Source organism: Chiloscyllium punctatum, chromosome 10 (genome assembly GCF_047496795.1).
Source record: "Chiloscyllium punctatum isolate Juve2018m chromosome 10, sChiPun1.3, whole genome shotgun sequence".
NCBI classification, from domain to species: Eukaryota; Metazoa; Chordata; class Chondrichthyes; order Orectolobiformes; family Hemiscylliidae; genus Chiloscyllium; species Chiloscyllium punctatum.
Window position 1 is genome coordinate 13436037 of NC_092748.1, and position 72089 is coordinate 13508125.

General features: G+C 46.5%; 2 protein-coding genes across 3 annotated transcripts; both read right to left on the reverse strand.

The window, feature by feature from the left end:
- Nucleotides 1–1932: 1932 nt before the first annotated feature.
- Nucleotides 1933–20498, reverse strand: LOC140481902 (putative methyltransferase DDB_G0268948). Of its 2 annotated transcripts, none has more exons than XM_072578560.1 (6): nt 20208–20498; nt 17802–17959; nt 15515–15728; nt 11718–11818; nt 7745–7882; nt 1933–5536 (listed from the first exon to the last, which is right to left on the reverse strand). In XM_072578560.1, exons 1-6 carry the CDS (start codon nt 20316–20318, stop codon nt 5446–5448), a joined length of 813 nt encoding a protein of 270 aa, XP_072434661.1. In that variant the 5' UTR covers nt 20319–20498; the 3' UTR covers nt 1933–5445. The 2 variants fall into 2 exon arrangements, with proteins under 2 accessions (XP_072434661.1, XP_072434660.1); XM_072578559.1 differs by having other exon boundaries at nt 17802–17962.
- A 4737-nt stretch (nt 20499–25235) lies between these two features.
- Nucleotides 25236–38340, reverse strand: LOC140481771 (protein FAM237A-like). The gene is made up of 3 exons (XM_072578303.1): nt 38254–38340; nt 33503–33912; nt 25236–25527 (listed from the first exon to the last, which is right to left on the reverse strand). The coding sequence occupies exons 1-3, from the start codon at nt 38313–38315 to the stop codon at nt 25373–25375; spliced, it is 627 nt and encodes a 208-aa protein (XP_072434404.1). The 5' UTR covers nt 38316–38340; the 3' UTR covers nt 25236–25372.
- Nucleotides 38341–72089: the final 33749 nt, after the last annotated feature.

Here is a 72089-nt window from a genome sequence, read left to right on the forward strand (position 1 = left end):
ATTGTAATTATACCAGCCTCCACCGCTTCCTCTGGCAGCTCATTCCATTTAGGCACCACCCTTAGTATGAAAACGTTGCCCCTTAAGTCCCTTTTAAATCTCTCTTTTCTCATCCTAAACCTATACCCTCTAGTTCTGGACTCCCCCACCCCAGGGAAGAGACTTTGTCTATTTATCCTATCCATACCCCTCATGATTTTATAAAGGTCACCCCTCAGCCTCCGACACTCCAGGGAAAACAGCCCCAGCCTATTCAGCCTCTCCCTATAACTCAACCCCTCCAACCCTAGCAACATCCTCGTACATTTTTTCTGAACCCTTTCAAGTTTCACAACGTCCTTCCTGTAGGAGGGGGACCAAAATTGCATGCTGTATTCCATGGAAAGACTGCATCAGAGACATTTTGTGTATAGCTTGCAGATTAGACCAGGCTGCATCTCAGAGATGATCGCTTGCTCTCATAACATTTGCTCATTTAGTACCTTGCTCACATGCTCACAGTGGCCATGCCTCACCTTGCCTCATGGTGCCGATTTGTAGCATCACAAAATCAGGCAACTGCCCTTGCCCCAAGCAGTCCTCAGTCTGGGGGGGTGGGGGTGGACATCTTGCAGAACCATAGTGGTGCTGGGTCAATTTCATCCTTGCTCCCTATGCCAGCAGCTCACGCAATGAACAGACTGCCAGTGCAGCAAGCAAGGAGCCAGGTCGCAAAGTCTGAGGGGAGTCACCCTCACCCAAGTCCACGGAGGAACACGTTATTCAGGGGGGTACCCTCCCACACAGTCACGGTCAGGGTGTTCTTGGTCAGGGGTCTGTGCCTTCGCAGTTGGGGGATTGAGTCGCAGTCAGTATGTTGGCTCTCTAGCAGCAAGTGGGAGGTTAAGGTTAAGTGGCTGGGGAGCTGGACGGGCACCTTGCATCCATCCCAGTGTGTCTTGCCCCGGGACTGTCTGATCATGTTGGTTGAGGGGATGGGTCACAGTCAGTCTGTCACATCTGGCTGTAGAAAACTGAATGGGGCAGTGTGTGTGGCAGTGGGGGGGGGGGGGCCTGACCACATGACTGAGCGTCAATGGGTTAGTCGACAGGACTTGTAGCTGGAGGCTGTGAGTGAGGTTGCAGGACAGTTATGAAGGGTTGGGCGTAGCAGGGGCAGCAGGATTTGCGAGGGCTGGGGGATATATGGTCAAACATATACAGGGATGGGTGTAATGCGAGTTTGGGGGTGTTGTCTGTGGTCAGGAGTAATCTAGCTCCAGGTGGGGGGAGGGGGTCAGTGAATGACCACAACAGGCCTGACAGGGGCAGGATGAGAAGGTAGGCCGGTGTAAACACAGATGCATGGTTTGGGGGCATACTTGGGGAGCGTGAAGGCTCTGGGTCAATGGGGTGAGATATTGGGAAGGAGATGTGCAGATTCCAGGATGGGGCTGGAAGTGGCTGGCAGGGGTGGGTTTATCATTACCTTCCTTTGCGCTGGTGCCACGGGGGAGAAAATGGCTGCACTGCTGTCGGAGTGGAGTATCACATTCTGAACCCTGGGGTTTCCAACACTGAACCCTGGGGTCTCCCAAACCCAACCCTGATCTTATGGCTCTCCCTGAAGCTGGATAGAATACACCTAATTTTGTTCATTGTGTAACCTGACCAAGTTGTTTTCCATCGCCAAACCCTTTTTATCTTCATTCATCTGGTTCAAGCTTATTCTTGTGTAAGGAACAGTACAGCCAGCTCACTGACTTGTCCACTTCCCCAGAGTGTTCGCAAGTGTCATGATCAGATTAAAAGTATTCTTCAAAATGGATCATGAGCATGTATATGTCTGTAGCCCCCTTTGAATTACGGGTTAATTTAAAAATGACCAGCAGCAATACTTGAAACGTAAACAAGACAATCTTTAATTTATTACAAAACTACTGTAATTATTCAAGTAAAAGTGATCAAGCTATTAGTTAGAAATACATTTATAAAGATTAACAGGAGGTAAGGCTGAAAGGTAATTCAAGGTAAGATCGGTCTCTATTCTATGAACAGTGCTTCTTGAAATTTCTCATTCTGAGGTGAAATGGTTGACAATTGAAGACAGATTCAGCAGATTCAACAGCTCCTGTTGTCAAATAGTCAATGTTTGCCCATGCAGATCAGCTCAGAGAGAGGTTCTTTATTTCTCACTAATTCTGCAGCTCTGGCACTTGTAGACTGCCTGATCTCTTTTGATGGAACAGCAGTTGATTTCCAATTCCTTCCTTCTTGCCTCCCATAACCAAGAACTCTCTTTAGTGATGTCTCCTGAACAATTTGACTGACTTCAGCCAGACTTGGTGCAGTTCAAAGCTGACGATTAATGGCTACAATGCAAATCCAGGTGACAATTATACCAAAAAGCAGGGCAAGGAGCTCTATCATGCTGGAATCCCTTTGAAATGTCTTGCCATTTATCACAGAAGCTGTGATTTTTCACAATTCAATGGACATCTTGCATTTTAATGTCTCTGTGATCAGCCTTACAGACATTGGTAAGGTTTGAATGAAAACAGAAAGATGTCAAGGTGTCTGTCCCTATTTCAATTTACCTTAACCTCTAGAAGATCATAAAATTCTGTCATTCCTATGGAAAAGGACATTTTGAGTTGTAGGAAACAAAATCATAGGGATTCTATGAATTGGTTGCTGTGGCATCTAAAATTTCCAAATTGTAAGTTGCATTGTAAATTAAATGTGTATATAGCATGATCCGTTCTGTGTTCACTTGATGAATTTAAAACTTGCTTGCACACAGGAAATATTCCATTACCAGGACAGTGCAATCGTTTCTCTGAATTATACGAGGCACCCAGACTCGCTCAGTCACAGGGTTAAATGTGAAATACTGAAGTGAAAATGTTTAGGTTACAAGCTCCACGCAGTGCTGGAATTTATTTCAGATATATCTCCAGGACTGATGTTCAGCTTTATCAAAATGGCAAGATTGGTGACTGAGGATCATGCTCCACTTTGGCATTCTGGGCCGGGACCGGGGGAAGGCGGCGAAGGTGTGGGAGAGGGGGAAAGGGTGCAGAGAGAGGTGAGGAGAGGGAATAAAATAGGGAGGTAGGGAGAGGGGAAGCACAGAGGAGAGGGGGGAGGGTGGAGGAGGCAGGCAATGCAGAGGATGGTGGAGAGGTTGGGAAATAGAGAGAGTCATAGAGATGTACAGCACTTACAGCTTCGGTCCAACTCGTCCATGCTGACCAGATATCCTAAATTAATCTAGTCCCATTTGCCAGCACCCGGCCCATATCCCTCCAACCCCTTCCTATTCATATACCCATCCAGGTCCCTTTTCAATGTTGCAATTGTACCAGCCTCCACCACTTGGACAGGGGTTGTGTGGTCATGGTCTAGGCTAGAGATGCAGGTGGGGAGAGAGTGAATGAACTGTCTTTCCAAATACTACAAATGAGATGACACTGTGTAGGTAGGTCCTCATCCACACCCAGTGCCTCCTAACTCAAAAACAATTATAAATAAGGATATATCTGCATTAAAACACCCCAGCTGGCAGACTGAGATCACTTCCAAATCCACCCACATAATATCAGAACTCTCTTACTCTCAATTAATCTCGATCAGATTCTTTAAACGGCCTTATTTCACCCTCTAATGTTCAGGAGTACTGAACAACCCTGTCATCTCTGTTATCTACAACAGTTCACAATATCAAGTCAAATGAAGTTAATGTTGTAAAATGTCACATTTTTAACCAAAACAGTTAAAGGAATGTGTTGCCTTTTCGAACATTGTTTGAACCAGGATTTAATAGCACAGCAAGTGATCGAGGTTCAGGATTGGGAGTTTTGCTTGAATTAAGCATGATTTCTGGCTAATGGTTAAGTGAGTGATTTTAGATCCTTTAGAGTAAGGTGTAGGGAGTTGGTGGGGGGAAGTGTGTTTAACCCTGGAGGTGAGAGGAGGGTTGGGGGGAGTACATTGTGAGTAATCAATTGTGTCAGTTAAGGGCCGATACTTCTGTTAGACGGTCTCTTGGGTTGAAGGGTAATTTGTTTCCACTCCATTTGATAGGATCTCAGTCGGCTGATGTGAGTGGGAGGAGGAGGAGGAGGAGCAGGTGGGGGAGGCGCAAGGGAGGGGAGAATGTGGTGAGACGGGGTGAGGGATCCTGCAGGCCATTAGGGACATTCTGAAGGACACACACGGCGCGTGCAGACACCGTGACCGTGGCACAGTGATGCCGGTACCACAGAATGATGGTATGGAAGTCTGCGATCACTGGCCCGCTCCCAACCCCTCAAGCTGCCCGCTACCCCGCCTCAAGGCTCACTGTTTGGCACCCCACTCCCTGAACGAGCCGGGGAGCCAGACAGCAAGCTGGACATCAAGTGGCATCAGGAGGTGGGGCACGGAGGAGAAAAGGGCAGCAGGCAAGAGGCAGCAACAACTAGCACACAACTCACGAGCGGCACCAACCTCCTGTTACAGTATGTTCGCAGGAGAGACAGTGCTTTAGCTGATTCAGGCAAAGGGGGTTCTGGAGGGTTCAGTGGTGGGAGAATCGGGAGGGTGAGGGGGCAGAGTATCCTGTCCTGTTCTGATCTGATGTAAACCCCCACTGTGATTCTGACAGGTTTACACACACTGAGCAATGAGAAATTGCAATGTGAATATGTCCAACTATACAATAGGATCCGAACTCTCCACAAAGGTCTTGCCTGAATAATGATTTGATTTGAGTTATTAATGTCACATGTACCTAGGTACAGGGAAAAGTTTTGTTTTGTCACGTCATGTAAAGTGCACTAGAGTGACGAATACAACGTTAGAGCTGCAGAGCAGGTGCATAAAGAGTGAGATCAACATTAGATTTAAAAATTTGAGAGGTCCACTCAGAAGTCTAATAACAACAGGGAAGAAGCCGTTCTTGACTCTGTGTTTAAGCTTTTGTATGTGTGGTTTCCTGATGGAAACGTTTGGAAGAGATTATAACTGGAGTGGAAGAGATCTTTGATTATATTGGTTGCTTTCACAAGGCAGTAGGAAGTATAGATGCAGGCATTGGATGGAAGGCTGGTTTGCCTGATGGACCGGGCTGTGTTCACGACTCTCTGTAGTTTCTTATAGTCCTGGGCAGAAATGTGGAGTCCCTCAGTCATGTTTCATAAACAGCGGGTGTGCACAGGACGTATTGGACTCAAACTCTAACTGCTGCAAGAGTCATCAACCCTCCAAAGCCCAGGAAAATGTGAAGGATTTCTATCAGGCTCTCAATCCCACACTGTTCTGTGCTCCAGCTGAAGGTGAACATTCATCCATGCAATGTGTCATGACTGTGTGCAAACCAACATTTACCAATGTCCACATGATGAAACACAGATTTAAAGTCTTACTTAAGGGAACAGAAATCATCACTTGACGCAACAGGTCTGAGAGGCAGGGTTGTAGATATTACTCTGGTTTGCTTGCCAGTAAACAGAAAGCAGTCCACTTCACTTCCAACACAGTCTCCCTGGAAGAAACTCCCATTGTCTGCATAAAACTAAAAAGAAATAAAAATGTTATGAGTTTAATGCCCACTGTATGGAAATGTCTGGAAAATACACTCAGTTGGCTAACGTAATAACGACTGGAGCATACTGCGAAAATGTTAACACTCTACATCTTCTTTGAAGCACAGCTGGTCCCACAGCTCAGAAGTGGCTGTAAAATTCACCCCCAATCTCTAAGGAAGGAAGGATAACATGGGCTTGAGGAAGTTCACTAAGTTGGTCCCCCTGGGGTGAAAAGGTTACCGTATGATGAGAGACCGAGTGAATCGAGATTATATTCACTGGAGTTTAGAAGAATATGAGATAACCTTATCGAAGCACAGAAGGTGACAGTGGGTCTTTCAGGGCTGGATACTGAGACATTGTTTCCTTCTCTTGTTGGGGTATTTGGAACAGGGGCACACAATCTCCGGTTAAGGAGATATCATTCAGGACTGAGAGGAGGAGAAATTTCGTCACTCCTAGGGGAGTGAATCATTGGCATCGTCTTCCCCCCAAAGGCTTTTGGATTTTCCACGCCTTGGTTGTATTGAACAGGCTTGATGGACTTTGTGGTCTAATCTTTTGTTTAAAATCACACATCAGGTTATAGTCGAACAGATTTATTTGGAAGCACTAGCTTTCTGAGCGCTGCTCCTTCAGGTGTTACTGATGAAGGAGCAGTGCTCTGGAAGTTAGTGCTTCCAAATAAATCTGTTGGACTATAACCTGGTGTTGTGTGATTTTCAACTTTGTACACCCCAGTCCAACACCAGCACCCCCAAATCCTAACTACCTTTTGCGTTCTTGTTTGTTCCTCTCTTAGTGTACCCGATTGAACACTTTTTCCATTCCCCTGTTCCTTTCTCAGACTTTAAATTATATTAAGATCAGGAATGTAAAGACTGTAGCTTTTAATTTTTGTGTTTTTTTTAATTGCGATCTGAAATGAGAAAAGACCTGTTTTAAAACCAGAGATTGAGACGATCACTGCCTAGAACATAGAACAATACAGCGCAGAGCAGGTCCTCTGGTCCTTAAGGTTGCGCTGACCTGTGAACTATTTTCAGCTCGTCCCCCTACACTATCCCAAAATCATCCATGTGCTTATCTAAGGATTGTTTAAATCTCCCTAATGTGGCTGAGTTAAACTTGCCTGGTACAAAGTAACTAACATGACATTTTCATTCCGAATAAAGTTAAGAATCACACAACACAACAGGTTTAATTGTGAGCACTAGCTTTTGGAGTGCTGCTCCTTCATTGTACACCCCAGTTCTACACCGGCATCTCCAAATCATTGTGAATACTGTTTGTACAGCAGTGTTTGCTGAGGAACTGCAGCTAAAGGGCTGTACATAAGTGGAGATCTGCTTGGCTACAGGAAAAGCAGATTGGTTTGTGGATCAGTGACCAGTTACCGATGACAAAAGCCTTCTGCCTGCCAACAGCAATGTGATTGGCTCTCAGGTAGCTGAGCAGTGCGGGGCTCTCAGTAAGAGCCTTCAGACCAGCAGCAACACTCTCTCTGTTCTCCAGAGTAAAAGCCACTTCAAGTCTGAAGAAAACCAGTTTATTTTTCCTCTGGCAGTTGCTGTAGGCTGTAACTTTTAGCCAGTAAGACACAGGTCTTTCTTTGGTGAACCAGCCACCCTGTGTCTTTTGCAAACCAGTAAAAGCTCCTGGAAAAAGGAAGACTAAGACGCGGCATTTTGATCCACAGGAGAATCAGAGCAACAGATTCTTGGAACAAAGATTGCCAACTGCTGACCCAGTTTTCCTACCATCCATAATTTGTGTTTTATTGTTCTCCTGCCTACATCTGTCTGTATCCAAGGGGGAATGTATAAGTTTTAATTAGTAGTGTTTTACGCTGACAGTGCATAACTGTTTACCTGTAGCTGGAATCGATTTATTTCTACTAAAAGGCAATTTGTGATAAGTGCATAAACCTGCTTCCATGCTTTGTATTAAACTGTGTCCAGGAGACATTGGGGAAATTTGTGCACTTTTACAAATCCTCAACATCTATGATGACTCCGGGAATAGTGGGGAACACTTGATTTCCAGTGGACTACCCCAGCAAGGTGCGACAGGAAACAGATTGCTGTTCCCAAGATTCACTGAGTTGCCCCACTGGTCTCACTGTGCACATATCCTGATCTATTTGACCACTCAAGCTGATCAATTAATTTTCCCACTGCCACGGTAACTCTTACTCTTTCTCCATCATTTCGAGGGTGGCTTTAGCAGCTTCTGGGTCCTTCTTCTGAAACGTTTGGTAGAAAGACAAGGATTCGAAGAAGCCTTTGATCCACAAGACTGGCACTAATTGCTTGAATGAAATGCTATCGACTCTGGAAAAGAAATTAAAAATTCCTTTTCAAATGTGGAAACAGGAAGTGCAGGTAACACTGGGCAGGTCAAGCACTGACCCTACTCCCATTGATGGTATCGATATGATTATTAACTTAATCAAATGTCCACCCCCTCCCTGATTTGCCAGCACTCAATCACATTTATTAGCCCCATTCTTCCAACTCATCAATTTTCTTTCTGCAGCCTGCTTCAGTTTGCCAAAGAATGAACTGTGCCTCCTGTTTTGAAAGGTAATTTTCCAGGCATGGAGACAACTCACTTTGTTGCCCTGAATTCTGACTCGGTTAGAGTCAATTCCTCACACATAGAAAGGTCTGAAAGTAGAGAAGGGTGAATTTAATTGTCCAAAGTACTGCCTCTCCCAACAATGACTGCACCCAGTTCACATTCGAGGCTGGAGTCCTCAAAGACTTTGGCCTTTTGTTTTAATATTGGTCTAATGGGTAGATTGGTTTAGTGCGTTGTTTTAGTACACTAGATGGCTCAATGGGTTTGAGTATCATGGTCTGGTCTGCCCTCTGCTGTCACAAATCTGTAAGTGCTCTTTTAAACTCCTGCTGTACTAAGAATCAAAGCTCAAACTGAATAAACTGATAACATTCGGAAAATAATTATACTGCTTTTTAAGTCATTTAAAAATTATGTTTTGGAGCTCTGTAGTATAAATTAATCCTTGAATCTAAAAGCTGGATTTTAAGTCACAAATCAAGATCGTTGTGAAGACAGGATGAGATTTCCTGTCTTGGCTGTGGTGAGATTAATGGCAAGTATGATAACAAAATAGAGGGAGCATGTAAAAGAAGATCAGGTCCTCACCTTTGGGAAAAGCTGTCTCGATTTTCCCCTCAAGCTGTAAACGATGATTTCTGAATCTCACTGTTCAGTGGGCCTACCTTATTTCCCATCCCCTTGAAGCAACAACTTGCCAGACTTACATCCCACTCTCTTCCTCTCCACTGAGAAATTAGACAGCACGGTGCAGAAAGAGACCATTCAGCCCATTGAGTCCTGCACTGACCCTCCAAAGAGCATCCTACCCAAACCCCATAACCTTGCATTTCCCATGGCTATTCCGTCTAGCCTGAACGTCCCTGGACACTATGGGGGAATTCCCTATAACCAGTCCACTGAACCTGCACATCTTTGGACTTTCTGCAGACATGGGGAGAATGTGCAAATTCCACACAGACAGTCGCCCGAGGGTGGAATCGAACCCGGGTCCCTGGCGCTGTGAGGTAGCAGTGCTAGCCACTGAGTTACTGTACTGCCCTTCTGCTCTGTTTAAGATGGGTACATGCAAATTGGGAGCACTGTGCCACCCATGGCTGTGACCTGGTCACCATGGAGCTGCCTCTTCCACAGTTACCACCAGCCTCCTTAACTTTTCACCCACGCGAGGCAGCACCGACAAACTACCCATCTTGCCAAACCATGACTTCTGTTCTCAATCCAATTCAGATACCACTTTCAGGCCTTTAGCACATTACTTGGAGCTGATGGACAAGGTAACATTGTGCAGGGACAGATGCATATTTTATGCACCTACACAGAATGTTTCTGCACAAACATGGACAGGCACATCTTATCATAGAGTAGAATCCCTTCAGTGTGGAAACAGGCCCAACAAGTCCACACCGACCCTCCGAAGAGTATCCCACCCTGACCCATTCCCCTATCCTATTACTCTATTAATGCATCTAACCTACACATCCCTGAACACTAAGGCAATTTAGCATGGCCAATTCACCTAACCTACGTCTTTGGATTGTGGGAGGTAACAAGTGCCTCATCATCCTCTCTGAATCACCTTTCTCCCTGTGAATGGCTAATCTTACCAACGCACCCTGTCCTGTTGAGCCCTTTTACACTAACCTGCTGCTGGAGTATGCCACTGGATTGATCAATAAACCTACTCTGCATTTCCCTTCGGATTCTCCACTCACTCCTGCACAAGGCTCTTCCTTTGGCCTCTCGTTGTTGACTGAAATCTGGGGCTTCCTCCTAACTACAGCTTCCCTGCCTAGCGATAGCTTCCAACACCTCCCCCACTCAGACATGTGGCCTTTATCACCAAAGTCTTACCTTGGCCCTGTCACCCAGCTCCTCTGATATCTTCCCCTCCACGAAGCAGTTCCACTGGTGCTAATCCTTCAACCTTGCCTATAAACATCTTCATTCCCTACCTGCTGCCCCGATCCTGAGGTTTCTTCGTGATTTCCTTCCCACTCACCCTCTCTGCACTGAGTGACTCTTCATTCTTGGCAGTTTTAATCTCCATCTTCCTTTTATTGTTGAGACCGTGACACCTTTATGGTGGTGTCAGCTGTGACTTTGTCCCTGAAATGAAATGTGCTCAGAAACTTGACCAGTTCCTGAATCGGACTCACCATATAAACAGTGGCTGCAAGAGCAGGTCAGAGGCTAGGAATATTGCAGTGAGTAACTCACCTCCTGACTCTCCAAAGCCTGTCCACCATGTGCAATTCCGGAGTTGATGGAATACTCCCACTTGCCTGGATGAGTGCAGCTCCAACAGCACTATAGAAGCACCATGCCATCCAGGATGAAGTAGCCTGCTTGATTGGCACTACATCTACAAACATCCCCTCCCTCCACCACCAGTGCCCAGTAGCAGCAATGTGTGTATTATCTACAAGATGCACTGCTGCAGAAATTCACCAAAGATCCTCAGACAGCAGCTTCCAAACCCACAACCACTTCCATTGAGAAGGAGAAGGGCAGCAGATACATGGGAACACCACCACTTGCAAGTTCCCCTCCAAGTGACTCGCCATCTTGGCTTGGAAATATACTGTCGTTCTTTCACTGGCGCTGGGTCAAAATCCTGGAATTCCCTCCCTAAGGGCATTGTAGGTCAACCCACAGCAGGTGGGCTGCAGTGGTTCAAAAAGGCAGCTCACCCCCACCTTATCGAGGGCAACTAGGGACGGGCAATAAATGCTGGGCCAGCCAGCGACAGCCACCTCCCATGAGTGAAAAGGATAAAAATGTATGAAGTGGAGGAGAAGGAGAACGACCCTGACAATGATGGTGTGATGGATCATTGCGATTCTCTGATGTGTGACAGTGAAGACACCCCTACCCCCAACATCCATCCAGGATCATAGGGCTCACTGCAAGAGCTGGGGGTGAAAACAGAGACAAATGAATAGGCCAATGGGGCAGAAAATGTCTGACAATTCCTGTCCAATCCCTTTAGTCAATTGACATCCGTCCTAGAGATTTGATTTGTAATGTATGACTTCTGCTCATTGTATGGTGTGATCTCCTTTAACCAATCCAACCCAACATTACAGAGAATGTGGTTTCAGGGGGACAGGATAAAACCCGCCTTGTAACATCAACCAATGTCTCTTTTGATGTATGTGGACAGACACAGCGTGACCGATAACACTCAGGGATGTTTGCGTACACACTGGGAACATTTAGCCCAGCTGAAGAAAGTTGCAGATTGATAATTCAAGCAGATTGAGAGGTTTTGGTGGGGATGTTTAATATATCGATAGTGAGATTGTATTTCCTCTCATGGGTTTTGGAACAAGGGCACAGAACATGAACATTAAAGCTCAATAATTCAGCAAGTACCTCTTCACCGTTCCTTCAAGCTTAAATCTAAGATAGTCTGTTGCATTAATATAAAACAAAGGACTGTGGATGCTGGAGATCTGAAACAAACAAAATTGCTGGAAAAACAGCAGGTCTGGCAGCATCTGTGGAGAGAAAGCAGGGTTAACGTTTCAGGTCCAGTGACCCTTCTTCAGAACTGTTGTTGGCCTCAATATCGGGTCTCACCTCTCTTTATCGGGGAACGTGATAGCATCAAATATTTCCTTGTATTCATTCCGAACGATCTGAGTTCTTTCACTCTCATAGGGAGCCAGGGCCTTCAGTGTCTGGGAACAGGAAGTGCAAGAGAAAACTGGTCATGCTATCATTCAATACCCACCAAGAAGTGACTGACTATTATGTGTATGGGTGACAAGGATGTGTGGCGCTGATTGCACCAATATCCCTCCGCCATGACAGAGAAGCAGCAGGATAGATCCAGATTTTGTTTTCATTTGTTCCTTAGATCTGAGTGTCTCTGGCTGTGCCAGTATTTATTTTTCCATGCTGAATTGCCCTTTGAGATGGCAGCGGTGAGTTATCTTTTTGAACAACTGGAGTCTTCAGAGAATAGATACACACACTGTGCTGTCTGAGAGCGAGTTCCAGGATTTTGACACTCATGATCCAGGAACAGAGATACAGTTCAAAGAGGCATGTCCTGATCAGGTTTAGGACCACTGCTCTGGGCTTGGGTGTACAGAACATTGTTGCAAAGTTTGCCAATGACATAAAACTTAGAAATGCAGTTGTGTCATAGAGTACATCTGGTGGTTTTAGCTGCCTATCACAGTGTTAACCATGTCAACGTAGAATACAGAAGAAAGTCCTGCAGGGACCATGAGATTAAAATCAGTACAACATTTGGTACTCCTGTCAGTAGAAATCTACAGCCTCTATTTGGAGCCAGAGTCACAGAGATGTACAGCACGGAAACAGACTTTTTGGTCCAATTTGTCCATGCTGACCAGATACCCAACCCAATCTAGTCCCACCTGCCAGCACCTCCAAACCCTTCCTATTCAAATATCCATCCAGATGCCTTTTGAATGTTGCAATTGTACCAGCCTCCACCACTTCCTCTGGCAGCTAATGTCATACACGCACCACCCTCTGCACGAAAAAGTTGCCGCTTAGATCTCTTTTCTATCTTTCCCCTTGCACCTTAAACCTCTGCCTCTAGTTTTGGAGTCCCTCACCCATGGAACTTATCCATTTACCCTATCCATGCCCCTCATGATTTTATAAACCTCTATGAGGTCACCCCTCAGCCTCCGATGCTCCAGGGAAAACAGCCCCAGCCTGTTCAGCCTCTCCCTTTAGCTCAAACCCTCCAACCCTGGCACCATCCTTGTAAATCTTTTCTGAACCCTTGAAGTTTAACAACATCCTTCCTATAGGAGGGAGACCAGAATTGCACGCAGTATTCCAAAAATCACCAACCCGTGATTTCATTGGTGCTGCTTTCTCAGCGTCTACAACTAATCGAGTTGAGGCCTGTGCTGCTGGTCTTTCCTCTCTGCATGGATATCCCTGACTTCATAAACCCTGTGGCAGCGTGATGAGGCCTTTAAGTGGTCACAACTGGGTGCAGCGTGAGCCTTCATGGTGGTGGGTGGTAGGGGCCAGGCAGGTGGCCTGTGGGCATTCCCACTCAGAACCTCAACACTTACAGCCTCAGGCTTTAATGGAGGGATATGGATCATGGGTAGGCAGTAAGGATTAGGTTAATTTGACATCATATTTGACACGCCTTTGTGGGCCGAAGGGCCTGTTCCTGTGCTGTACTGTTCTATGTTCTCTGTTCTATGATAACCACTACAACTGTTGATGTGGAAAAAAGAAACACAGTAACCCTGTCCCCCTCTTGTCAGGTTCCCCATATTTACTCTCTGTTGACATTGCACTCCATTTCTGACCACACTGGCAACCACTCACTAACTGGTGACACGGTGGCACAGCGGTTAGCACTGCTGCCTCACAGAGCCAGGAACCGGGGTTTGGTTCCACCCTCAGGCAACTGACTGTGTGGAGTTTGCACATTCTCCCCGTGTCTGCGTGAGTTTCCTCCAGGAGCTCCAGTTTCTTCCCACAGTCCAAAGATGTGCAGGTCAGGTGGATTGGCCATGCTAAATTATCCCATAGTGTTCAGGGATATGCAGGCTAGGTGGATTGGCCATGGGAAATGTTGGGTCTAGTTGAGTCTGGTCTTTGGAGGGACAGTGCAGACTCGATGGGCTGAAAGGCCTCTTTCTACCCATTAGGGATTCTATGAACTGATCATGAGTATCTGAAAGGAAGACTGGGGGATCAAACCTAGTATGTTGAGCTCAGCGCTGACCATGTTCACCCACCAGGACTGAGTAATTCAAGAACCCATTCCACTGGTGGAGCTAGGGTTCTTATCAACGTTAGCGGCAGAATGCTGAAGGGCTGAAGCTCCAATTGTCTCAGTGGGGGGCCCATTCTTTCCGTGAGTCATACAATCTGACTGTTAACTAACTGTGGTTGTTTGATCAGGGCTCCATCTGAGCACAGTCTGCCAAACCAATTACAGTGAGTCAGTGTCCAACAGCACTGTTCCCACACATCATCCTCCCCTTTACAAAAATAACATCGATATGACAATAGACAATAGATGCAGGAGTAGGCCATTCTGCCCTTCGAGCCTACACCGCCATTCAATATGATCATGGCTGATCATCCTTAATCAGTATCCTTTTCCTGCCTTATCTCCATAACCCTTGATTCCACTATCCTTGAGAGCTCCATCCAACTCTTTCTTAAATGAATCCAGAGACTGGGCCTCCACTGCCCTCTGGGGCAGAGCATTCCACACAGCCACCACTCTCTGGGTGAAGAAGTTTCTCCTCATCTCTGTCCTAAATGGTCTACCCCGTATTTTTAAGCTGTGTCCTCTGGTTCAGCACTCACCCATCAGCAAAAACATGTTTCCTGCCTCCAGAGTGTCCAATCCTTTAATAATCTTATATGTCTCAATCAGATCCCCTCTCAGTCTTCTAACCTCAAGGGTATACAAGCCCAGTCGCTCCGTGTAAGGTAGTCCCGCCATTCCTGGAATTGACCTCGTGAACCTACGCTGCACTCCCTCAATAGCTAGAATGTCTTTCCTCAAATTTGGAGACCAGAACTACACACAATACTCCAGGTATGGTCTCACCAGGGTCCTGTACAGCTGCAGAAGAACCTCTTTGCTTCTATACTCAATCCCTCTTGTTATGAAGGCCAGCATGCTATTAGCCTTCTTCACTACCTGCTGTACCTGCATGCTTACCTTCATTGACTGGTGGACAAGAACACCCAGATCTCTTTGTACTGCCCCTTTACCTAAATTGATTCCATTTAGGTAGTAATCGGCCTTCCTGTTCTTGCCACCAAAGTGGATAACCATACATTTATCCACATTAAACTGCATCTGCCATGCATCTGTCCACTCACCTAACCTGTCCGGGTCACCCTGTAATCTCCTAACATCCTCATCACATTTCACCCTGCTACCCTGCTTAGTATCATAAGTAAATTTGCTAATGTTATTGCTGATACCATCTTCTATATCATTAACATATATTGTAAAAAGCTGCGGTCCCAGTACTGATCCCTGCGGTACCCCACTGATCACTGCCTGCCATTCTGAAATGGAGCCGTTTATCACTACTCTTTGTTTCCTGTCAGCCAACTAACTTTCAATCCAAGTTAGTACTTTGCCCCCAATACCATGCACCCTAATTTTGCTCACTAACCTCCTATATGGGACTTTATCAAAAGTTTTCTGAAAGTCCAGGTACACTACATCTATTGGATCTCCCTCGTCCATCTTCAGAGTTACATCCTCGGAAAGAAGAAACATTTAGTACAATTAATTTGGACCGCAGGCGGTGAAAGGAAGGATGATCCAAACCTCATGTTACACATTGATTGATTCTATTCTCTTACAGTTGCTCAGTTGGCCGCAGTCAGCCTACCTGTTGGACAATCTGGATCAAACGCTCAGAGCAGTCATTGTAATGTACTTCAAAGGGAACTCGGTAGCAATAGAGAGCCAGGCAGCCTTTGGGTTTTAAAACCCTGTCAACTTCCTTCATGAACTTCTCCAAGTCAAACCAATGGGCGGCCGCTGCTGCTGTTATCAGGTCGACAGAACTGTCCTCGAATCCCAGCTCCTCTGCCAGGCCCTGTCTGTGAAGGGAATCGACAAACACAGGAATACAACAGCTTCAGTGGCACTTATTTGGATATCTCTGGGACACCTTGTACCTCAGCAGGCATCAATTGTTCATTGACTGAGAGCAAATTATTGAAGGATCCTTACCATGTGGAAAGCAGGCCATTCAGCCCATCGAGTCTACACCGACCCTCCAAAGAGCATCCCACCCAGATACAATCCCCACCTATCCCTGTAGCCCTGCAGTTCCCATGGCCAGCCTTGGGAAGGCCAACCCACCTGACCGGCACATCTTTAGACTGTGGGAGGAAACCCACTGGACACAGGGAGAATGTTCAAACTCCACACAGTCGCCTGAGGATGGAATCCCTGGCGCTATGAGACAGTGGTGCTAACCGCTCAGCCACCGTGCTGTCCATTGGGATATTGGGATAAGATGATTGGAAGCCAGTTGAGGGTCTACCCAGGATACGTTTTGTGGGGGGGGGAAGCCCCAAAGACTGCCTTTGATCCAGCCTGCTTACCCCCACCAATGCTCTTCCTAGCTGCCCCTTCAGTAAACTCAAATTTGTTTCTTTCAGATTCCCAGAGGAGAATCACCATTCAGTTTGTTCATTGTCATGAAACATTTTCCAGGGTGAGGAACTATAAGGAGTTCAGTGCGGGAGTAAATGTTGACTGGGACAAGAGGTGAAAGCCAGAACAGCAGGAAGGAGGTGTTTTGGATGGCTGGCCCTTATTTGGGGGGTTCTGGTTAATGTGAAGCCAGAAGACCTAATCACAGCTGGGTGTCTGGAGATGGCCCAGAGCACTGGTTGTGAAATGTGTTTGGCTCAAATAAACTCTTTCCCCAACAAACCTTTGGCATCCTGATCTAGGCAGTGGCAGAATGTCACAACCCGATTGTTTTCCTATGTGAGAATTTCAAACAGTGCAATCTTCATGTGTATGTTTCTGCTCAGCTTGGAATGAAATTCACTCTTCGATATTTCCATGCCATCGTTCAGTCCTGGCTATCCCACAATGCAGTGCAGTGGTTCTCCAGCTTGTGCATTTGTGACGACACCCCTCCCCCTCCCTCACCCCCCGTCTCAATGATAAAACAATGTAATTCTGGGAACATGGAAGAAAGTGTTTGAGTGTTACTTTGAAGGGGATGGCTAATTATTTACAGCTGGAAATGAGATGGGTGTTTCTGTTGCCTGTTGCGGGGTCTGTCTCTCTGTGTGCGCTCTCCCTTTGTGGAGGGGTGGGTAGGTGGGTGGGGGGTCAGGCGCACTCTCCTGCTGATTGGGCAGTCAACCTGGAACCCCTGCCGAATCTCCGGGCTGTGCTGACCCCAGTTTGAGAACCAATGGACTGAATTCCAGCAGAAACGTGACAATCCCTGGATGTTCCATCCTGTTGCGACCTGGGGGGAACGGGTGGAGTCGAAGTGGGAGTGGAGGGTGTGTTGGTTAGGGAGGGATTGCTATGGAAGAAAGGGATGTGAAGTGCAGGAATGTCTGGTTTTAACAGAGACAGGATCTGAGGGATTAATGTCTGCGGCTGGCTTTGGGGGACTGAGACTGGATGTGGCCAGAGACAGGCAGAGGCGATGGATAAGAGTGAGTTCACAACAGACTTACCAGGACTTTTCACTGGAGTGCATGAGATGGACCTTATAGAGGTTTATGAAATCATATGGGGTACAGACAAGGTGAAAGGCAAGTGTCTTTTCCCTAGGTTGAGGGATTTCAAGACTAGGGGAAAGTTTTACAGAAGACAACGATTTGTTTTGTGTGGAATGAACTTCCAGAGGGAGTGGTGGATGCAGGTACAGTTACAACATTTAAACGACATTTGGATAAGTACATGGATAAGAAATGTTTGGAGGGATATGGGCTGAGCGCAGGCAGGTGGGACTGATTTAGTTTGGGATTCTGGTCAGCGTGGAGTGGTTGGACAGGAGGGTCTGTTTCTGAGCTCTATGACTCTACACCTGAGGCTGTTTACTCCTTTGGGATTCAGTCCCCCCTGAGCACAGCCTCCCATTCCCATCAACGGGGCTCAGATTGGAGGGATGTTTCTCGGTGTCCATTAGTTACCTGTAAGAGACGTTATCGGGTCCGTCCACCTTCTTCGCCTCTTCAATCTGAGCTTCACTCACGTCAATCCCAACCACCTTTTCAAAGTAAGAAGCCAATCCCCTGGTGCTTTGACCTGAGCCGCATCCAATATCCACTGCCAGGGTGAATGGCTTGCCCTTCTGAAAAAAGAACCACGTTTTTAGTTAAACACACCCCTGCTAACCCCTCCCCCCCTACCTGAGAATTTCTGTGCTGAGTAATCCCATGTTTAATTGTTGAAGTCGCACAATGTACGATTGGAGGGTTTGAGCTTGATAGGGAGAAGCTGAATAGGCTGGGACTATTTTCTCTGGCGCATTGGAGGCTGAGGGTGACCGTGTGGGGGTTTATAAAATCATGAGGGGCACGGATAGGGTGAATAGCCAAGGTCTTTCTCCCAGGGGTGGGTGAGACCTCAACTAGAGGGCATAGGTTTAAAGTGAGAGGGGAAAGATTTCGCAGGAACCTCAAGGCAAGATTTTCACGCAGAGGGTGGTGCATGTGTGGAATGAGCTGCCAGAGGAAGTGGTGGAGGCTGGTACAATTGCAACATTTAAAAGGCTTTGGATGGGCACATGAATAGGAAGGGTTTAGAGGGATATGAGCTAAGTGCTGGCAAATGGGACTAGATTAGGTTGGGATATCTGCTCGACATGGACGAGTTGGACCAAAGGGTCTGTTTCCGTGCTGTGCACCTCTATGTCTCCACCCCTAACTTGCGTTTATATTGCACTGTTAACCTAACCAATTGTTGAGCCAAATTTCACACGGGGGTACATAAGGAGGCAATATGGGGGACGTTGTAGGGGACCCAAAGGTCAGTCAAAGAAGTAGGTTTTCAGCAGCGTCTTAGAAGATAAGGTTAAGGGAAGGAATTCCAGAGCTTCGGAGCCAGGCAGCTGAAGGCAAGTCCACTCATAACAGTTCATGAATTAACAGAACCAGCAATGAACCGCTAAGAGACAAGGACATGCTGTTATACGGGAATTGAAGCAATTAGCTATGTATGAGGGAAGAAGGAGTCAATGCTACAGAAGCAAAACTGTTTTAACAATTGCTTGATAACTGACTGCCTTATGCCACAAGGACAAATGATTGCCCTGAAGGAGAATTTAAGGAGTTAATCACAGCAAAGTTGAGTCTTCTGTCAGTCAATGCCAAATATAACAAGGAAGCTGCTTCTGATAAAAAAAAGGCAAGCTGCAGGCTTGCACTATTGTTTATGAATGAATATAAACGATCGTCCGTGGTGTTACATCATGAACTTGAAGGACAGAAAACAATATAAGAATCCAGGCTTCTTCAGTAGCAGACTCCCGGAGAACAACACAGCACAAGGATTGAATTCTGGACACATCCAGAGACTGGCAGTGTTGGTTGGAATCGTAGATAATTCTATTATTAATTGGGTAACAGCTCAAATGGGTTATGAGATTTAACTTGCTTACTTGAGGAGTCCTGTGACGTTTGATTGCTCACATTTCAAACTTCCAGTAAAGAGAAGTCTATCTTTTTTTTAAAATCTGTGGGCTGCTTGTAAAGGAGATACATATTGCTCAGACTGCATGGACTGGTTCATGCGAACTCTCTTACACTGCCTGCTTACCCAGATGCAGCTGTGAAACTGTTCCCCACTGAAACATTTCACTCATATAAAACTTCAGTTCCTATTTCTAACTACATAAACGTGGGCCACGGATTGTTGATATCAGCGGGATTGATGATGCAAAAGTTACGCACAAAACCCTGGAGTGGTTCTCGCACAGAAGGACGCAGTTGTACTCGTGTTCACTCCAGCTCTGTGTTAGTCCCCATCCCCTTGCCTCATGTGTTAGTCGCCATCACACAATCCCAGTCCCCTCCTGCCTGTATCCTAAACTCGAGTTGTCAAGAATGGTAATGTTTGACAATTCCTTGCAAGGATGCCACTGGTAGTCTGCCTGCTCCTATTGAGGGGCCTTGGAACTTACACAGATGCGTTTGAAGACAGCTTTGACTCTCTTTTTTTTCCTCCCAGTTCTGGAAATTTACACGTCACTTACGGCTAACTAACCGTAACAGCTATGGTCTCTCATGGGCAGCTGGGTGACACCAAAGGGCAGTTTATGGATCCGCATGACCATCAGAAAGAAAAGAAAAAGTGCCGAAGGGTTGCAGTTACATTATCGGTTACTATCAACGCATTGGAGCGGAAATTCGCCCCACTCAGATAACCCGCTGGCACTCACTAACACATTAGGATAGCAGCAGCAAACAAACCTATTGCTGAGACAATCACTTTGCAAATCCTGACAAGTCAAGGCTGTTGACCTTTGCTGTGCCTATCTTAAGCTGACCCCTTTATCTCCCGGGCACCCGCTCCGTTTAATTTCTCCATGTTCTCACCTTTCTCTGCAAGTAGTCGAGGATGAGATTGCGGATTTGGAAGGGTGAGGGAAGCCGGTATTTCAGGTACAGGGCAACATGTTCATGCTCTTCAAACAGCCGCGACGCCATCTTGTCGCAGCTCCTGTGGCCAATAGCTGTCCGCAAGAGCGGCTCTCCCGGTCTGTTAATAAACACTCAGCGAGATTAAAGGGTGTGATTCTAATCCATCCATCGTCCAGTAAATGCTTTCACAGCACTGCTTTCCACAGCTGAAACATTCCATTCAAGTGTAAGAGTAACTAATTAATTAATGCAGATGGCTGAATGCAAAGCAAGAGTAAGCTGCTTTTCCTCTTGCAAATTAATGACAGTGTTTTCCGTGAGTTGCATGAAAGACTACTAGAGATAACAGAAGCCTAGTCATTGGACTATGCCCTGTGTATGAAGCAAAGGACAATGTAAAAGACACTACTTGCATTTATATGGCTCTGTTCAACAACAACCTGTATTTAATTAGCACCTTAATGTAACTAATCAAAATATACAAAACTATTGGTGTGGATAGAGGATCGGCCAATGGGCAAGAAACAGCGAATGAGCTAAGGGATCCTTTTCCCTTGTAATCGGTGAGCTTCCACAGGGATTAGTGCTGGGACAGCAACTGTTTACAATACATATTCCTGACTTGGAGGATATTGGTAGGTTAAATAAGTGGACAAAAAGTTGACAAATGGAGTATAATGTGAGAAAATGTGAAGTTGTTCAGTTTGGAAGGGGAACAAATGAACAGAGTATTATTTAAATGGGGAAAAAAAACTGCAGAAAGCTGCAACACTGAAGGACTTGGGATACTTGTGTACAAAACGCAGAAAGTTAGCAGACAGGGATAGCAGGTAATCAGGAAGGTGAATGGAATAGTGGTCTATACTTCAAGGAGATTTGAGGATAGGGAAGAGTAGGGAAGTCTTACTGCAACTGTACAAGGTGCTGATGAGACCACTTCGAGAGTACTGTGACCAGTTTTGGTCTTTTTATTTAAGGAAAGATGTCATTTCATTGGAGGCAGTTCAGAGCACATTCACTAGGACGGTCCCTAGTACAGGAGATAGTGAGGACTGCAGATGCTGGAGATCAGAGTCGAGAGTGTGGTGCTGGAAAGGGACAGCAGGTCAGGCAGCATCCAAGATGCAGGAGAATCGACGTTTTGGGCATAAGCCCCTCATCAGGAATCAGGAAGGGCTTTTGCCCGAAATGTCGATTCTCCTGCTCCTCGATACTGATCCCTAGTATAGAGGGACAATCCTATGAGCAAAGCTAAACAGGTTGGGATTCTCCTCAGTTTAGAAGAATGAGAGATAATCACATTGAAACCTAAAGGATTCATAAGGGACTTGACAGGGTTATTGCTGAGAGCTGTTTCCCTTCATGCGAGAGTCTATGACCAGAGGGCATCGTCTCAGAATGAAGGGCTACCAATATGAGATCGAAATAAGGAGATATGAATCTTTGGAACTCTGCCACAAACAGCTGTGGGAGCAGAGACCTTGTGTATATTTAAGTGTGAGATAGGTAGACTCTTGATCAGTAGGTCACTCAAGGATTATGAGGAACAGGCAGGAGAGTGAGGAATGTCAAATCAGCCGTGATCCTATTGGATGGTGGTGCAGGCCTATTTCTTATGGCCTTTTGGTCTTCAGACACTTGGCAGACTCTCAATATCCCAAAATGTGAGGCCTAGATGGAAAGGGTGAAATTAAGGGCCAAGTGCAGGGAAATGGGGTTAGCATTGACCAGCTCGGGTTGGCATGGACCAGCTCGGGTTGGCATTGACCAGCTCGGGTTGGCATGGACCAGCTCGGGTTGGCATGGACCAGCTCGGGTCTCTGTGCTGTAGGACTCTATGATCTATGATTAAGAGGGCTGAGCAATAACATGGCCTGAGAGGTAATTTTCAAGAAAGTCTTAAAGGAGGAGAGTGAGGGAGAGAAGTGAGGAGGTGGGCCCTTGAAGACAGAAACAGGGGAATATATTACGGGGAACAAAGAAATGGCAGAAGAATTGAATTGGTACTTCAGATCTGTGTTCACTGGGGAAGACACAAGCAATCTCCCTGAGGTAACAGTGGCTGAAGGACCTGAACTGAAGGGAATTTATATTTGCCAGGAATTGGTGTTGGAGAGACTGTTAGGTCTGAAGGTTGATAAGTCCCCAGGGCCTGATGTTCTACATCCCAGGGTACTGAAGGAGGTGGCTCCAGAAATCGTGGATGCGTTGGTGATTATTTTCCAGAGTTCGATAGATTCAGGATCTGTTCCTGCGGATTGGAGGGTGGCTAATGTTGTACCTCTTTTTAAGAAAGGTGGGAGAGAGAAAGCAGGAAATTATAGACCAGTTAGTCTGACCTCAGTGGTGGGAAAGATGCTGGAGTCTATTATAAAGGATGAAATTATGACACATCTGGATAGTAGTAACAGGATAGGTCAAAGTCAGCATGGATTTATGAAGGGGAAATCATGCTTGACTAATCTTCTAGAATTTTTTGAGGATGTAAATCTGAAGATGGACAAGGGAGATCCAGTAGATGTAGTGTACCTGGACTTTCAGAAAGCTATTGATAAAATCCCACATAGAAAGTTAGTGAGCAAAATTAGGGTACATGGTATTGGGGGCAAAGTACTAACTTGGATTGAAAGTTAGTTGGCTGACAGGAAACAAAGAGTAGTGATAAACGGCTCCATTTCAGAATGGCAGGCAGTGACCAGTGGGGTACCACAGGGATCAGTGCTGGGACCGCAGCTTTTTACAATGTATGTTAATGATATAGAAGATGGTATTAGTAATAACATTAGCAAATTTGCTGATGTTACTAAGCTGGGTGGCAGGGTGAAATGTGAGGAGGATGTTAGGAGATTACAGGGTGACCTGGACAAGTTAGGTGAGTGGACAGATGCATGGCAGATACAGTTTAATGTGGATAAATGTAGGGTTATCCACTTTGGTGGCAAGAACAGGAAGGCCGATTACTACCTAAATGGAATCAATTTAGGTAAAGGGGCAGTACAAAGAGATCTGGGTGTTCTTGTCCACCAGTCAATGAAGGTAAGCATGCAGGTACAGCAGGTAGTGAAGAAGGCTAATAGCATGCTGGCCTTCATAACAAGAGGGATTGAGTATAGAAGCAAAGAGGTTCTTCTGCAGCTGTACAGGGCCCTGGTGAGACCACACCTGGAGTATTGTGTGTAGTTCTGGTCTCCAAATTTGAGGAAAGACATTCTGGCTATTGAGGGAGTGCAGCGTAGGTTCACGAGGTCAATTCCAGGAATGGCGGGATTACCTTACACTGAAAGATTGGAGCGACTGGGCTTGAAAACCCTTGAGTTTAGAAGGCTGAGAGGGGATCTGATTGAGACATATAAGATTATTAAAGGATTGGACACTCTGGAGACAGGAAACACGTTTCCACTGATGGGTGAGTGCCGAACCAGAGGACACAGCTTAAAAATACGGGGTCGACCATTTAGGACAGAGATGAGGAGAAACTTCTTCACCCAGAGAGTGGTGGCTGTGTGGAATGCTCTTCCCCAGAGGGCAGTGGAGGCCCAGTCTCTGGATTCATTTAAGAAAGAGTTGGATAGAGCTCTCAAGGATAGTGGAATCAAGGGTTATGGAGATAAGGATACTGATTAAGGATGATCAGCCATGATCATATTGAATGGTGGTGCAGGCTCGAAGGGCAGAATGGCCTACTCCTGCACCTATTGTCTATTGTCTATTGTAGCAGGAGAGAGCTTAGGCCTCAGCCTGAATGCTCACCCACCAATACTGGAGCAATTAAAATTGCAAAGGTGCAAGAGGTCAGAGTTCAAGTATCACAACGAGCTCAGAGGATTTTAGGGCTGCACGAGATTACAAATAGGGAGGGGCAATTCCAAAGAGGGTTTTGAAAGCAAGGGTGAGAATTTTAAAATCAAGGCATTTTTGGACTCAGAGCCAATGCAGGTCAGTGAGAACAGGCATGATAAGGGAAGAGGATGTGGTGGATTTGAGAGCCATCCCAATGAACCTGGCAGCCAAAGAGGTACATTTTGAAATGCAGTTATTGTTGTGAGGTAGAAAATACAGCAGCCATTTTGTGCACAGCACCGAACAATCCTGCACTGGACACTGTAAAGTTCAGAATGACTAAAACTCATTTGTCCTGAGAGTTCTCTGGGTTTGTGCTGATGAAGACAGTCAGATAGAGATGTAGTTGAGCCCAGCACATCAGTGCAAAAGATAAGGCCAAAGCTTTTGCAGCATTCACCCGGTTAGAGGTTAGGAATCCTGCAGTGAGTAACTCCCCTCCTGACTCTCCAAAACCTATCCACCATCTACAAGGCACAAAGCAGGAGTGTGATGGAATACTCCCCTCTGGTCTGGAAGGGTGCAGCTCCAATAATACTTCAGAAGCTTGGTACCATTCAGCACAAAGCAGCTTACTTGATTACCACCACATCCACAAACATTCACTCCATCCACCACCAATGCTCAGTAGCAGCAATATGTACCATCTACAAGATGCACTGCAGAAATTCACCAAAGCTTCTGATGATAGCATCTTTCAAACCCACGACCATTTCCATCTAGAAGGACAAGGGTAGCAGTTATATGGGAACGCCACCCCTTGTAAGTTCTTCAAGACTTGGAAGTATATTGCTGATACTTCAGTGTTGCTGGGTCAAAGTCCTGGAATTCCCTCCCTAATGACATTGTGGGTCAACCCACAGCAGGTGGACTGCAGTGGTTCAAGAAGGCAGCTCACCCCCACCTTCTCAAGGGCAACCAGGGATGGGCAATAAATGCTGGTGAACAGCCAAAGGTGCCCATAGGTAAATGCGGCCAGCTTTAATTTTAAACAGCCTCTTTCTTTCGGATGGTAGCCTTTATAGATTTTTGAGTAAATTAAGTAAGCACTTGGATGCAACATTGGTAAAATTTATTTATGTCCAAACTAAAATCAGTATCACATCACAAGTTGAAGACATTTGTTTTATGAATAGAGCGCTTTTCGGTGAGTAAGTACTGAAAAGAAAACAATTTAATTTTTGAGGGATGACGGGACAATTCAATATGGATGTTTCGTCCATCTTGTTCATTATTGAATTTCCCGAAGGTGCAGAGAAGACACTGAGAAGCGGGATTGTTTATGTGGGGCTGGAGGCTCTTTTGAGACCCATGCTTTTCGCTATCCTGTTCTGCAAGATGCCATGGCCGCTTCTGTACACTTGGATGCCAACCCAGTCTTGGACAACCTCCTTCTCCCTGGCATCACTCACCCATCCACCCTCTACGTAGGACCCTAAAAAGGAAGCAAAGAAATCCTGTCATCGTCACCAGGATTGGAAAAGGGAGCGATACATTTCACACCGGACAATCTTGCGCAGATTTGAAACAATGTCGGCAACTTCCCAGGAACGTCCCACAGGAACTGCTGCAAGAAAAGAAAGGCATAATTGAAAAGGTTGAGAGCTACACTAAGAAAGGTTACTGATGGGGATAGAAAAGCTGTTTAATTAATGAAGCATTAAGCATATTCACCTTCCGACTGGTAATGGGGTGGGCAATACATAGTGATGATGGTTGACCAAGAGTGGAAGTGCAGTGGGTGAAGCACTTGAGGTGGAGGTGGGTGGGGTTTGTATGGTGAAGCCTCCTGGAATCCATCCGCATGGAGTTGGCGACAGTCTCTTTCACTTGGCACAGTCTTCCTGTCGGCACAGCGACGATTTGGTGTGGCGCACAACACCACTGGCACCCACCTGGGCACTGACAGCGGGTGGAGTTGGATGGGTTTCCAGCGCAGTATGTCGACGCATCAAAACTGAGACTGACCCCAGGAGGTGACTAAATCGATGTCTGAAGGATAACGGCAGACTCAGGCTGCTGAGGGGATGATGTCAGGTAACACCTTGTCACGTGAAGGAACTCTCTCCCATGAAACGCTGGGGTCCAACTGAAAAAATGTAAAATCTAAGATTGATTTTTATTTTCATTGGGCGAGGGATGTGGAATTGAGGCAGGTGAGTGGAGACCCGATTCAGGCGGACTACAGTTTAATTGAATGGTGGAGTGGACTTGAGTGCCTTGTGAAATCTTACCAAACCCGTGTCCCTCTCTATACAAGACACTTTATGAATTTGGAAGCCAGGCCCCTTCTTAAAATGAGCCATTGAACACGATTCATTTCGGATACCAGCCTCATCAGGAGTGGATGACCAATCAGGGCGGAGGGGAGGTATTATGCTAATTGGGGAATGGTGCCAGAGATGGCAGAAGGTTTGACTGAAATGTGGGAACACGGAAAGGGGTCCTGAGGCCAGAGTGAGCATTTGAAAGTTGGAAGTTAACTTCCTGTGGTTGTGCAGATTGAACCCAATGTCGGAGACTTAGAGCTTGGCTCCTTTCAGTTAGGACCTGCTGCCCATCTACTCATGATAGCCCAATGGAATTGATGAGAGGAGGCTACAGCAATGGGAACATTCTCAAGAAACAGTGGGAATTAGGTTTAGGGGACATACAGGGGAGTTGAGGGGGAGGTGAGGGGTGTGAAGGGTTTTGCACTTTGATTGGGGATGGGGGGAGAGATGGAAGGCTCCGGGGTTTTTTATACAGGGGCTGGGTGGGGACACACTCTTTCTCTCTCCTTGGCACAGCGTGGGGACTGAGGTACATTTTCAAAGGTTTCAGAGAAGCACAAGACCTGGGAAAGGAGTGGATCGTGTGGCTGTGCTGCTGTACAATACAATCATGGCTAACCCTGACTCCATTGTCTCGCCTGCTCCTCCAATCCTTTGATTCCCTGAGAGAGATCAAATATCTGTCTGTCTCAGCCTTAAATATACTCAAGGTTGGAGCAAACACAAGGCTCAAGGCTTGAGAGTTCGACTGTGAGCAATTTCACCTCAGCTCGGTCATAAATCACAGGATATCTACAGTGTGGAAACAGGCCATTCGGCCCATCGAGTCCACACTGACCATCCAAGGAGCATCCCACCCAGATCCACCCCATCCCTGTAATCCTGCATTTCCCATGGCGAACTCACCTTACCTGCACATCCCTGGACACTATGGGGCAAGTTAGCATGGTCAATCCATCTAACCTTTGGATTGTGGGAGGAAACCAGAGCACCCGGAGGAAACCCACGCACATGCCGGGAGAATGTGCAAACTCCACACAGCCAGTCACCTGAGGGTGGAATCAAACCGGGTCCTTGGCGCTGTGAGGCAGCAGTGTTAACCACTGAGCCAACATGCCACCCAGTTCCTGGCTTCTAAATTGTGTCTTATGATCTTAAACTCCACAACCACCTGATGAAAGAGCAGCGCTCTGAAAGCTCGTGCTTCCAATTAAACCCGTTGGGCTATAACCTGGTGTTGAGTGATCTTTTTAACTTTGTACACCCCAGTCCAACACCGGCATCTCCAAATCATTCTTATCCTGAGACTGTGTTCGGCAGAGAGATGATTTCACTGGTCTGTCCAGCACCGTGAGAACCTTAAACTCTTCAATACCTTCACCCCAATTATCCAGGGACCAATTTCCTTAGCTTTTCTCCCGCTAGTTGACTATTCCGACCGTGGTGATGATGGATGCACTCCCCCACCCCCTACCCCCGCTGCCACATTAAAATCACAATATGGTATAAGTAGGTTGGAATTAAAGGCAACTCCATCATCAGCCTTCAGGAGGCGCCATTGCCAACCTGAAAGCTGAAGATAATGGAATGCAAAGGAATGGAACCCAACTGAAGCCTGGCCCACAGTATTCTCAACAGGGGGCTGTGGTCAATGTTGCAGCAGTGAATAGTGGCAGTTCCCTCAGTTATATTTAGCTATGGAATCAGTGGTATAGGTTCTGGAAATACAATAGACATGCTCTGTCCTAAGAAAATGTTTAAAATCTAGGCATAGAGCACAGAGGACAAGTTGTAGATTTGCACCCTGTAGAAGGTCAGTTTGCTGATTGGCTCAAACCAGATCACATTACCACTTGGAGGTGAGCCCTGGTTGCTTGACTTAACCCACCGCTAGGAACAATGTGCAGAAGGTGGAAATCTCTCTCACTGCACTGTAGCACCTTGCACTTCTTCATTGCCTGTAATGTAAGGACTTCACAAATACATACAGGCTACTGCAAACTGAGCCTAGGGAGGAGAAAAGGAGCCAAAGAAATAGGACTTGTCTTTCTTCAGAAATATTATTTCACAACTTCAGGATGTCCCAGAGCAACTAACGTGGCCAACAAACTTGTTTTGAAACATGGCAACCTTAGTGCAGAAAGAGGCCATTCTACCTACCTTGTCTGTACTTGCCCTTTAAATGAGTATTGTGGAGGGAAATTGGTGGCTAGTTTGCACACAGCAAGGACACACAAGCACGCTTGAGGCACTTGACCAGAAAATCTCTGGCCTGCTGGATGAGGGTTTAAATAACATCCAGGAACAAGTTGGGCTCTATGGAGACTGCAGAAGCAGAGAGAACTGTAGGATCAGGAGGTGGCTTGAGGGATGGTTGTAGGGAGAAGGAAAGGAGAAATGGCACTCGGATAGGAGTTGTGTGGGTGTGTATGCGTGTGTCTATAAAATTAAATCCACCTTTGTGGGGGGGGGAGGGGGTTGAATTCCTCCTGTTCCACAGCTGATTGTGACAGACATGGAGCCTTCTGGTTCCATTGGAAATGAATGATGGGCAGAGGCTAAAGCAAGCAGCAAATTGGCTCTCACCAGTTTTGGCAAACTGTATAAAAATCTACGTTGCCCTTGGAGCTGATATTGCATTGCTCTGCAAAGTCTTCAAATTTGGCACCAGTCACCAAAAAGGGAATGAAATATTCCGAACATTTATATCCTTTATCTCAATAAGCCCATTCTGACGCGGAGCTCACTCCTCAATTTTACACCCGAACTCGGAGTCACCTTTAGCTCTTGTTGTTATCAGTCCCATGTCTTAAACAATTACTTCATCTGAGATCAATCTGTACTGTCAGATAGATAATTACATTTTCACTCAAGAAAAATAATGAGTCGATGATTTTGTGTATCATCTTAGACATCCTTAATTTATTTTTCTTTTCACATCAAAAGAAATGTGACCCCACCTTCACCACGATTGAACTGAGTAACGGAAAGAAAAAGACTTCTTTTTTAAAAACTGATTTTTCACATCCTCAGCAAGTCCCAAAATGAGTGTACAGTGAAAGCTGTGCTCATGACGTGTTTGCGCACTGTTCTAATGCAGCAACCAGTTTGCACAAAGCAAGTTCCCACAAACAGCATAAGAAGAAATCGGACTAGGAAATGGCCATTCGGCCCCTTGGGCCTGCCCGCTAATGACCAGGTAGTTCGCTTTGAGCAGGTTGGGTAAGAATTTGAGCGGAATAGGGAGAAATTCTCCAGCTGTTCTTGGAGCAATGGTACGGGACTTTGTGCATTCACCTGATGGCGGTGTTGCGTGAAGTGACATTTCTCTGACTGTAAAAGTTCCATGAAGGCCGACAACCACCAACTTGATCCCAATTGCAAATGCAACTTAGCAGTTCAATTCCTGGCCACTGTTCCCACAGTTTGATGCAAGTAAAGGTTACAAACCGGTGCAAGTCTTCAGGACATCTAATGCTTCTTCATTCAATCCTGACAAACGTTTTGTGTTGGCCAGGGTACTGCGACAGGGATAGCTAGCATTCAGACAGCATTGGAACATTAGGCAGTCCCAAAGAAGGCCTCTCTGCCTTCATCTCTGTAGCTCCAGCTAAGGTGACAGCCGCTCACATTGCTAATGATACAAAACATCTTTAAAAAAAACATGATAGTGCACTTCGCTTGAAGTTCCCCAATGCCATCTGAGTGCCCTCAGAAGGTGTTCTTCTTTCAGGTGCAGTGCTGGGGTCTGGCAGCTGAGCTACAGGGAGCCTGCCCACTTGGGGGTTTTGGGTGGGCGGGGGGGGTGGAATTTGCAGCCACACCTGGATTCTGTCCCTCAACTTTAACCCCCACATGGTTGTTTAGGGTTGCAAGGGTAGGGTGGAGGTGGCAACATCCTGAGGGGAGATCACCAGGCTTTGTCTGTACTTGCGTCTATCCCTGCCTGGCACCAGCCTGTCTCCTCGTGAGGAAGGGGCACCCAGAGTAAGAGTTAAAGTCTCATGTCCCCTTGTCACCTCACCATTGGTACTGAGCGCCAACAGTTAGAGTGATAGAGTGCAGGTCAGTGCGAATATCCAGCAGCCATCGGGGGTCACCGAACGTGGCTCCCCCTGGGCAGCCAGGGAATCCAGATGACACAGTGCAGAAGGCATCAGGGGACATCCTCCAACAAACGCTCCCGTGGGTTCTCTGCACCTTTGTGCATCTGAGTCAAGTTCTCAATCACCAACGCCACAAGTTCCTCTCCTGCCCCTGGGGGCTGGGGAAGGCCCCTGGTCTCTGTCAGCCCTCCGAGTGCTGGCGAACTGGCACCGTCCCTCCCTCAAGCCTGTCACGGAGCTCTCGCAGTGAGCTGCTCACCAGAGTGTGCTGCCAACTCCAACACGTGAAGAATGCCCATCGAGGAGGCAGCGCCGGAGCTGGCGGAGTTGACCCGTCAAGAGTGGAGATTGTTTGGATGCCATCGGTGCCCGCGTAAGGTGAGAGCATGGTGAGATACGGGTAATAGCTTGGCCTCCTCGAGAATACAATGACAGTGCTGGCAACGGGAGGGCAATGATGGGGTTTTACAGAGGAACTGAGCTGGTTGTCAGGACACAGAGTGCTCCCTCATAAGCCATCCATGTCTTCTCCCACCAGCTCAAGGCTTCTTCCCTCGTACGGGACAAGAGGACAGAGACCTTACCACCCATTTCCGCTCTGTTGCTATGAACTGCTATGTCCCACAGTGAGACAAAGGAAGGGGATCCGTGAGATGGGAATGGCTGGCCACCGTTGTTAGCTGTGTTGCAAGTGATGGAAAACATGAGGCCTCTTGAATGAGTGAGTCAGATAGAGGAAGGCTTAGTGACCTGGGGGAACAGGGTGGATAAAGAGCCATTGAGGGAAGATCTGAGGAAGGGTAGCCGGGCCGGGAAAAAAATTCTCTCCACAGATACTCAGAGCCTTCCTGAGCCCTTCCAGCAACCCCCGTTTTTGTTTCTGATTCCCAGCATCTGCAGTTCTTTCCGTTTTTATTGAGGGAAGGTGCAGGGTGCAACTGGTAGGTTGGGAACCATGGTGGGTGGATGGTGTGGGCACTGACAGAGTTAGTGCGAGGCAGCAGAAATGGCATTACCCTCACGGAGCGTGGATGGTCGTTAACATGTCGGCGCATTCGGGCATTCCTCTGAGCACCGCACCGACCCCAGTGGCAACTTCAGACTAGGCTGGCAGGGTCTGGTGGCGCGGCATTCTCTCCGGTGGTTCTGTGGGGAAACCATGTTCCTCCTCCGTCCATCAGGACCAGTAGATCCCTGTCAGCAAATCAGGCCGCCCCTGACTGCCATCTTAGGGGCATAATAGCGTGACTGTAACGGGCAGCTCATGGCACACTGGTGCCCAGCTGGAGCTTAAATATGGTGCCTCCTTCTGGGCATGAACCCCAGAAGTTTCCAACGAGGGAGTAGGATATAGCGAGAGTGTGTGCCATAGAGAAGTGGTGCATATGTAATCGGATGCACAGCTTGAGAAATTTCACCAGAGCTCATGGGGAAAAACTCTCCACAAAATTGCCCAAATTCGATATTGCTGATTTCTTTTTGAAACAATTCAGGTTCCTCCTGATTTGACAAATCTAATCTACTCTCAGAAGCACTGGAAGAGTTTTACAAAGTGCCTTGTAGACCTAGTCTTACATACACGCATAGATGTAGGGCAAGGATTTGTTTTCATCTTGAAAATTAAAGGTTTTGACTGATAAACTGCACATCAATTTGTTCAGTGGCTGAAACAGTGCAGTGGACGTTTTGCTCACATCTAGACAGCTTCAGGGGTTAACGATGAAAGATTTAACCGTCCACGTTTTTTCCATTTTTGTTGGCAGGGGGACTGAAGCGTTCAAAATTTGCGGCCATCATCTAAACTTTGTCAATGCTTCCTGAAAAGAGGAGAAAGGCCGGGGAAGGTGGTGAAACATGCTGGAGTTTTCTCGGGATTTTGGAAGCTATTTAACGAGACAACCTGATCTAGGAGCAGCACAGCGGCTCAGTGGTTAGCACGGCTGCCTCACAGCGCCAGGGATCCGGGTTCAATTCCAGCCTCGGGCAACTGTCTGTGGAGCTTGCACATTCTCCCTGTGCCTTGCGTGGGTTACATTCAGGGGGCTCCAGTTTCCTCCCACATTCCAAAGACCTGTAGGTCAGGTGAATTGGCCATGCTAAATTGCCTGTGGTGTTTGGTGTACTAGTCAGAGGGAAATGGGTCAGGGCTGGGTTAGTCTTTGGAGGGTCAGTTGGGACGAAGGGCCTGTTTCCATACTGTAGGGAATGTCCTCTATTCTGGGCCGCGGTAACACCCACTTCGGTCCCATTTCCAAGAAGCTGGCCCAGGATTAGGGTGGAGGTGGGGAAACTGAGCAATGATCGTGCTCTGAGCTCTTGTGCAGACATCCCAGCGAGATGATTAAACTCACCCCAACCCTTCTGGCTGTTCTTTTCGCGACGGCTTTTAACTATGGAATTATCCAGGGCAGTATGTGTGATTAGAAAAATATTTCTCTAATGAGATCAAAAGGCTGTTGATAATGCCAAAAAAAAAAGCAGAGCAACTTTGTTCAAGTCTCACAATGTGACTGCTGCCCAAGCATTAAATGCTTGTTTCGCCACTTGTTTGTAACCCAATTTGGTTTGAATAATAAATTCCACGTACATTTGACCTTTGGCGGCAAATCAGGGCCACTTGCAAATTCCACTCGTGCCCACAAATTTATGTAGTACCTTCTAAGTTAGTAAAATGTCCCAAAGTACCAAACAAAACTTGATACCGAGCCATGATGTCACCAACCCTGGAATTTTCTCTCTAAACATCTGTATCTCTCTAGTGTCCCTGAAATGTATTTCTCAGGCCCATTCTTGGCTGCCTGTACACAATGTTCCTTTTGCGGGTGAAGCTTCTGTGAAAGGGCCCTGGGAGGCTTTAGCACGTGAGAAGGTGCCATGCAAATGCAAGCTGTTGTTGCTGCGGGGGCCCACGCGGGTGAATGACTGTCCGGGAAAATAGTCAGGAGGAGCGGAGAGCGTGAGGTGGGGGGGGTAAATGGAATGAGGGGGCTGATGGATGACTGAAACAGCGAGAGGTGGCTGGGAGACCTACTGCCTGAGATCTGAGTGTGGAGAGCAGTCAGTTCCTTCTCGTCGTCGGTGAACCGCCTCCGCCCCAGTCCATGGGTGCGCGACACCATACAGTCCACGTAGATGTCCCAGAAGAGCTGGGCCAGGACCCAGAAGAGAGCAGCGTGCTTCGACTCGTCCGACGACTTCAGGTAAATCATGAAATCCCAGAAGCCGCTGACACTGTCCGCTATCCGGGGTTTCCTCATCTCAAGGAGGAGGGCGGAGGACGATTCCCAACACTGAGGGTTTGCCCGACCCAGAGTTAGGGGGTCGATCTGTCCGTGGCAAGAGCATGTACATGGGAAAAGCAATCCCATGAGAAACAGTGCAGCTATTAAGCTGTGGTTCCACACCGGCCTCCTTACACTCGTGGGACCCATCTTACTTGTTCTGTAAAAGAAAGATGCACACAAAGAGTTTATTCAAAGGGAAAGGAGTAAATTATTCAACATTTCCTGCCTACGGATTGTTGTCACTTGAGATCAACCCTCCAGTTACCCCCAAAGTAACATTACACCTCGCTTCGTACTGGGAACATGGCCTACCATCGAATATTACTTTGCTTCATGAATATTATTTTCAAAGTCTCCCCACCCCTCCAATTCTGAAAACCAATGCACTGCTAGTTAGGACACACCTAGCACTCGAATCTATTAAGGGTGTGAGCAGAGAAATGTTCAGAAAACAAGTTTGTCAAGTAGCAGATCAATGAAACGTCAGTGTAAAAACCACATCTTTTCACCATGTCCTATTTTTGGACTGTGCACCAACAAAGCAAGATCCTGCTTTAAACCAAGGAGACATTGCAATGAGGCACTTGCACTTCTGATCGAGCTGGTCGGGTCCTCAAGGGCGTGGCTGGATTTGTGGCAGGAGGTGAGGGAACCAACAAGAAGGGAAAATATACTTCACCTCATCCTTAGCAATCTGCCAGCCGCAGATGCACCTGTCTGTGACAGTGTCAGTACGAGCAACCACCACACTGTCCTAGTGGAACCAAGGCCCGGCCTTCACACTGAGAATAACCTCCATCGTCTTGCGTGGCGCTATCACCATGCTAAGTGGGACAGACTTCAAACAGATTTAGCAACTGAGACTGGAAATCCATGAGGCACTGTGGGCTATTAACAGCAGCAGAATTGTACTTCAGCACAATCTGTAACCTCACGGCCCAGCATATCCCCTCTAGAGTATTACCATTAAGCCAGGGACTGGTTGAATGGAGAGTGCAGGAGAGCATGCCAGCAGCAGCATAATGCATACCTGAAAATGAGGTGTCAACCTGGTGAAGCCTGCAAACAGGACTCCTTGCCTGTCAAACTAAATAATCATAAGACCATAAGAAATAGGAGTGGAAGTAAGGCCATTCAGCCCATCACATCCACTCGCCATTCAATCACGGCTGATGGTCATTTCAACACCACTTACTCACTCTCTCCCCGTATCCCTTAATTCCTTGCGAGAAGCTTAAGAATTTATCAATCTCAGCAAATGATAGACAGAGCAAAATAATCCCATAACCAACAGATCAGATCTAAGCTCCGCACTCCTGCCACATCCAGCCATGAATGGTGGTGGGCAATTAAATAACTCACTGGAGGAGGAGGCTCCACAAATATCCCCATCCTCAATGATGGAGGAGCCCAGCACATCAGTGCAAAAGATAAGGCTGAAGGAGACAAGGCCTTTGGGACCTCCCACTCCACTAAGGACATGCAGATCCTGGGCCTCCTCCATCGCCAAACCCTTAGCACCCGGCGCCTGGAGGAAGAATGCCTCATATTCCGCTTTGGGACCCTCCAACCACACGGGATCAATGTGGATTTCACCAGTTTCCTCATTTCCCCTCCCCCCACATTATCCCAGTGCCAAGGCTCCAACTCAGCACCGCCCTCCTGACCTGTCCATCACCTTTCCCTTCTATCTGCTCCACCCTCCTCTCCGACCAATCACCTTCTACCTCACCTTCACCTACCTACCGCATTCCCAGCTATCTTCCCCTTGACCCCAACCCCATCCCCATCCCATTTATCTGTCAGCCCCCTTAGCCCACAAGCCTCATTCCTGATGAGGGGCTTATGCCCAAAACCTCAATTCCCCTGCTCCTCGGATGCTGCCTGACCTGCTGTGCTTTTCCAGCACCACACTCTCAACTCTGATCTCCAGCATCTGCAGTCCTCACTTTCTCCCTGTCATGTGCATAAACCTGATGGGAGTTTGCTTTTGACTCAACTTCATCAGTCAGGACAGCTTAGTAAAATCTTTTCATATTTGAGGTGACTCCAGAGAATGGCATGACATGATCTCCAACACACTACCTCAGTGGGTTATAACATCTGCCATGTTGTTAGGACCAGTACAGAATATACTCTCAGTTTATGAGTGACTTTGTTTCAATGTAAATGCTTTTGAGGGGCTTGACAGTGGACAATGATGAATTGTTTTCCTGCCTGAGGATTCTCAAACATAAGGGCACAAACAGAAAATACTGGGTTGATCATTACAACTCAGATGAAGAGAAATTTCTTCACTTAAAAAGGTTATGCATGTTTAGAATTCTCTCTCCAGAGTATCATAGATGCTCCACTGTTGAAGATATCCAAGCTTCTGATGTCTTGGGGAATCCAGGCATATGGGAGTTGGGGGAACATGAGAAAGTGGAGTTGAAGCACAAAGTCAGTCAACTTTGTACTGAATAACAGAGAATACTGAATAATGAAGAGACAAAATGGTTTCCCTTTCTGAGGCTGACCTTGGCCACCAACATGACATTCTTAAACTTCTTGTGACACTGTGACTGGGTCCTCAGATACTGGGACTGGCCACCTACCTCCAATCGCCAAGGAGGGTGAACCTTGCACCCCCTCTGCCCCCTCGCCAAAATGGAGGCAGGTCCACTGAGAAATCCAGTGCAATATCTATGAACCTCCAATCCCCTCCCATTCCTAGTGTCCGACCCCTTCCTCGTTCACAACTGCAACAATTGTATTCAGCAGCAGCCTGCTATAACTCTATACAAACTAGCTTCAAGAGAGACAGACTTCTTGCCCCTACGTCACACTCAGGGAGATGGGGAGGCAGCAGCAACTTTTGTAAGTTACCTGACAGCACCTCCACAGGCCTGGGCAGGTCAGGGATCATCATTCCAGCTCCCCAAAAATCAGGGAGGACTCATTTCACTGGGACCACACTAAGTGCTCCCACTGTGTTTACAGTAGCTGCAGAGGACAAAGACTAACATCAAGTGGCTCACTGTATTTACAGTAACTCTAAAGCACAGAGAACATTTCTCCTTTCCTGTAATGAACACAGTATTAATCATCAGCTTTTATACTCCGCTATTGGTAATGGCCTCACTACAAATGGCAATTAACAAATCGCAGTTCATTTCAATCCCTATACACTTGGGACCACATCGGATCAGATAATCTGTCATAATTTGTTTTCAAATCACAACTTTCAGTTGCAAGCTTCACATTTAGTGTCTGCACCTAAATTAACGACATGACTTTTCCAATTGTACACATTTACAAGCAAATCCCTCACTTCACAATCTCGACATTAAAGATTAAAGATTTACAAATGCCAGTTGCTTTTCCTAACCAATTGTCTTGTGGACCATTTAAGATTGCTTCCCATGTCACTAAGTGTAAAACAATATTTAGTGTTTTCCTTTCTGGTTAACTAGCTGGCAGTTCGATAAAGTGACGGTACTTAGCACCCACATCAGACGGACAAAACATACCTAAGATTGACCACCAGACCAAACATATGCAAACGGCAGAACGCTGGAGAACACTCAGAGGAAGAAGGCGAGGGGAAATAAATTGGGGGCAAAAGAGGAGTAAAGAGAGATATGAGGGAGAGGGAGGAAGGGGGAGGAAGGAGGGAACTGGAGAGGTGGGAGGTCCAATTATCAGAGGAAGGGAGAGAGAAGAAGGCAAGGATGGAGAGAAGGAGTAAAAAAGAGAGGATGGAGGGAAAAGAAAAAAAGGGAGTGATGGACAGAGGAAAGGGTTAAGGAGAGAGGGGGAAAGATGGAAAGGGGAAGAGGGAAAGGGGCATCGAGGGGGTAAAAAAAGCAAGGGAGAGAGTGAGAAAAAAAGAGAAGAAAGCGGGGGAAGGAGAGTCTTGGGAGCAGGAAGTTGGTGGAGGGGGGGAGGAGGACGGAGGAGAAGGAGGAGAATGGGGAGGAGGACGGAGGAGAAGGTGATAATGATGGGTCAGGGAAGGAGGGAGGAGAGGGGAAGCAGGAGGGGGAAGAAAGGTGAGCCCTAGAATACAGTCTGAACGGAAACGAACTGCATGCAATACCCTAGTCAGTAAACACATCTTTAAAAGCATGGTACTTTACACTTTATTTTATCCAATTCCCGACCTGGTGATTTTTTTTTTAAATCTCTGGGTATTGGGAAGTTTTGGAGAGAGCCCGCTCTGGCCTTCCTATCCCGTGCAGTATAGAAACTTGCCTTCAGTCTGTGAGCTGTGGTGCGGCTCTGCCCAAGGCTGGCTCTGGCTGATCAGATATAGAGAGAGCGCTGTTCTCTGCCTTGTGCCACTGTGTGCGCGATTCCACAGGCACTGCCGGCTCATTGACACCTTTTTGAGCTCACCTTGCCTCATACGTCAGGCTCCTGACACACACACACACACACATAGAGGAAAGCTTTTAAACCTGTGAATCAGCCACTAGTCCAACTCTCCCTGTATTTCCCCTCCACCGTCCCTTACCTCTGCTCAGTGTAAACACAGGGACAAATCGCTGCAATTTCATGCCCATTTTGTTTTCCCATAATGAATGATAATTCACGTTTCTCCACGCTGCGGTTTTGGCTGTGTTTTCCAGATCTCCGGGCTTGATTCTTACAAAAGAAATCAACTTGTTGAGAGATGTTATGCCACACCTGTGGAGTAGGTAGGATTTGAACCCATGGGTAAAGATGGAGAGGTATCACTGCAGCCCAAGAGCCTTGTATTGTGTTGCTGTGACATTCCAGTGAGGGCCTCTAGGTGTCGTAGTTAAGGCAATATGCTTTTCTTCATCTATATCAGTGAGCGAGACTTGTGGGTGTAGGGCACTTGAGGGAAGTAATGTGCAGGTGACACAAATTCTGAAAGCATTGTGGGACTGTCAGGAGGATAAGTGGGAAGTCATTTCTGTTGAGAGTTGACCCTCTTGGTCACCTGTAGCCCAGGAAAGGATTGGATATTGCATGTATTTCGTTTCCATACAGACTGTATTCTGGGGCTCACCTTTCTCCCCCCTCCTGCTTTCCCTCTCCTCCCCCTCCCTCCTTCTCTATATTCTCACTCTCTCCCTCACCCTCGCTTTTTTACCCACCCCCACCCCCCCATGCCCCTTTCCCTCTTTCTCTTCCCCTTTGCTTTAGTGCAAGCACGTGTTCACACCACAGGGGAAGGAACTAGAGCGGGCTCCCTCCAAACGTTTGTTAGATCAGAGTGGTGCTGGAAAAGCACAGCAGGTCAGGCAGCATCCGATGAGCAGGAAAATCGACGTTTCGAGCAGGAGCTCTTTATCAGTCCTCCTCTCTCCAAACATTTCCTGTACCCAGAGAATAAAGAAAAAAGATCGCCAGGTAGGGAATTGGATAAGTAAAGTTTAAAGCACCATAAAAGAGTAAAATTGCCTGTTTTTTAAAAATGTGTTTACTACCTCTGAAGGACCAGATAGGAATTTAACACCTATTCAGTGCTATCATTGTTGTTATGAATGAGGTATTTTATGACAGATTTATTCTACAGAGGCAGTGATGGGATTTTAACTTGCATGCTGTGTTCATGTATGTCTCAGATTTAGATTACTCATCTAACAACGTTTACTCTAGATTCCTCTTAAATGCAATTGGGCTATTAATTTCCACTTGTCTACCAAATAATCAGTTCCACATTCTAAGCTCCCTCTCCTTAAAGACAGGAAGAAATTGTTAAAAGATGGACAATCTGATTCTAAACAAAGATGACTGAAAGATGGGATCATGTAATTAACATTTAAATATATACACGTACATGTCTACCAATGCTGCACCATTTTCACCCTAGAATTAATTCTTAGACTATTTAATCCCATTATCACCAGTGTAAGGACCATGGCTTTTAACATTTTTTTTTAATGGAAATGTTGTGAACTTAATTGAATAAGATCTATTTTAAAACAATTGCCTGTGTCTTTTGAAAGATACCAACCTGGCACCCATTCCAAGTATTGTAAGTATCTATTTTAGCAAACAGTAATGGAAATTTGAGTTAGGGACAATTTGGAGCAAAGGGGGTACACAAATGCAGCCTCTGATAGCAACAAGAAATGGATTGGTGTATGACCACTTATCAATGATCGAGATGTTTCTACCTTCCAACAGTTCTCAATTAACTGAACAGCTTGGAACTGGGAACAAGTTACTCAGAGAGAGAGAGAGAGAGGTTCTTCTCCAGCTTGAGAGCAGTCTGTCTGTTCTCTGCAGTCAAAACTCACTGTAAACTTGAAGAGGGTCAGTTGATCTTTCCTGCAAGTTAGCTTTAACTTTTAACTGGCAAGTCGGAGACTTTTCTAAGGGAGCCAGGCACCTTGGGTCTCTGAGTGACCAGTGGAAAGACAAGAGAAAGACCATTGAAGTGATGTTGACCAGCAGAAGTTATAAGGATCGAGTCAACAACAGAACCTGGGAACAGAGAATACTGAACTGACTGTCCAGTTTATCTCCACTATCCATAACCTATTTTACGCTGTCTGTGTGTATGCGTGTGCGCAAGGCAAATTTATAAGGGGATTCGAATTTTAAGTAGTAATGTTTATTAAATTATTATTTCAATTATTATTCAATCTCTTCCTTTACTTATTGATATTGAATTATTTGTTTATATAATACTTTATTTACTTATTAAAAAATCAAATGGCCCATAATTGTTTACCTGTGGCTGGAGTCTAATTACCTGTAAGGTATAATAATTCTTGTTTGGTGCAGAAACCTGTTCAAGGGTCGGAAAAATCAATTAAATTGGGGAATGTTGCATACTTTATATAATCTTTAACCTTTGTGATGGCCCTAGGAATAATAGGGTCTGGGCGTTCTGTCCCAGTGAGGCATGTCAGCGGGTATAAAGGACAAGTTTGAAAGTAGAAGAAACAGGAGTAGGTGGGCAGACAATTTTCAGACGATTTGACACAGATTCTGCTTCATTGCCGTTGACTTTGCAAGTGTTTTGCCATCTTTTAGAGCTGCATCTCTTCGTCGACGACGGCCTGTTGAGAGAGGTGGCTGCCAAAGAATGGGAAGTGCTCAGCGGATTCCAGAGTCTCCCGTTTGTTACAGAGGAGGGCCATTTGGGACTGAGATGTGGAGAAATTTCTTCATCCAGAGGGTGGGGAGCCTGTGGAATTCTCTGCCACAGAAAGCGGTCGAGGTCAAAACTTTGAATGCTCTCAAAGCGGAGTTTGATGTAACTCTTAGGGCTAAAGGGGTCAAAGCCGCAATCATATTAAACGGCCCACTCCTGCTCCTATTTTCCATGTTTCCATGTAACTTGTCTATCCAACTGTCTCATGGCTTTCAGTCCAAATGTCCTAGTGATGTGGCAGCAGAAGAGGAAGGGAAAAGCTGCAAATCCCGCATTCTGGATCCCGGTGGGACACCGTGCTCCAAGCATACCAAGGCGTACAAGTCAAGAGCTGGCCTGTTCACCAACACGACAACTTATGGCAGAAAAATGCAAACCTGAGTGTGGCCGTCTCCCTTCAATCAAGAAACCTCTCAAAGGAGAAGGAATCTCACCCTTCTCAATTTAACTCATCCAGCCAGGAAGAGAGTCATAGAGATGTACAGCATGGAAACAGACCCTTCGGTCCAACCCGTCCATGCCGACCAGATATCCCAACCCAATCTCGTCCCAACTGCCAGCACCCGGCCCATATCCCTCCAAATCCTTCCTATTCATATACCCACCCAGATGCCTTTTGAGAGAGTGGACTCTGATTCCTGATCTCAGCACCTCAAAGCACTGAACACAAATTAGTGGAAGCATTAATGTCTGCAATCTGACAAAGACAGAATGGGGGCTTCCGCACACCAACAATAGCAACTTGCATTTACATAGTACTTTCAAAAAATCTCAAGGTGCTTCACAAGTGTGCTATCAGACAGAATATGTGGTAAAAGCTACTAGGATAGGTTTCCAAATGTTTCATCAAACAAGTTGCTTTGAAGGTGTACGCGAGATGTATGCTAAGAAACAGATGAGTTGGACATGAGGGAGTGAATCTCAGAGCTTAGATAGCTAAAGGCATGTTCACTAACGATGGACCAATGGCATTTAAGGTCCACCTTTTTATCTTTTTTTATTCACTCACTGGATGTGGGTGTCACTGGCTGGGCCAGCCTTTATTGCCCGTCCCTAGTGGTCTTTGAGAAGGTGGGGGTGAGCTGCCTTCTTGAACTGCTGCAGCCCACCTGCTGGGGGTTGACCCACAATGCCGGTGCAGAGGGAATGCCAGGATTTTGACCCAGTGACAGTGAAAGATTTGCAATTTATTTCCAAGGCAGGATGGTGAGTCTCTTGGAGGTGGAGGCTTCCCCATATCCTAGTCCTTCTAGATGGAAGTGGTTGCGGGTTTTATTTTGATACCTAAGATTTGTACCTAGTTACTTTGTCATACTTAGATGGCGGCATGTGTTAATGATATTGTACACTTTTCACTGTGCTCCTGTTCTTTATAACTGAGTACATGTGTCAATAAACCTAATTCTAATTCTATTTCTCAGGGTCTTTGGTGAATTTCTGCAGTGCATCTTGTAGATCATACACACTGATAATACTGGGCATCAGTGGTGGAGGGACTGAATGCTTGTGGATGTGGTGCCAAACCAAAGGGCTGCTTTGTCCTGGATGGTGTCAAGCTTCTTGAGTGTTGTTAGAGCTGCACTCATCCAGACAAGTGGGGAGTATTCTATCACATTCCTGACTTGCACCTTGTAGATGGTGGACAGGCTTGGGGAGTCAGGAGGTGAGTCATTTACCACAGTATTCCGAGCTTCTGATCTACTCTTGTAGCCATTGTGTTTATGTGGCACATCCAGTTGAGTTTTTGGTCAATGCTAACCCTCAGGATGTTGATAGTGGAGGATTCACTGATGACAATGCCATTTCATGTCAAGGGCGATAGTTGGTTTGTCTCCTACTGGAGATGGTCGTTGCCTGGCATTCATGTGGAGTGAATGCTACTAACCATGTTTTCGGTGCAAGTCTGGATATTGTCCAGATCTTGCTGCATTTGAAGTCTGGCGGCTTCAGTACCTGAGGAGTTGTGAATGGTGCTGAACATCATGCAATCATTGGTGAACATCCCAACTTCTGACCTTACGGTGGAGGGAAAACCATTCATGAAGCAGCTGAAGATGGTTGGGCCTACACTGCCCTGAGGAACTCCTGCAGAGATGTCGACCATCTTCCGATGTGTAGGATTTGACTCCAACCAGTGAACAGCTTTCCCCCAATACCCATTGATTCCAGTTTTGCTGGGGCTCTGTGATGCCACACTTGGTCGAATGCAACTTTGATGTCAAGGGCTGTCACTCTTACCTCCCCTCTGGAATTCAGCTCTTTCATTCATGTTTGAACCGAGGTTGTAATGAGGTGAGGTACAGAGTGGCCCTGACAGAACCCAAACTGGGCATCACTGAGTGTATCAAACTCATCACTCAGATGTTTGTGTGTTCAAGTCCTGAACGAAAGCAGGATTGAGGTGGCATTACAATGCCAGGGCAGCCATCTTTCAGATAAGATGTTAAATACCTTTGGGTTAAATCTGATCTCTTGAGTGGACATGAAAAGTCCCGTGACAATATTCACAGGAGAGTCGGAGCTTGGTATCCTGGTCAATATTTATCCTTCAATCGACATCACAAAACAGAAACAAATTTTGTGATAATTATTATCATATTATTGTTTGTGGAACCTTGCTATGTGCGTTAGATGCCACATTTTGTGACAACAATTCAAAGTGCATTCTTGACTGTAAAATGCTTTGGAACACCAGGGAAGTACATGATAAAAAAATGCAATCCTTTTGTTTGATTTAATGGTTAGTGTTCCAGGTACATACTGGGACAGATACAATGGAACTTTCTTCCACGGGTTCACTGACAACAGACTTCATCTGGATGTTCCAAAATCCATGGTGTGGCCTCTCTCCAACTTGAAGCCAGTCTACCCTCCACTTGCAGAGAAAGAAATAGTATTTGCATTGTGAAGGACACTCATTGCTCAATCGTATAACCATCTTTGATCCTACAAATGGTTCCAGGGCAAGATATTCCGTTTATTTTTGTAACACTTGCATCAACCCACTTACTGGACTGGAAATCAACGTCCTTTCATGGCATCAATGTTTGCGGTAACTGGCTGAATATATCCATATTTCACCTCTTAATATTTGTTTACAAACTGTTTTACCCATGATTTGCATCTGTTTATGCACCTCATTCACTGAACTGTTTAGGTCTAACAGCACAAGTGGCATTCATCACATGGTAATTAATCCCTCGTTAAGGCAAATATAATGTCAGTCTGAAGATTACCCCAGGGAGTATACAGAACAAAAACTTAACATCTCCATGTGGTCTGGAGACAGTAAGGACTGCAGGTGCTGGAAGTCAGTGTCAGTGGAGAGCAGTTGGAATCTATTCTTAATTAATTCATAACAATGCAATTAGAAAAGCAAAGTATGATTAGAACATATTTTTTATGAAAGGAAAATTCTGTTTCACAAATTTGTTGAATTTTTTTTAAGGATGTAACTAACGTCGATAAAATGGACATAATGAGTTTATCGAGATTTCTCAAAGGTATTTAATAAAGCACCACAAAATGATCATTTCATGAGATAAGGGCACATTGGAATTGTGGGTGACTTATTAGCATGGGAAAAGCATTGATTAATGGATGGGAAGTGGAGAACAGGGATAAATAGGGCATTTTTTAAGATGCTAGCCTTTGGACAGATATATCCCATAGTGCTGGGACCTCAGCAATGTTTCTGAATAATTCAAATCTACAGACAGAGGATCCTGGCCTATATTTCTCATTCAGAAGATCATTATTACCGAAGGCTAGAAGATGGTGAGGACTGCAGATTACGTTTTGGGCTTAACCCCTCATCGGGACTGGCTGATGAAGGATTAAGCTTGAAATGTAGACTCTCCAGCTCCTCAGATGCTGCCTGACCTGATGTGCTTTTTCCAGCACCACAGTTTATTGACGACTGAAGACCAGACACGAGTTACACATCGGGCCCCCAAGCAAACGACTGTGAAGTTATAGACTGGATGGGTATATTACCCAGCATCTGGAATCCTTCAGAAAACTCCCGAACTCGAGTAGAATCAGACATTTCAGAGGCTTCCAATGACAAAGCTTAATATATACTCAGAACATGATAAAGGGTTAAAAATTGTTTCATCTTTTGCCCCCTTGCCCTAAATGACTACTTGCAGGTCCTGCTGTGGACTCTGCAACACTGCAGAAGAACACTCTTACACCCTGCTTACAATTCAATCCCCCCCCAACCCCTGCTGAACTCTTCTGTGACCCCTAGGAGCAGCCAAGCATTGAATCAAACCCTTGCTACATGTCTGACCCCTTAATTCACCTCCGAGCCATCACTCAGGAAGGAGGACAGAGACAACAGGAACACTGGCACAGCAGGTACATAGAGAGCACAGGAGCACAGAGTGAGCAGGAACGCAGAGTCAGCACGAACACAGAGAGAGAAAACAGGAACACATAGAGAGAAGGAACACAGACAGAGAACAGGAGCACAGAGAGAGAGAGCAGGAGCACACAGAGAGAACAGGAACATAGAGAGAGATCAGGAACACAGAGATAGCAGGATCACAGAGACAGAACAGGAACCCAGAGAGAGACGGGGAACACAGAGAGAGAGAACAGGAACAAAGAGAGAGACGGGGAACATAGAGAGAGAACAGGAACCCAGAGAGAGACGGGGAACACAGAGAGAGAACAGAAACACAGAGAGACACGGGGAACACAGAGAGAGAACAGGAACAAAGAGAGAGAGCAGGAACACAGAGAGAGAACAGGAACACAGAGAGAGAGCAGGAACACAGAGAGAACAGAAACACACAGAGAGAACAGGAACACAGAGAGAACAGGAACGCAGAGAGAGAACAGGAACGCAGAGAGAGAACAGGAACGCAGAGAGAGCAGGAACACAGAGAGAGAACAGGAACACAGAGAGAGAGAGCAGGAACATAGAGAGAGAACAGGAACGCAGAGAGAGCAGGAACACAGAGAGAGAACAGGAAAACTGAGAGAGACGGGGAACACAGAGAGAGAACAGGAACACAGAGAGAGACCGGGAACACTGAGAGAGAACAGGAACACAGAGAGAATGGGAATACAGAGTGAGAACAGGAACACAGAGAGAGAACAGGAACACAGAGAGAGACTGGGAACACTGAGAGAGAGCAGGAATACAGAGAGAGGGCAGGAACACGGAGAGAGAGAGAGAGCAGGAACACAGAGAGAGATCAGGAACGCAGAGAGCGAACAGAAACACAGAGAGAGAACAGGAACACAGAGAGAGATCAGAAACACAGAGACAGAGCAGGAACACAGAGAGAGAGAGCAGGAACATAGAGAGAGCACATGAACTCAGAGAGAGAACAGGAATGCAGAGAGAGAACAGGAACAGAGAGAGAGAACAGGAACCACAGAGAGAGAACAGGAACACAGAGAGAGATCAGAAACACAGAGACAGAGCAGGAACACAGAGAGAGAACAGGAACACTGAGAGAGAACAGGAACACTGAGAGAGAACAGGAACACAGAGAGAGAGCAGGAACACAGAGAGAGCAGGAACACCGAGAGAGAACAGGAACAAAGAGAGAGAGCAGGAACAGAGAGAGAGAGAGAGAGAGCAGGAACACAGAGAGAGCCAGAATACAGAAGGAACCGGAACACAGAGCGAACAGAACCACAGAGAGAACAAGTACACAGTGAGAACTGGAACACAGAAAGAAAGCAGGAACACAGAGAGAACAGGAACACGGAGAGAGAGAGCAGGAATACAGAGAGAGCAGGAATACAGAGAGAACAGGAACGCAGAAAGAGAGTTGGAACACAGAGAGAGACCGGGAACACAGAGAGAGCAGGAATACAGAAGGAACAGGAACACAGAGAGAGAGCAGGAACACAGAGAAAACAGGAACACAGTGAGAGCAGGAATACAGAAGGAACAGGAACAGAGAGAGAGAACAGGAACAGAGAGAGAACAGGAACACAGAGAGAACAGGAACACAGAGAGAGAACAGGAAGAGAGAGAGAACAGGAACACAGAGAGAACAGGAACACAGAGAGAAAACAGGAACACAGAGAGAACAGGAACACAGAGAGAGAACAGAAACACAGAGAGACTGGGAACACAGACAGAGCAGGAACACAGAGAGAATAGGACAGATGGGTGACAGTGAGGGGGACTGGGAGAAAGCAGCCAGTGCAGGGACCCCCTGCAGCCGTTCCCCTCAAGAACAAGTATACCGTTTTGGATACTTGTGGGGGGGACGACTTACCAGGGGTAAGCAACGAGGTTCAGGCCTCTGGCACGGAGCCTGTCCCCGTTGCTCAGAAGGGAAGGGTGGAGAAGAGCAGAGCAATAGTTATTGGGGACTCAATAGTTCGGGGCACAGATAGGCGGTTTTGTGGGGGCGAGAGAGACTCACGTTTGATATCTTGCCTCCCAGGTGCAAGGGTACGTGACGCCTCTGATCGTGTTTTCCGGGTCCTTAAGGGGGAGGGAGAGCAGCCCCAGATCGTGGTCCACGTTGGCACCAACGACATAGGTAGGAAGAGGGGTGAGGATGTTAGGCAGGCTTTCAGGGAGCTAGGTTGGAAGCTCAGAGTTAGAACAAACAGAGTTGTTGTCTCTGGTTTGTTACCCGTGCCACGTGATAGAGAGTCGAGGAATAGGGAGAGAGAAGAGTTAAATGCGTGGCTACAGGGATGGTGCAGGAGGGAGGGATTCCGGTTTCTGGATAACTGGGGTTCTTTCTGGGGAAGGTGGGACCTCTATAAACAGGATGGTCTACACCTGAACCTGAGGGGCACCAGTATCCTTGGGGGGAGGTTTAAACTAACTCTGCAGGGGCATGGGAACCTAGACTGTAGCTTTAGGGTACAGGATCTTGAGTGCAGGGAGGTTAGGAACATGGCATCGATCTCGAAGGAGGGTGCCTGTAAACAGGAAAGTGGCTTGAAGTGTGTATACTTCAATGCAAGAAGTATACGAAATAAAGTAGGTGAACTTGCAGCGTAGGTTGGTACCTGGGATTTCAATGTTGTGGCTATTACGGAGACATGGGTAGAACAGGGACAGGATTGGCTGTTGCAGGTTCCAGGGTTTAAATGTTTTAGTAGGGTCAGAGGTGGGGGTAAAAGAGGAGGAGGTGTGGCATTGCTTGTCAAAGATAGTATTACAGCGGTGGAAAGGACGATGGACGAAGACTCGCCATCTGAGGTAGGTTGGGCTGAGGTTAGGAATAGGAAAGGTGAGGTCACCCTGTTAGGAGTTTTCTACAGGCCTCCTAAAGTCCGAGAGATGTAGAAGAAAGGATTGCGAGGATGACTCAGGAGAAGAGTGAAAGTAATAGGGTGGTTGTTATGGGGGCTTTAACTTTCCTGATATTGACTGGGAAAGCTATAGCTCGAGTTCGTTAGATGGGTCCAATGTGTGCAGGAGGGTTTCCTGACACAATATGTAGACAGGCCAACAAGAGGTGAGGCCATACTGGATTTGGTTCTGGGTAACGAACCAGGCCAGATGTTAAAATTGGAGGTAGGTGAGCACTTTGGGGACAGTGACCACAATTCGGTGACTTTTACTCTAGTGATGGAGAGGGATAAGTGTGCACTGCAGGGCAAGAGTTACAGCTGGGGGCAGGGAAATTATGATGTGGTGAGGCATGACTTAGGATGCGTGCCTTGGAAAAGTAGGCTTCAAGGCAAGGGCACAATTGATATGTGGAGCTTGTTCAAGGAGCAACTATTGAGTGTCCTTGATAAGTATGTACCTGTCAGGCAGGGAGGAAAGGGTCGTGTGAGGGAGCCATGGTTTAATAAGGAATTGGAATCCCTTGTTAAAGGGAAGAGGGCGGCCTATGTAAAGATGAGGCGTGAAGGTTCAATTGGGGCGATTGAGAGTTATAAGGTAGCCAGGAAGGATCTGAAGAGAGAGCTAAGAGCAGCAAGGAGGGGACATGAAAAGTCCTTAGTTGGTAGGATTAAGGAAAACCCAAAGGCTTTCTATAGGTATGTCAGGAATAAAAGAATGACTAGGGTAGGAATAGGTCCAGTCAAGGATAGTAGTGGGAAGTTGCGTGTGGAGGCTGAAGAGATTGGGGAGACACTGAATGAATACTTTTCGTCAGTATTCACTCAGGAACAGGACATTGTTGCCAATGTGAATACTGAGTCACAATTAATTAGAATGGATGGCTTTGAGGTATGTAGGGAAGAGGTGTTGGAAATTCTGGAAAGGGTGAAAATAGATAGGTCCCCTGGGCCTGATGACATTTATCCTAGGATTCTCTGGGAAGCAAAGGAGGAGATTGCAGAGCCATTGGCCTTGATTTTTATGCCCTCGTTGTCTACAGGAATAGTGCCAGAAGACTGGAGGATAGCAAATGTGGTTCCCTTGTTCAAGAAGGGGAGTAGGGATAACCCTAGTAACTATAGGCCAGTGAGTCTCACTTCTGTTGTGGGCAAAGTCTGAGAGAGAATTGTAAGGGATAGGATTTATGAACATCTGGATAGGAATAATGTGATCAAGGATAGCCAGCATGGTTTTGTGAAGGGCAGATCGTGCCTCACAAGCCTTATTGAATTCTTTGAGAAGGTGACTAAGGAGGTGGACGAGGGTAAAGAGGTAGATGTGGTGTATATGGATTTTAGTAAGGCATTTGATAAGGTTCCCCATGGTAGGCTACTGCAAAAAATACGGAGATATGGTATTGAGGGTGAGTTGGAGGTTTGGATTAGGAATTGGCTGGCTGGAAGAAGACAGAGGGTAGTAGTTGATGGTAAAGGTTCATCTTGGAATGCAGTTACTAGCGGTGTTCCACAAGGATCTGTTTGGGACCATTGCTGTTTGTCATTTTTATAAATGACCTGGAGGAGGGGCTAGAAGGTTGGGTGAGCAAGTTTGTGGATGATACGAAAGTCGGTGGAGTTGTTGACAGTGAGGAAGGATGTGGTAGGTTACAGCGGGATATAGATAAGCTGCAGAGCTGGGCAGTAAGGTGGCAAATGGAGTTCAATGTGGGTAAGTGTGAGGTGATTCACTTTGGTAGGAGTAACAAGAAGATGGGGTACTGGGCTAATGGTCGGATACTTGGTAGTGTGGATGAGCAGAGGGATCTTGGTGTCCATGTACACAGTTCTCTGAAAGTTGCCACCCAGGTAAATAGTGCGGTGAAGAAGGCATATGGCGCACTGGCTTTTATTGGTAGAGGAATTGAGTTCCGGAGTCCTGAGGTCATGTTGCAGTTGTATAAGACTCTGATGCGGCCGTATCTGGAGTATTGTGTGCAGTTTTGGTCGCCATACTATAGGAAGGATGTGGAGGCACTGGAACGGGTGCAGTAAGAGGTTTACCAGGATGTTGCCTGGTATGGTCGGAAGATCGTATGAAGAAAGGCTGAGGCACTTGGGGCTGTTTTCATTGGAGAAAAGAAGGTTTAGGGGTGACTTGATAGAGGTGTACAAGATGATTAGGGGTTTAGATCGGGTTGACCATGAGAACCTTTTTCCGACTATTGGAGTCAGCTATTACGAGGGGGCATAGCTTTAAATTAAGGGATGGTAGGTATAGGACAGATGTTAGGGGTAGATTCTTTACTCAGCGAGTCGTGAGTTCATGGAATGCCCTGCCAGTAGCAGTGGTGGACTCTCCCTCTTTATGGGCATTTAAACGGGCATTGGATAGGCATTTGGAGGATAGTGGGCTAGTGTAGGTTAGGTGGGCTTGGATCGGCGCAACATCGAGGGCCAAAGGGCCTGTACTGCGCTGTATTTTTCTATGTTCTATGTTCTAACACTGAGAGAGAACAGGACCACAGAGAGAGAACAGGAACACAAAGAGAGACCGGGAACACAGAGAGAACAGGAACACAGAGAGAACAGGAACACAGAGAGAGACCGGGAACACTGAGAGACAAGAGGAATACAGAGAGAAAGCAGCAACACACAGAGAGAACAGGAACACAGAGAGAACAGGAACGGAGAGAGAGAGAGCAGGAACACGGAGAAATACCGGGAACACAGAGAGAACAGGAACACAGAGAGAAGAGGAACACAGAGAGAAGAGGAACAGAGGGAGAGGACAGGAACACAGAGAGAGGGCAGGAACACGGAGAGAGAGAGCCGGAACACAGAGAGAGATCAGGAACACGGAGAGAACAGGAACACAGAGAGAGAACAGGAACACAGAGAGAGGGCAGGAACATGGAGAGAGAGAGCAGGAACACAGAGAGAGCAGGAACACAGAGAGAGAGCAGGAACGCAGAGAGAGCAGGACCACAGACAGAGCAGGAACACAGAGAGAGCAGGAACACAGAGAGAGAGCAGGAATGCAGAGAGAGCAGGAACACAGACAGAGCAGGAACACAGAGAGAACAGGAACACACAGAGAGAACAGGAACACAGAAAGAGAGCAGTAACACAGAAAGTACAGGAACACAGAGAGCAGGAATACAGAGAGAACAGGAACACAGAGAGAGAACACAAACAGAGAGAGAGCAGGAACACAGAGAGAGAGCAGGAACAGAGAGAAAGCGGGAACACAGAGAGAACAGGAACAGGAACACAGACAGAGCAGGAACACAGAGAGAACTGGAACACACAGAGAGAACAGGAACACAGAAAGAGAGCAGGAACACAGAAAGTACAGGAACACAGAGAGCAGGAATACAGAGAGAACAGGAACACAGAGAGAGAACACAAACAGAGAGAGAGCAGGAACACAGAGAGAGAGCAGGAACACAGAGAGAGAGCAGGAACAGAGAGAAAGCGGGAACACAGAGAGAACAGGAACAGGAACACAGAGAACAGGAACACACAGAGAGAACAGGAACAGGAACACAGAGAGAACAGGAACACAGAGAGAGAACAGGAACAGAGAGAGAGAGAGCAAGAACACAGAGAGAACAGGAACACACAGAGAACAGGGACACAGAGAGAACAGGAACAGGAACACAGAGAGAACAGGAACACAGAGAGAGAACCGGAACAGAGAGAGAGAGAGCAAGAACACAGAGAGAACAGGAACACACAGAGAACAGGGACACAGAGAGTGAGCATTACTACAGTGCGAACAGGGACACAGGGAATGAGAGCAGGAACACAGAGAACAGGAACATGCAGAAAGAACAGGAACCCAGAGTGAGAACAGGAACACAGAAAGTACAGGAACACAGAGAGAGCATGAACACAGAGAGAACACGAACACAGAGAGAGCAGAATCACAGAGAGAACAGAAACAGAAAGAGAGAGTGGGAAAACAGAGAGAGAGCAGGTACACAGGGAGAGAGCAGGAATACAGAGGGAGAACGGGAACACAGGGAGAGCTGGAGCACAGAGAGAACAGGAACACAGAGACTGAGCAGGTACACAGGGAGAGAACAGGAACACACAGAGAGAATGGGAACACAAAATGAGAACAGGAATACAGAGAGAGAACTGGAACACAGAGAGAGAGAGAGAGCAGGAACACAGAGAGAGAGGCATGGGACTTTCCGGCCCCTGTCCGGCTACGCGATAGGACCCCCCCCCCCCCCCCCCCCCCCACCTTGAGCCGGCAATTGGTTCATGTCGGTGTCCATTACTGAGTCAGTTCTTCCTAGCAACGCCTTTTCGCCCTTCTCTTTCTCTTTCTTCTTAAGCTCTTCGAGCTGCATTTGCGCCGGCTTCCTTTGCACCTCCTCCTGGCGTTCAGACAGTTTCTCTTTGGCTTTTCAGAACCTTTTGACTGTATGAGCGACATGATCTGTGAATTCCTGATGGCTCATTGATGGTGTCAGACCCACCACCTCCTCCTGTCAATGATGGAATTTCGGAAGATTGTGGGTCAGCAATTGATTGCCCTCTACGTCTTGCTCTGTTTCCAGCCTCTACCTTGTTAGCTGTCGTTCCAAATCGGCTGCTGGGTTTTCATTGTTGCTCAGTGGATCCCCGTCTCAGAGTCTGGGGGTCCATCGTGGGCGGATAACAGTCTCTTAAGACCTGCCATACCTTTGGTCTCACTTGATCAAACCCGGTCCCATCAGTCATCGCACTGTACGCCACATTTTTCAAACGGGCTCGGTCCAATTTTAACTTCGGGGGCCCTACCAACCCCACCAGCAGTGCCTTCGAGTCTCCTATAGCCAACAATTGCCCCATGGGTTTCTCTTCAAAAGCCCTGATCCACTCTCCCGCTCCCTCATTCAAGCCCATTTTTCAGCCCATCCAGATCCTGAGTTCCCCAAGGGACGTATCGTGGCTGTCTCGCCCCGTTTATTAGTAGTGGTAACATCATCCCCCTTGCTGGGATCTCTTTCCCTTACTGAGGCCACCACTCAATGTTTGCCCATCGGACTCTTATTCGGATACTAGTTCCAATTCCTCCCATCCCCTACTCAGCAACCTCACTTGGGCCACTGTTCTTAATTGTTTCTCTACGTCCTCCTCTATCTTCACTGAGTCATGGAGTCACAGAGATGTACAGCATGGAAACAGACCCTTCGGTCCAATCCGTCCATGCCGACCAGATATCCCAACCCAATCTAGTCCCACCTGCCAGCACCCGGCCCATATCCCTCCAAACCCTTCCTATTCATATACCCATCCAAATGGATCTTAAATGTTGCAATTGTACCAGCCTCCACCACATCCTCTGGCAGCTCATTCCATACATGTACCAACCTCTGCATGAAAAAGTTGCCCCTTATGTCTCTTTTATATCTTTCCCCTCTCACCCTAAACCTATGCCCTCTAGTTCTGGACTCCCTGACCCCAGGGAAAAGACTTTGTCTATTTATCCTATCCATGCCCCTCATAATTTTGCAAATCTCTATAAGGTCACCCCTCAACCTCCGACACTCCAGGGAAAACAGCCCCAGCCTGTTCAGCCTCTCCCTCTAGCTCAAATCCTCCAACCCTGGCAACATCCTTGTAAATCTTTTCTGAACCCTTTCAAGTTTCAGAACAGCACGGTGGCATAGTGGGGTCGGTACAGTGGTACAGTGGTTAGCACTGCTGCCTCACAGCACCAGAGACCTGGGTTCAATTCCCACCTCAGGTGACTGTCTGTGTGGAGTTTGCACATTCTCCCTGTGTCTGCGTGGGTTTCCTCTGGGTGCTCCAGTTTCCTCCCACAGTCCAAAAATGTGCAGGTCAGGTGAATTGGCCATATTAAATTGCCCGTAGTGTTAGGTGAAGAGGTAAATGTAAGGGAATGGGTCTGGGTGGGTTGCTCTTCGGCAGGTTGGTGTGGACTTGTTGGGCCAAAGGGCCTGTTTCCACACTGTAAGTAATCTAATCTAATCATTCCGATAGGAAGGAGACCAGAATTCAATGCACTATTCCACCAGTGGCCTAACCAATGTCCTGTACAGCCACAACATGACCTCCAAACTCCTGTACTCAATACTCTGACCAATAAAGGAAAGCATACTAAACGCCTTCTTCACTATCCTATCTACCTGTGACTCCACTTTCAAGGAGCTATGAACCTGCACTCCAAGGTCTCTTTGTTCAGCAACACTCCCTAGGACCTTACCATTAAGCGTATAAGTCCTGCTAAGATTTGCTTTCCCAAAATGCAGCACCTCGCATTTATCTGAATTAAACTCCATCTGCCACTTCTCAGCCCATTGGCCCATCTGGTCCAGATCCTGTTGTAATCTGAGGTAACCCTCTTCGCTGTCCACTACACCTCCAATTTTGATGTCATCTGAAAATTTACTAACTGTACCTCTTATGCTCGCATCCAAATCATTGATGTAAATGACAAAAAGTAGAGGACCCAGCACCGATCCTTGTGGCACTCCACTGGTCACAGACCTCCAGTCTGAAAAACAACCCTCTGTCTTCTACCTTTGAGCCAGTTCTGTATCCAAATGGTTAGTTTTCCCTGTATTCTGTGAGATCTGACCTTGCTAACCAGTCTCCCGTGGGGAACCTTGTCAAATGCCTTACTGAAGTCCATATAGATCACATCTACCACTCTGCCTTCATCAATCCTCTTTGTTACTTCCTCAAAATCTCAAGTTTGTGAGATATGATTTCCCACGCACAAAGCCATGTTGACTATCCCTAATCAGTCCTTGCCTTTCCAAATACATGTACATCCTGTCCCTCAGGATTCCCTCCAACAACCTGCCCACCACCAAGGTCAGGCTCACCGGTCTATAGTTCCCTGGCTTGTCCTTACCGCCCTTCTTAAACAGTGGCATCACGTTAGCCAGTCATCTGCGCCTCGTCCCTATTCAACCTTCCTCTTATAATCCAGGTATTCCTCATCCTCGTCTTGTTCCCTTAGTGTACACAGTGCATCAATCTCATGCTTCAGCTCCTGTTGTACAGCTTCTATTGATTCCTGCCTTTCTCTTCTTTCTGCCTCTCTCTGTTCCCTCAGTTTATTCCTGTCTTCTTCATTTCTCTCCCATTCTAACTATCCCTCTATCTTTAACCGTTCCCATTATCACGGGACACTACTTCATAGCCTCTTCATCTGAGTAGGGAGGGGGTCTCGTAGAGGGAGGGTTCTTTTTTTGACTCTCTGTTTCCAGTGACTGGTTGGATTGTTCTTTGACACTCCTCCTTATCACAACAGGTGACTGATAAGTTTCTCTCAGCTCTTCCCCCTCTCTCCTGTAAAATTTTAGTATCTCCATCTCCTGGTCCCTCTTTTGGCGCCTCGTCTTAGATTTATCTCTTGGTTTGTCGTTTTTAATTAACAGTTCCATTTCATCACACATGTGCATATCAAAGGTAACACCTTTTGGCCATTTAGTCAATAACTTATTTTTCCCCATTTTTCCGACTTCTTTACGATATATGATGTTTCACGGCTGGGAATGTTCTCCCCAATATTTCAACAGCAGTCCCTTTATTCATGGCTAAAGTCTCATCAGTTCAACTGCCAGACAGTCCTTATTTTTACCTAACAGAGCAATCTGTCGATACTCTGGGAAGTGGAACTGTTTGCTGTTATTTTATTCCTCTCTTCCCAAACCTGCTCGCAGCGCCAAATCTGTCTCGGAGAATTACCAGGAGATGCAGCAAGTCAGAAAGAAAACTAGATTTTTTTTGCAAACAAAAGCCGTGACAACCAGACAGCGAATTCACGATTGCCCCCCACCCCCAAACCTCGTAGTCTGATATTTTCGATACCTTTTAGTGATCGTGCTTTCTTTGAGTTCATCAGAATGTCCAGTTGCACTAGTCAGGACTATCTTTCTGCAGTTACGCAACAAACCAATCATGTTATCTCTCTACTTCTACCACTATGGTTTTTCCTACTTCAAATTTAATCTTACTTGACTATATCACAATTAGATATTTACTATTACATCTGCCCCAATGGTCTTCAGCCCGAGGTTGACCTTATTACATCATGCTAACATTTACTTCTACGTCACATTCTATTTCATTAACCGGGTTATGCTGCCGTCAGTACCTAACCTAATTTTACTAGCTAACTAATATAATTATACCACCATTGTTCTATACCTGATTGATGTACTATTCCACAGATCCTTGTAACATTCCACCAATCCTCTGGCTTAACCCTTCACACGCCCTTATGCTCTTTATTTTCCATACAAAACAGATAGAGAACAGGAACACAGAGAAAACAGGATACAGAGAGAGCAGGAACACAGAGAAAACAGGACACAGACAGAGCAGGAACACAGAGAGAACAGGACACACAGAGAGCAGAAACACAGAGAAAACAGGACACAGAGACAGAGCAGGAACACAGAGAGAGAACAGGAACAGAGAGAGAGCAGAAACAGAGAGAGAGAGCAGGAACACAGAGACAGTGCAGGAAGACAGAGAGAGAGCAGGAACACGGAGAGAGAGCAGGAACACAGAGAGAGAACAGGACCACAGACAGGGAGCAGGAACACGGAGAGAACAGCAACACAGAGAGAACAGGAGCACAGAAGGAACAGGAACACAAAGAGTGAACAGTAATAAAGAGGGAACAGGAACACAGGCAGAGAACAGAAACACAGAGAGAGAACATAAACACAGACAGAGAGGAAGAACACACAGAGAGAGTGGGAAAACTGAGAGAGCAGGAACACAGAGAGAGAGCAGGAACACAGAGAGAGAGCAGGAACACAGAGAGAGAACAGGAAAACTGAGAGAGAACAGGAACACAGAGAGAGCAGCAATACAGAGAGAACAGGAACACAGAGAGAGAACAGGAACACAGAGAGAAAACAGGAACACGGAGAGAGAGAGTAGGAATGCCGAGAGAGAGCAAGAATAGAGAGAGAGAGCAGGAAAACTGAGAGAGCAGGAACACAGAGAGAAAACAGGAACACAGAGAGAACAGGAACACAGAGAGAGAGCAGGAACACAGAGAGAGAGTCAGAACACAGAGAGAGCAGGAATGCCGAGAGAGAGCAAGAACACAGAGAGAGAGCAGGAAAACCGAGAGAGCAGGAACACAGACAGAAAACAGGAACACAGAGAGAAAACAGGAACACAGAGAGAGCAGGAAGTCAGAAATAGAGCAGGAACATACAGAAAGAACAGGACACACAGAGAGAGCAGAACACAGAGAGATCAGGACCACTGAGAGAGAACAAGAACACAGAGCGAACGGGAACACAGACACAGCAGGAACACTGAGAGAGAACAGGAACACAGGGAGAGAACAGGAGCAGACAGATGGAACCGCAACACAGAGACAGCAGGAACACTGAGGGGGAACAGGAACACAGAGAGAGAACAGGAACACAGAGAGTGAGCTGAAACACAGAGAGAGCAGGAACACAGAGAGAGTACAGGAACACAGAGAGAAAAGGAACACAGAAAGCACAGGAACACAGAAGGAACAGGAACTCAAAGAGTGAGCAGTAATAAAGAGAGAACAGGAACACAGAGAAAGAACACAAACACAGAGAGAGAGGAAGAACACACAGAGAGAGCAGGAAAACTGAGAGAGCAGGAACACAGAGAGAAAACAGGAACATGGAGAGAGAACAGGAATACGGAGAGAGAACAGGAACACAGAGAGACAACAGCTACACAAACAGTGAGCAGGAACACAGAGAGAACAGGAACACAGAGAGAGAGCAGGAACACAGAGAGAGAACAGGAACATGGAGAGAGAACAGGAATACAGAGAGAACAGGAACACAGAGAGAACAGGAACACCGAGAGAACAGAAACACAAAGAGAGAATGGGAACACAGAGAGTGAGAGCAGGGTCACAGGCAGAACAGGAACACAGAGATAGAACTGCTACACAGAGTGAGCAGTAACACAGAGTGAGCAGTAACACAGAGAGAGCAGGAACACAGAGAGAACAGGAACACAGAGAGAACAGGAACACAGAGAGAACAGGAACACAGGGAGTGAGAGCAGGAACACAGAGAGAACAGGAACACAGAGAGAACAGGAACACAGGGAGTGAGAGCAGGAACACAGAGAGAACAGGAACACAGAGAGAACAGGAACACACAGAGAGAACAGGAACACACAGAGAGAACAGGAACACAGAGAAAACAGGAACACAGAGAGAACAGGAACACGGAGAGTGCGCCGGAACACAGACAAAGCAGGAACACAGAGAGAGAACAGCTGCACAAAGAGTAAGCAGTAACATAGAGAGCACAGGACCACAGAGAGAACAGGAACACAGAGAGAGAGCAGGAACACAGAGAGAGTAAGAAAACAGAGAGAGAACAGGATCAAAGAGAGAGAACAGCTACACAAAGTGAGCAGGAACACAGAGAGAGAACAGGGAGACAGAGAGTGAGCATTACTACAGTGAGAACAGGAACACAGGGAGTGAGAGCAGGAACACAGAGAGAACAGCAACATACAGAAAGAGCAGGAACACAGAAAAAGAGCAGGGACACAGTGGGCAGCACGGTGGCACGGTGGTTAGCACTGCTGCCTCACAGCGGCAGAGACCCGGGTTCAATTCCCGCCTCAGGTGACTGACTGTGTGGAGTTTGCACATTCTCCCAGTGTCTGCGTGAGTTTCCTCCAGGTGCTCCGGTTTCCTCCCACAGTCCAAAGATGTGCAGGTCAGGTGAATTGTCCCTAGTGTTAGGTAAGGGGTAAATGTAGGGGAATGGGTCTGGGTGGGTTGCGCTTCGGCGGGCTGGTGTGGACTTGTTGGGCCAAAGGGCCTGTTTCCACACTGTAAGTAATCTAATCTAAGAGCAGGAACACATAGAGAGAACAGGAACACAGAGAGAGAGAGCAGGAACACAGAGAACAGGAACAAAGAGACAGCAGGAATACAGAAGGAACAGGAACACAGAGAGAGAACAGGAACACACACACAGAGCAGGAAAACTGAGTGAGCAGGAACACAGAGAGAGAAGTAATACAGTGAGAACAGGAACACAGGGAGAACAGCAACACAGAGAGAGAGCAGTAATACAGAGACAACAGGAAACGGAGTGAGCAGAAACATGCAGAGAGAGCAGGAACAGAGAGAGAACACAGGAACACAGAGAGAACACAGGAACACAGAGAGAGAGCAGGAACACAGAGAGAGAGCAGGAACACAGAGAGAGAACAGGAAAACTGAGAAAGCAGGAACAGAGAGAGAGAGCAGGGACGCAGAGAGAGAGCAAGAACTCACACAGAGAGAGAACAGGAAAACTGAGAGAGCACGAACAGAGAGAGAACAGGAACACAGAGCGAACGGGAACACAGACACAGCAGGAACACAGAGAGAGAACAGGAACACGGGGAGAGAACAGGAGCAGACAGATGGAACCGCAACACAGAGAGAGCAGGAACACTGAGGGGGAACAGGAACACAGAGAGTGAGCAGTAATACAGTGAGAACAGGAACAAGGGAGTGAGAACAGGAACACAAAGAGAGAGCTGGAACACAGAGAGAGCAAGTACACTGAGAGAGAACAGGAACACAGAGAGAACAGAAACACAGAGAGAGAAAAAGAACAGGGAGAGAACAGGAACACCGAGAGAGAACAGGAACACAGAGAGAGAACAGAACACACAGTGAGAGCAGGAACACAGAGAGAGCAGGAACACACAGTGAGAGCAGGAACACAGAGTGAGAGCAGAAACACAGACAGAACAGGAACACAGAGAGAACAGGAACACACAGAAAGAACGGGAACACAGAGAGAGCAGGAACACTGAGAGAGAACAGGGACACAGAGAGAATAGGAATGCAGAGTGAACAGGAACAGAGAGAAAGCAGGAACAGAGAGAGAGAGAGCAGGAATACAGAGAGTGAGCATTACTACAGTGAGAACAGGAATACAGGGAGTGAGAACAGGAACACAGAGACAACAGGAACATACAGAAAGATCAGGAACACACAGAGAGAGAGCAGAAACACAGAGAGCGCAAGAACACTGAGAGAGAACAAGAACTCAGAGAGAACAAGAGCACAGAGAGAGCAGGAACACAGAGAGCACAGGAACACAGAGGGAGCAGGAACATATAGAAAGAACAGAAACTCAAAGAGAGAGCAGGAGCACAGAGACATCAAGCACACAGAGAGAGAACAGCAACACAGAGAGTGAGCAGGGACACAGAGAGAACAGGAGCACAGAGAGAGAACAGGGACACACACAGAGAAAGGAACACAGAGTTAGAACAGGAACACAGAGAGAGAACAGCAACACAGAGAGAGAACAGGAACACAGAGAGAGAACAGCAACACAGAGAGAGAACAGGAACACAGAGAGAGAACAGCAACACAGAGAGAGAACAGGAACACAGAGAGGGAACAGGAACACAGAGAGAGGGAGAGCAGGAACACAGAGAGAACAGGAACACAGAGAGGGAACAGGAACACAGAGAGAGGGAGAGCAGGAACACAGAGAGAACAGGAACACAGAGAGGGAACAGCTACACAGAGAGTGAGCAATAACACGCAGTGAGCAGGAACACAGAGAGAGCAGGAACACAGACAGAGCAAGAACACAGAGAGAGAACAGCTACACAGAAAGTGAGCAGTAACACAGAGAGAACAGGAACACAGAGAGTGGGCAGGAACACAGAGAGAGAGAGCAGGAACACAGAGAGAACAGGAACACAGAGAGAACAGGAACACAGAGAGAGTGCACAGGAACGCAGAGAGAACAGGGACACAGAGAGAGAACAGGAACACAGAGAGAACAGGAACACAGAGAGAGTGCACAGGAATGCAGAGAGAACAGGGACACAGAGAGAGAACAGGAACACAGAGAGTGAGCTGAGAAAATGAGAACACATACAGAGCAGGAACACAGAGAGAACAGGAACACAGAGAGAACAGGAACACAGAGAGAACAGGAACACAGAGAGAGTGCACAGGAATGCAGAGAGAACAGGGACACAGAGAGAGAACAGTAACACAGAGAGAGAACAGCTACACAGAGAGAGAGAGCAGGAGCACAGAGAGAGCAGGATCGCAGAGAGAACAGGAACACAGAGAGAGCAGGAACACAGAGAGAGAGAGAGCAGGAGCACAGAGAGAGACTGGGAACACAGAGAGAACAGGAACACAGAGAGTGGGCAGGAACACAGAGAGAGAGAGCAGGAACACAGAGAGAACAGGAACACAGAGAGAACAGGAACACAGAGAGAGTGCACAGGAACACAGAGAGAACAGGGACACAGAGAGAGAACAGGAACACAGAGAGAGAGAGCAGGAGCACAGAGAGAGCAGGATCGCAGAGAGAACAGGAACACAGAGAGAACAGGAACACAGAGAGTGGGCAGGAACACAGAGAGAGAGAGCAGGAACACAGAGAGAACAGGAACACATGGAGAGAGCAGGAACGCAGAGAGAACAGGAACACAGAGAGCGAGAGCAGGAACACAGAGAGAACAGGAACACAGAGAGAACAGGAACACAGAGAGAGAGAGAGCAGGAACACAGAGAGAACAGGAACACAGAAAGAACAGGAACACAGACAGAGAACAGGAACACAGAGAGAGCAGGAACACAGAGAGAGAGTGCAGGAGCACAGAGAGAACAGGACCACAGAGGGTGAGAGCAGGAACACAGAGAGAACAGGAACACAGACAGAGCAGGAACACAGAGATAGAACATGAACAGAGAGAGAGAACAGCTGCACAGAAAGTGAGCAGTAACACAGAGAGAACAGGGATACAGAGAGTGGGCAGGAACACAGAGAGAGAACAGGAATGCAGATAGAACAGGAACACAGAGATAGAGCAGGAACACAGAGAGAGAGAGAGTAGGAACACAGAGAGAACAGGAACAGAGAGAGAGAGAGTAGGAACACACAGAGAACAGGAACACAGAGAGAACAGGAACACAGACAGAGCAGGAACACAGAGAGAGAACAGCTACACAGAATGTGAGCAGTAACACAGAGAGAGCAAGAACACAGAGACTATAGGAACATAGAGAGAGAACAGGAACACGGAGAAATGGGAACACATACAGAGCAGGAACACAGAGAGAGAGAGCAGGAACGCAGAGAGAACAGGAACACAGAGAGTGAGCAGTTACATGCAGAGAGCAGGAACACAGAGAGAGCAAGAACACAGAGAGAACAGGAACACAGACAGAGCGGGAACACAGAGAGAACAGGAGCACAGACAGAGCAGGAACACAGAGAGAGAAAACAGCTACACAAAAAGTGAGCAGTAACACAGACAGAGCAGGAACACAGAGAGAGAACAGCTACACAAAAAGTGAGCAGTAACACAGAGACAGCAAGAACACAGAGAGAACAGGAACACAGAGAGAGAGCAGGAACACAGAGACAGAGCAGGAACATAGAGAGAGAGCAGGAACATAGAAAATGAACCCTGAAACACAGAGAGTGCAGGAACATAGAACGAGCAGGAACACTGCGAGAACGGGCACACAGGGAGAGAACAGGAACACAGAGCTAGAGGGAGCACTTAGTGAACAGGAGCAGCACAGAGAGAGAAGGAGTACAGATGGTGAACTGAAGTCCCAGCAGGCACAAGAATAAAGAAAGCCAAATCGCTGAGATGTTACATTTTTGTTAAATAGAAGAAGATTATAACAAACGCACTTAACAATTTATGAAACAATAATGTGCATTCTTTATTTAAAGATAAAGATAGTTCACTGGGAGCTAAGTACAGCATATGTGACATCTACCACTACTGCGCAAAGACTGTGTTCAAACCTTGGGACAGAAAAATTCTATCTTGTCACTGCATGCAATGATTGACAAAAGACACACACATACACACACACACATGCACACACACACATATACACACACATACACACACACATATACACACACACACACATATACACACACACACGCGTGCACACACATATATACACACACACACATATACACACACACACGCGCACACACACATATATACACACACACATATATACACACACACACATATACACACACACGCGCGCGCACACACACACACACACACATATACACACACACACGCGCACACACATACACACACACATACACACACACATATACACACACACGCACACACACACATATACACACACACACACACACACACACATATACACACACACACGCGCACACACATACACACACGCGCGCACATACACACACACATACATATACACACACACACATAGACACACACACATACACACACACATATACACACACACACACACATACACACACACACATACACACACACACACTCACACTTAAATGTATCTGCCATCTTGTCACAACATTCCCTTTTATTTTAATGAACAGTTTGCTCTGAATGAACCAACTGATGAAATAACAACAAAAGGCAGCTGACCATTGTGTGTAGTTGCTGATATAGCAACCACAAGGGGATGGAGACTAGTGCTGGCTGGAGTGGATCGGCAAAGGTGTTTAACAGCAAAGATGATTGAAATAATGGCAGATATTTAAGAAAATAGTTCAAGACTGACAACACAGATATTTCCCAATGAAGAGGGCATTTAGGAACAGGCTAAGCCAATAATGATTAACAGGCAAGTTAAGGATAGCATCAAACGAAAAGAGAAAAACATATAACATGGCAAAGATTAATGAGAAGCTAGAGGTTTGGGAATATTTTAAAAACTAACAAAAAATGATCAAAAATATAGAGAGAAGATAAACTTGGAGGGTAAACTTGCAACTAATATAAAAACAGATAGCAAGAGCTTCTTTAAATATAGTAAAAGGGAGAGAGAAGCTGAAGTGAACAAAGGTCCCTTAGAGAATGAAGCTCAGGAAATAACCATGGGGAATGGGGAAATGGCAGAGGAGTTAAATAAATAATTTTCATCAATCTTCACATTAGTATTCTAACATTACTGAATAATAAAGGGGCAAGGGGAGGAGAGGAAATAAAAACAATAACTGTCCTTAGAGAAAGAAATGCTAGGGAAACTAACTGGGCGAAAGACCAAAAAGTAGTGAATAAACAGTGGATGTAATATATTTGGATTTTCAGGTTTGATTAGATTCCCCATATGGTGTTGGAGTGATGTATTAGCATGGATAGGGGATTGGCTAACCAATAGAAGATAATGAGTTGGGATAAGGATGGCATTTTCAGGATGATAACCTGTAACTAATGGAGTGCCAAAGGGATCAGTGCTGGTGAATAGGCTATCGCCAAGTTTGCTGATGACACAAAAATAGGTGGGAAGGCACATGGAGAGGATGAGGCAGAACCTGTGACAGAGGGATAGAGAGATGGGTTAAGTGAGTGGGTAAATCTTGGATGGCTCATAATGTGAGAAAATGGCAGGAAGAAATTAAATGGTGAAAGACTGCAGAAAGTTAGAGCAGAGAGGTTCAGTGGGTAACAGAGGGTAAATGGAATGGTAGCCTTTATTTCAAAAGGAATGGAATATGAAAATAGGGAGTTTTTTTAAAACCATATAAGGCTGGTCAGACCACAGCTGGAATACTATGAACAGTATTGGGCCCTTTATGTAGAGAAAGAAATACTGGCATCGGAGGCAGTGCAGAAAAGGTTCATGAGGTTGATACTAGATAGGGAGGGACTGTCCTATGAGGAGAGGTTGAGTAGGTTATGTCTGCATTCAATGGAGTTTTGAAGAATGAGAGGTGACATTATTAAAACATACAAGATTCTAAAAGGATTTGACGGGGCAGATATGGAAATGTCGTTTCCACTTGCAGGAGAGTCTAAAACGAGAGGATATAGTCCCAGAATAAGGGTTGCCCATTTAAAACAAAGATCAGAAGGAATTTCTTCTCTCAGACAGTGGGGAATCTGTGGAACTCTTTATCACAGAGACCTGTAGAGTTTGGGTCATTAAGTAGATTCACGGTGGAGTTTGACAGTTTCTAAAGCAGTAAAAGTGAGTCTAGGGTTCCAGGGAAAAGGCAAGAAAATGGAGTTGAGATTTATAAAATTAGACATGATCTAACTCAATGCTGTACCAGACTCAATGGGCTGAATAACACACTTCTACCCCAATGTCATATCATCTTCTGGTTACTAAAGGCTGCAAGCATTGCTGTTAATCTATCATATCCTGGCAATGATTGTAATAATTGACAGTTTAAGAAATATTCCCTTAACGATGCATATCATCATACTTAACAGGGGAAAATACCATCACAGAGAGAGAGAGTAACAGCACAGAGAGAGGACAGGATCACAGAGACACAGGGAGGGGAATCACAGAGACACAGGGAGGGGGATCACAGAGAGACAGGGAGGAGGGATCACAGAGAGACAGGGAGGGGGATCACAGAGAGACAGGGAGGGGGGATCACAGAGACACAGGGAGGGGGTCACAGAGACACAGGGAGGGGGATCACAGAGAGACAGGGAGGGGGATCACAGAGAGACAGGGAGGAGGGATCACAGAGAGACAGGGAGGGGGGATCACAGAGACACAGGGAGGGGGGATCACAGAGACACAGGGAGGGGGCTCACAGAGAGACAGGGAGGAGGGATCACAGAGAGACAGGGAGGGGGATCACAGAGACACAGGGAGGGGGATCACAGAGACACAGGGAGGGGGATCACAGAGAGACAGGGAGGGGGGATCACAGAGACACAGGGAGGGGGATCACAGAGAGACAGGGAGGGGGGATCACAGAGACACAGGGAGGGGGCTCACAGAGACACAGGGAGGGGGATCACAGAGAGACAGGGAGGAGGGATCACAGAGACACAGGGAGGGGGGATCACAGAGACACAGGGAGGGGGGATCACAGAGAGACAGGGAGGAGGGATCACAGAGAGACAAGGAGGAGGGATCACAGAGACACAGGGAGGGGGGATCACAGAGAGACAGGGAGGAGGGATCACAGAGAGACAGGGAGGGGGGATCACAGAGACACAGGGAGGGGGGATCACAGAGACACAGGGAGGGGGCTCAGAGAGAGACAGGGAGGGGGATCACAGAGAGACAGGGAGGGGGGATCACAGAGAGACAGGGAGGGGGATCACAGTGTGGGATATAGGTGGATTAGTGTTACTTCTGCAATTCCATTTTACAAAGGAGGTGAACTCACACCAGTGGGTAATTGTTTTAGTCAAGAGCTGAGTCAACAAGAATGGAAACGATGTAGAGGAAATGTAGAATTGTTTTTGTATTAGCTAAAATTGTATGTCAGAATGAAATGTGCCAATGAACAATAGTAGGCATGGTGGGCAAATAGATAAGATGTTGTGAGAGGATGAAGTTAAGCTATATACGCCTGTACAAACAGTAGGTATAAACATCTGCTTCCCACTTTTACGAAAACACAGGAACAAACCCCAATTAAAAGGGTCATAGGGATCAGAACGGCCTCGGGAAAGGCACAGATGAAGGGGGTAGATAATGATGAAGAAAGGATATGCCTAACAATGACCTATAGCAGGGTAAGGTCAAACAGCCTTGTGAGACCAGAAATAAGCATTTTATCACAGACAAGGCCGGATAAGGCAAGAGGCAAACAGGGGTAATGGGGGCCGGTCTTAGGGAAGTGGATGATGTAAGCAGGGGAGGGAGCAGTGTAAAACAATGGACATTAAATCATATAAATATTATGTATGAATTGAACCTGATGTGTATGTCCTCTGCCTTTTTAGACACTGGACATCACACCCACTTGCACATGTAAAATAAATGACACTATTGATTCAGATCTTGTCTCGGACTGAAATTATTGAAGTGTGTGAGCTTTGTTTCTCACAATTGGGGGCTCGTCCGGGATTTTCTTCCATCACCGGGGGGAGTGGCTGGCCTTGGACACTGGGAAGACGCGTCCCGTTCCCCATTGAGGAGCGGTCTCGTGTCCTGGTTTGGTCTGCTCCCTTGGGTGACTGGTACGAATCCCACAAGAGAGACATCTGAATCAGACAGGGATAGGAGATCGATAGAAACTACGGCGATAAGGGGCCAGGCGACTCTGTGCACAGACCAAGGTAAGAAACCTGACTTTTAAGTATTGCCTTGGTGGCCGGGACAAGGGGTATTTACTCGCTGAGGGACTAGCGAAGGCCCCGGGAAATGGGGGGTAGGCAGAGTAGCTGTCACGAAGTACAGGAAGAAGAAAAAGTCCCTGATAACATTCCTCCTGAAAGTCCGTTGGGGAGGATGTTGCGGGAATGGACAAGCAATACTTGTACAAGGGAAAAGGATAAAAAGAAAATGATTAAATATTGTTGTTTAGTATGGACCAAAGAACCAATCCTTCGTCCGGCTGTCTTCTGGCCAAAGTATGGTTCGGACGAGGATTGGGTCTGTCAGTATTTAGGTTTGTATGTGAATAAGAAACAACCTTTTAGTCAAGAGGAGGCGGACTATGCATCCTGTTGGAAGGGCAGTTTGGGAATGATGGTAGTAAAGACAAAGGATTCCCCCTCTGCCCCACCTAGTCCCTGGGATCCTCTTGGCTGTTTGCCTCCCCCATACCATAAAATCAGGTTAGGTGAAAATGGGGGAGGAGGAGAGACAGACAGACAGGGACAGGAAACAGATGATTCACGAGAGGAGGATGAAGGGGCAGTGGACGTGGATGTTGTTGTTCCTGACCCTCAATCCTCAGTAAAAGAAAGCACAGCTGCAGTAGATGTAGAGGAGGGCTCCGGAGGATCTAAATCAAAGCCAAAGGGGGGGGAAAACAAAAAAAAAGGGAAGAACATAACGACTTATCCCCTTCGGGAGGTACCAATAGGGGATAAAGAGATTGGGTTTGTAAGTGCCCCCCTCAGCAGTGGGGAGGTCAGAACATTTAAAAAAGAAATGAAGGTCCTGGTTGAGGATCCGGTGGGGCTGTCTGAACAAATTGATCAATTTTTGGGGCCCAGTCTGTATACCTGGGCTGAGTTAATGTCTATTTTGAATATATTATTTACTGGGGAAGAAAGGGGACTTATACGGGGAGCAGCCATTAAAATATGGGACAGGGAACATCCGATTGGAGATGGGGATGCTGGACAGGGAGAGGTGAAGTTTCCCCTCAGAGACCCCCAGTGGGAAAATCAAAATCCGGAGCATAGAGAAGAAATGAGGGAATTAAAAGACCTGATTCTAAAAGGAATAAAAGAGGCAGTTCCGAAGTCACAGAATTTGACTAAAGCCTTTGAAGTTAGACAGGAGAAAGATGAGACTCCCTCAGCTTTCTTGCAAAGATTAAGAGACTCAATGTGGAAATACTCTGGAGTGAACCCTGAGGACCCAGTGGCACAGGGTCTTTTGAAAGTACATTTTGTGACAAAGGCATGGCCAGACATACAGAGAAAGATACAGAAGATAGAAGGGTGGAGTGAAAAGCCATTAGATGAATTGTTAAGAGAGGCACAGAAAGTGTTTGTAAAGAGAGAGGATGAGAGACAGAAACAGAAGGTGAAAATGATGGTAGCTGCGGTTGATAAGGTAGTTAAGAAACAAATGGAACCAATATTGAGCAACTGGAGCGGTGGGTGGCAGCATGTAGGACAGAGAGGAAGGGGGAAAGGGAGAGAGAGAGGGAGAGGACAAGGGGGAGTATTTGATAGAGGGTTCGAGCGACAGGGGCAGAGCTGGAAGACTCCACAGGCAGGATGTTATTATTGCGGAAAGATAGGGCATTTTAAGCGGGAATGTCCGGCTCTGAAAAGGGAAGAGAGGGCAATTCCGCTTATGAATTTTGATGAAGAATAGGGGTGTCTGGGGTTCCTGCCCTCGGGGGCCCACCAGGAACCCTTGATAAACCTGAAGGTGGGACCCTATAAGGAAGAGGTAGTCTTCCTAGTAGATACGGGGGCAGCATGGTCATCACTGAATTTTAAACCAAAGAAAGTAGAAATGTCGACATGGTCAATTACTGTTTCAGGGGTTAAAGGGGAGGGATTTACTGTTCCAGTATTTGAACCTATAATGATAGAAGGTCCTAAGGATAGGGTCAAAGGGGAATTGTTGTATATCCCTGATATAGGAAGTAACTTACTAGGGAGAGATTTAATTATCCTCTTAGGACTGGAGATTGGAATTCAGGAAAAAGAATTAGTTGTCCAAATGGCAATGTTGACAGAGGATATGGAGAGAGAGATAGACCCTATTGTATGGGCTAGGGAAGGGAATCGTGGAAAATTACAGATCCCCCCCTTGAAATAAATTTAAAAAGGAAAGGGGACGTTGTCTGTGAGCGACAATATCCCATTTCCATAGAAGGTAAACGAGGACTGCAGCCAGTAATTGAGGGACTGATTAGAGATGGATTGTTGGAGCCATGTATGTCTCCTTATAATACCCCAATACTACCAGTGCGGAAATCCGATGGAACTTATCGATTGGTGCAGGATTTGAGAACATTAAATCAAATAGTACTGATCAGGCACCCAGTGGTGCCAAACCCCTATACCTTATTAAGTAAGATCCCTCATGACCACAAATGGTTTAGTGTGATAGATTTAAAGGATGCCTTTTGGGCCTGTCCCTTGGCAGAGGAAAGTAGGAATTTGTTTGCCTTTGAGTGGGAAGACCCTAAGACTGGACGAAAACAGCAATACCGGTGTACTGTGCTTCCCCAGGGGTTTACGGAATCCCCGAATTTATTTGGACAGATGTTAGAACAAGTATTGGAGAAATTTAGCAGCCCCGAGGGGACCACCCTGTTGCAGTATGTAGACGACCTCTTAGTAACAGGAGAAAGAAGAGAAAGAGTAGTAGAAGCCACTAACAAATTATTGAATTTCCTGGGTCAGCAAGGACTGCGAGTATCTAAAAACAAACTACAATATGTGGAGCGAGAAGTGAAGTACTTGGGACATTTAGTTAGTGAGGGAAAGCGAAAGATAAGCCCGGAACGGATGGAGGGAATACTGGGGATGCTACTGCCCAGCACTAAAAGGGAGTTACGCAAATTTTTAGGTCTAACGGGTTATTGCAGATTGTGGATTGATTCCTATGCACAGAAGACTAAGAAATTATATCTCAAACTATTAGAGGGGGAACCAAAATGTCTAAGTTGGGATGATGAGGAAAAAGAACTAGTTGAGAAACTCAAAAGAGATCTGATCCATGCCCCCGTGTTAGCCTTACCTTCTCTAGATAAACCTTTCCACCTCTTTGCTACCGTGGATAAGGGAGCAGCTTTGGGAGTATTGACCCAGAGGTGGGGAGGAATGAGACAACCAGTAGCATATCTTTCGAAGCTACTGGATCCAGTATCCCGGGGGTGGCCTGAGTGTGTGCAGGCTGTGGCTGCCACTGCACTGTTGGTGGAGGAAAGCAGAAAGCTTACATTTGGGGGAGCCCTAATAGTAAGCACTCCACACCAAGTGAGAACAATCCTAAACCAAAAAGCTGGGCGATGGTTGACAGACTCGCGGATTCTGAAATATGAGGCAATATTAATAGAAAAGGATGATCTAGTGTTGGTCACTGACAATTGTTTAAATCCAGCTGCCTTTCTTTGGAAAGGGGAAGGAGACTCTCCTCAGAATCCAGGGCACGATTGCCTTGACATTATAGAATACCAAACTAAGGTCCGCATGGACCTCAGAGATGTTCCATTTCATGCAGGGGTTAGACTTTTTATAGACGGATCATCCCGGGTGATTGAAGGGAAAAGATATAATGGGTATGCATTCGTAGACGGGACAAACAGTAGTGTGGTGGAGGCAGGACGGTTGCCAAATGGGTGGTCAGCTCAGACTTGTGAACTCTATGCATTGGAAAGAGCCCTTAGAGCATTAGAGAATAAAGAGGGAACAGTATACACTGACTCTAAATATGCATTTGGTGTTGTGCACACTTTCGGCAAGATATGGCAGGAACGAGGGCTGATCAACAGCCGAGGGAAAGAATTAGTACATGAAGAATTGATTAAACGGGTCTTGGAGTCCCTATTACTTCCCCGAGAAATAGCAGTAGTGCATGTAAATGGTCATCAGAAAGGAAATGAACTAGAAGTTAGGGGGAATAGATTAGACGATGAGGTGGCTAAGGAAGCAGCCCTGAACCCATAAGAAGTGGTGATTCATTCCCTAATACCTACTGTTCCAGGTCCTCGGGAAGCTCCTATATTTACTGAAAGCGAAGAAAAAGAATTGAGAGATTTAGGGGCTGTAAAAACAGCAGACGGGCCTTGGATGTTACCTGATGGAAGGGAAATGTTAAACAAAATGATGATGTGAGACATTATGGCTGTCCTACACCAAGGCAGCCATTGGGGAGTACAAGTAATGTGTGATTTAGTTCTAGGGGAATATGGATGTAAAGGAATGTATACAATTGCTAAACAAATATGTGAGGGATGTATCATATGCAAAAAGGTAAATAAGAAAGTCTTGAGAAAACAGACCCCGGGAGGAAGAGACCCAGGATTGAGACCCTTCCAGAGTATACAAGTAGATTTTACTGAACTCCCCAGGGTAGGCAGACTAAAATATATGTTGGTTATAGTAGATCATTTATCTGGTTGGGTTGAGGCATACCCCCTAGCTACCGCCACTGCAAGTGGAGTGTCTAAAACAATATTGGAGCACATAATTCCCCGATATGGGCTCGTGAACCATATTGATTCCGATCAAGGAACTCATTTTACTTCTAAAGTGTTACAGGGGGTAATGAAAGGGTTGGGAATTTCCTGGGAGTTCCATACTCCGTGGCACCCGCCATCATCGGGAAGGGTTGAGAGAATGAACCTAACACTCAAACGACAGCTCTCTAAATTGATAATAGAAACTAGACTCCCTTGGACCAAATGTTTACCTATAGCTCTCTTGCGAGTACGAACAGCCCCAAGGAAAGACTTGGGACTATCCCCCATGAAATCTTATTTGGATTACCTTACTTGGGAACGAATGGAGAATTGCCAATTCCCGAAACTAAAGAT

Coding starts and splice junctions, on each gene's coding strand:
- LOC140481902 (XM_072578559.1), bottom strand. CDS start 20,318: ATGGCGTCGCGGCTGTTTGAAGAGCATGAACATGTTGCCCTGTACCTG. Junction 17,963..20,207: donor TCGACTACTTGCAGAGAAAG/GTGAGAACATGG, acceptor TTCTTTTTTCAG/AAGGGCAAGCCATTCACCCT. Junction 7,883..11,717: donor ACGTTCCCCGATAAAGAGAG/GTGAGACCCGAT, acceptor TTTCTTTTCCAG/AGTCGATAGCATTTCATTCA.
- LOC140481771 (XM_072578303.1), bottom strand. CDS start 38,315: ATGGGAAAACAAAATGGGCATGAAATTGCAGCGATTTGTCCCTGTGTT. Junction 33,913..38,253: donor TGTGTTTACACTGAGCAGAG/GTAAGGGACGGT, acceptor TTTCTTTTACAG/AACAAGTAAGATGGGTCCCA. Junction 25,528..33,502: donor CCACACTCAGATCTCAGGCA/GTAGGTCTCCCA, acceptor CTTCCTTTTTAG/GGTCCTACGTAGAGGGTGGA.